At 40.3% G+C, this 72089-nt stretch overlaps 3 protein-coding genes across 3 annotated transcripts; 1 reads left to right on the top strand and 2 right to left on the bottom strand.

The window, feature by feature from the left end:
- Positions 1-27135: 27135 nt before the first annotated feature.
- LOC127079974 (uncharacterized) lies at positions 27136-27477 on the top strand. The gene has a single exon (XM_051020322.1). It carries the CDS (start codon positions 27136-27138, stop codon positions 27475-27477), a length of 342 nt encoding a protein of 113 aa, XP_050876279.1.
- A 12746-nt stretch (positions 27478-40223) lies between these two features.
- LOC127088035 (endoglucanase 1) lies at positions 40224-42296 on the bottom strand. The gene is made up of 7 exons (XM_051028946.1): positions 42078-42296; positions 41778-41987; positions 41509-41709; positions 41311-41403; positions 41048-41209; positions 40791-40902; positions 40224-40714 (listed from the first exon to the last, which is right to left on the bottom strand). The coding sequence occupies exons 1-7, from the start codon at positions 42294-42296 to the stop codon at positions 40230-40232; spliced, it is 1482 nt and encodes a 493-aa protein (XP_050884903.1). The 3' UTR covers positions 40224-40229.
- Positions 42297-47861: 5565 nt separating this feature from the next.
- LOC127079973 (uncharacterized) lies at positions 47862-49370 on the bottom strand. Its single transcript, XM_051020320.1, has 5 exons — positions 49367-49370; positions 48817-49236; positions 48669-48730; positions 48210-48614; positions 47862-47945 (listed from the first exon to the last, which is right to left on the bottom strand). The coding sequence occupies exons 1-5, from the start codon at positions 49368-49370 to the stop codon at positions 47862-47864; spliced, it is 975 nt and encodes a 324-aa protein (XP_050876277.1).
- Positions 49371-72089: the final 22719 nt, after the last annotated feature.

The raw sequence follows: 72089 nt of genomic DNA, 5'->3' as shown, positions 1-72089 counted from the left end.
ATGGTACAATTGAGGACTTTAGCTCCATTGAGATCAGATCAGAGGCCACCTAACTATGATGAGAACGCCAAGTGTGAATTCCATTCTGGTGCGTCTGGGCATAACATTGAGGGTTGTAGAGCCTTCAAGCATGCTGTCCAAGACCTGGTGGATTCTAAGGCCATCAATTTTGCACCATCACTGAATGTTGGTGCTAATCCCATGCCGGCGCATGGTCAGATGATGGTGGGTGCAATTGCCGAAGATTCCGATCATGTCTGTACGGTGGGGGAAGAGATTGACAGTGACTGTGAACTTGACTCGTAGATAAAACTGTGCGTACCAGGGATGGAAGTCCAGAACTGGACGGCCTAAAAAGATCATCACTGTCATTCATCCGGAAGAGTAATATTTTCTGTTTTCAATTCTGTTTGCATGAAAGCCATACGTTTTGCCCGAAACGTAATGGTCCATTGTAAGGGCCACCTCATGTTTCATTTTGCAACGTTTTGCATCATTAATAAATGGATGTTTTTCAATTAAAAGCGGTGTTCCCTGTTTTTCATTTATTTTTGCAGTTTTAAAACAAATAAAAATGGCAATGTTTATTTTCATTTTTCCCTTTTTGATTTGTCTCGTTCCGACATCGAGAAAAAATAATTCTCCGGATCTCATTGATAACAATTTGGTTACACCTCATATGACTTCGACAATCCGAGCTATCAGGCTGAAGAAGAAGGCGAAGAAGATTGTGATCTGCTGGAATTAGCCAGGTTGTCAAAACAAGAGGAGAAAGTGATTCAGCCGCACGTGAAGCGAGTTGAGATTGTTATTCCAGGCACCGCCTAGGTCAGAAAAGAGAAAGTTGGGGCCGCATTAGAGGCGAGTCGAGAGCAGAATGGTAGCCCTGTGGAAAGAGTACGGGGATATCTTCGCCTGGTCGTATCAGGATATGCCAGGGTCGGATACCGGTGTCGTTATGCACAAGCTACCATAGAAAGAAGACTGTCCTCTAAAGAAGCGAAACGCCGGTGCTACTTATCAGAGGGCCATGGTGACTTTGTTTCATGATATGATTCATCATGAAATTGAATGCTATGTTGATGACATGATAGCAAAGTCCCAAACAGAAGAGGGGCATTTGATAGATCTGGCCAAATTGTTCGACCGGCTGAGACAATTCAGACTGAGGTTGAATCCGAACAAGTGCACGTTCGGGGTACGGTCCGGTAAATTGCTGGGGTTTATTGTAAGCGAGAAAGGAATCGAGGTTGATCCTGCAAAAGTAAAAGCAATAAGGGAAATGCCTGAACCGAGAACGGAAAGAGAGGTTCGTGGTCTCCTGGGTAGATTGAACTACATGTCATGGTTCACATCTCACCTAACAGCCACGTGGGAACCCATTCAAGAAAAAAAGATCAAACGGTCAGGTGGAATAATGATTGCCAAGGGGCATTGAAAAAATAAAAGAATAAGTTGCAGGAGCCTCCGATTCTGTTGCCTCCCTATGGAGATAGACTGTTAATCTGTACTTGACAGCCTTCGAGGGGTCTACGAGGTGTATTGGGGCAGCATGACGAGTCTTGTCGAAAAGAGCATGCAATTTACCTTAGCAAAAAGTTTACCGACTGTGAAACAATACATTCACTGTTCGAGAGAACTTGCTGTACTTTGGCATAGGCTGCTCGCCAACTGAGACAGTGTATGCTGGTTCATACCACTTTGTGGATTTCGAGATGGATCTGATCAGGTAGATTTCTGAAAGAGCCAGCAATGACCGGACGGGTTGCAAAAGGGCCAATGATTTTGATTGAATACAATATTCAATATACCTCTCAGAAAGCAATCAAGGGGAGTGTATTGTCTGATTACATCGCCCAGCAACCCGTGGAGGATTATCAACCGATGAAGTTTGAGTTCCCTGATGAGGACATCTCGAGGTGCTCTAATCGAAAGATTGAGAGTAACCGATCCCGGAGGAGGGGCCTGACCCTGAATCCGAACGGATTCTGATGTCTGATGGGGGTTAATGAGAAGGAGTTAGTACTACTTTTGGTTACACTGAAAGGATCCCACATTCCTTGTGTTGCCTGACTAGCATTTGAATACACCGACGGTGTGATTGAGTAGGAAGTTGGTTGCATGAGTATCTAACGTCAGTGCGTACATCTACTGGGGCAACTCCTTTCTCGTTGGTATATGGAATGGAAGCGGTGCTACCGGTTGGAGGTCCAGATTCCCTCTTTGAGAGTACTGATGGACGTAAAGTTGCAAGAGGCGGAATGGGTAAGGACTCGGTATGAGGAGTTGAGCCTGATTGAGGAAAAGAGGATGACAGCCATCTGTCATGGGCAGTTGTACCAGCAGAGAATGAAGCGTGCTTTCGACAGAAAGGTACGACCTCGTGTGTATCACGTGGGAGATTTGGTGCTGAAAAGGATCCTTCCTCCTCAAAACGATCGAAGGGGCAAATGGACACCCAATTATGAAGGTCCATTCGTGGTCAAGAAGGTTTTCTCTGGCGGAGCCTTGTTGTTAACGACCATGGATGGCGAAGATTTTCCATCCCCTGTGAATGCGGACGCAGTTAAAAAATACTTCGTATAAGAGACCCGTTGGACGAAAAGAATAAAATAGTCCAGGCAAAAATGGGTATCCCGGCGAACCAAAAAAAAGATGAAAGAGGTTCGGGCAAAAATTAGGGATAAAATGAAAAAACTGTACACCCGGCAAGTCGAAAACCTGAAAAGGCGACTTGGGCAAAAAAGGGTATCCCGGTGGACTGAAAACCCGAAAGGATCGAGGATATTGGGCGGTCCAGGCAAAAGAGGGATTGAAACGAACAACTGCGTCTAGCATGATCGTTTGCGCTTTGGTTAAGGCATCATGGATAATACCCGGTAGGGGTCAGTTGGAATCGTCTTGTTCAGAAGGCAGAAAGCACGGAGAGTCTGAGGACATATGGGGTGTAACTGAGTTGGAACTCGATGAGATCACGGGTTTCACATTGCCATTAGGATAGATTTTTCCTTTTGTGCGCAATTACCTCTTTTCAGGAATTGCTTCCTTTGTATTGCTCGGTTTTGAGCCACACATTTTTCAATTAATAAAATGCATATTCAGTCAAATAATTTTGTTTTTGTTTTTCATTACCGCTTTGATTGCAAAAACATCAGATTATTTTGATAAAGAATCTTGCATTTTAAGACATACAGGTCCCTTCCAATGCATGCTTATAAAATTGAAGCTTGAAATCTTATTCGGAAGGTTGAATGACCCAAGTGTTGAAATCTTGACACGCCTGGGGCAGGGTTTTATCTAACGATCTGTTTTGCAGGTGCTGTTAGGTATTTTCACTCACTTGCAGGTTGTGATGTGGAAGCTGTTGACAAAACAAATCCCCATGGAGTCCTATCAGGGACGAATGAATGGAAACGATGAAAAGACGACGCGACGTACGACGACCCTTGAAATTAATCAAGAAGACTCTTCAAAGTCGGAAGATTGAAAAGTCTGTATCAATCCCAGGAGTTCGCTCTCCGTTGGGTGCGGAGCGATGGGGAATACAAGATGATGGAGCAGAAGAGGTCCAGACGAGTCTGGGAGTTCTCAAAATTGAAAAGCTGATCATGGATTTGGGCGGTGGATACCTTGGTTCGACAAGTCGACGGGTGTTCAATACCAGACTGTCCTCCTCCCCAAGCAGAGTCGGAATGACTAATTTCCCCAGTAGATTCAAGGTCTGTGGATTCCCTAGCAGGGTTAGGATGGTTATCCCCAGCAGGTTTTAGATCGATACTTCCCCAGTCGCCAGGTCTGAAGGTTGCCATTTCCCAGCGGAGGTATCTGTGAGTGGTGGTTCCCCAAACAGAGTCGGGATGTATATCCCCAGCTAGTCAAAACAGGTGTATCCCCACAGAGTGCGTTGGTGGTTCCTTCCCCAGCGATTCCCCAAGCGGATCGGGGGCAGAGGAGGCTATTCCCTAGCAAGGTTTGCTTATTCCTAGCAGCAGCGCTATTCCCCAGCAGGGTGGAGATCGGAGTATTGGCGAGATCCTCAGCAGAGTGTCTCGAGCTCCCCAGAAGAGTCCCTTGAGGGGGATACTTTTTATACATTCATCATGGAAAAAATAAGCATAGCATATTGCATAATAAATCGCGTAGCATTTCCATAATTATGGAGCATTATGCAGAAAAATCAATCATGCATCATTATTGCAAGCATAAAGCTAGTCTCAAGCCGTGGTTATCGTTTGAGAGGTGGTTGTGCCCGAAGAGGAAGGTGTTACTCTGAGGAGTCTAGCATCATGAATTTGAATCAAAGGTATTCCCCAGTAGTGCGATACTGGAGGAAGGGTTTCTGTCGAGCAGAGATGGGAATGTTGACTCGAGAAGTTTCGGGGTCCACAAAAGAAAAAACAAGAAAGAATAATCCCCAGCTAAACGCGAAGTGTTCGTGTGCTAGGGCGGAATAAAGAATAGCCGGTTCGTGGCGTGTTATCCCCAGCATGGGTCTTTGGCATGCGTGCCGATTCACTTATCACTGTTTTGTTATCTTCGCCGATGCTGATAGGCATGAAGAGTTTTCCGGTGTTCAGGCCGAGGCGGTATCCAGACCGAGGTGGCGTTCAGGCCAGTTTTCGATTTTCAGATCGAAGAAGTTTCCGACAATTAGGTTGAAGTACTTGTGGTATTCAGACTAGTTTTCCGGTGTTCAGACCGAGGCGGTATCCAGACCGAGGTGGCATTCAGGCCAGTTTCCGATTTTCAGATCGAAGAAGCTTCCGACAATTAGATCGATGCAGCTTGTGGCAGTCAGGCCAGTTTCCCGGTGTTCAGGCCGAGGCGGTATCCAGACCGAAGTGGTGTTCAGACCAAAGTGGCGTTCAGGCCAGTTTCCCGGTGTTCAGACCGAGGCGGTATCCAGACCGAAGTGGTGTTCAGACCAAAGTGGCGTTCAGGCCGATCTCTCGGTGTTCAGGCCGATCTCTCGGTATCCAGACCGACGTCAATACTCTCATATTCCGATGCTCAGTATACAGACTGACGAACGGCATTCAGGCCATGGCTATCTCTGTGTTACTGATGATCCAGACATTTTGTTTCGGTATTCAAACCGACTTTCTCCGTACCAGACGGATTCTTCTTTCAAGATTGTGTTCTTTGCCGATTCTGACAGGCATCGTTAATTATTTTCCCATCGGAGTGCAAATTGTTCGTCTGTTCTTGGTATTCAATCACTCTTCATCCTGGTCATCTGAAAGCCGAGGCTATTCATATCGACAGGTTCACAGTGGATTGAATAGGGGCAGCTGTAACACCTCAAAATTTGCCCTCCTCTCTTGGGACTAGCTTAACATATTGCATATCATTTTGTAGGACATTAGGCATTGCATATTGCATATCATGTGGTTACATTGTGCAAATCATCCTTCTAAGTCTTGATCAGAAGATAAGAGGTCATGATGCAAGCTAGGGTTTCCTTGAATGGGTTGATCATTAGCCATCTGGGTGTGTGATTCAAATTAGGGTTTCATGATTTCTCAAGGAGATTGGTCTTTATCTTGGTGGAAGTGATACATCATCATCATCATGGTCTTGTTATCATCCAAGAGGTTCAAGAGATTGATCAGATACCTTGAGATTAGGGTTTTGACCACTGGTCAACCCTAATCAGTTGTATTGGGCCAATCAGGGCTTGGCAAGGAGATTGGGTCTACAATGGATATGGGGATCATCATGTGATTACATTGAGCTTATGGAAGCTAGGGTTTCATCCTTGAGCCATTTCATCAGGAGTTTGAGGCTCAACTTGATCAGTGCATAGCCAAATTCATCTATCAATCAGAAAAGTCAATTGTGGTCAACTGTGCTTGATTTGATGGATTTGGAGGAGGGAGAGGGTTGGATACACTTCATTCATGTTGAAACAAGTTTCATTTGACATTTCAAACATCAAGAATGAAGAAAATAAAGTCAGGAGGAAACTTTCCAAAAATGGAAAGTGACTTGTAATGAAAGTTTCCAAAAATGGAAAGTTTTTCACCTCAAAATTACATGTCCAAAAAAGATTCAAATGAAATTTTGTTCAACATGAAAGTTGTAGATCTTGCTCTCACCTTTCCAAAAAGTCCAAGAACTTGAATTTCTCATGAATGGTTGGCAAGATATGGTCAAATCATTTTCCAAAAATGCCTAAATTCAAAGTGGCATAACTTTCACATGGAATGGCCAAATTGGATGATCTTTCTTTGAGCAAACCACATTTCACATGTACTTTCATGATGCATGGTCAAATTTCATCAAAAATAAGCATGGCAAAAAGTCATTTTTCAAGTGATCTATTTGGAAATTGGTGGGAAAATAGGTGAGGTCTCAAAATACAAGGTTTTTGCACATAAGGCTCATTCCAACACTTCACAAATGCCAAATAGAACTTGCTCCAACTGTCATTTTACTGTTACATTGGTTAATTGGCAAAAGGCTATTTTGGACTCTTCACTAAAAATCTCATTTTACTAATTCACTTTGGTTTTGCTAATTGTGATTAGTAAATGGATTAAGGCATGGTATATAACACTAATTGTAACAGAAAATGATAATCACTTCACATTCTTCAAGATTCTAACAACTTTTCCCTCCAATTCTCTCAAAATTCTCCAAAACTTTTTTGACATTTTTCATCAATTCTCATCAAGTTCTTCATCAATTTGGTTGATTCTCGTTGGATTCATACTCCATAAGCATTGGTGCACGACTGTTTCACAAGATCCATGCCAAAAGCTTGCTGAATTTGGACTGTTGCATTCAAGGTCATCAATGGCAATTTCATGATTCTTCAAACTGGTGCTGTTTCGAGCTGAGCTAATCACTTCAAACAACTTCTACATCAAGAAGCTTCATCTGTTTTGGCTGTTTGGACCTTGAAACTCGCAAATCAACATCTGCCATCATCAAGAGGTAAAAACTCGATCTCAACCATTGCTTGAATTGTGATATGGTTATGATAGATCTTGCAACGTAGAATGCAATGCTGCTTGTAGTTTTGAATTTGGTTGAGTATCGAGAGAGAAATCTTGATTGGAAGTTTGATGTGCAAACCTATTTTCGATCGATCTGTGAAACATGAGTAGAATTAGGAGAAATTAAGTTCATATCCATGATCTAGGTTGAAAGACGAATCCAATGATATATGGCATGATGATTTTGTGCAACTTTGTTCTTGATGCCTGTGTTGCTGCTGTGCGTTATCGTTTTTTTTCGGGGAAGATGAGTGTTCGTCTAGCGAAGGATATATTCGCTTAGCGAAAGACTGGAGAAGATGATTGCTCGCTTAGCGAAGGTTTCTGTTTCGCTTAGCGAAGGACTGCGCGCGTGTCACTGTTTGAATTTAGCCTCGCTTCGATTCCTGGCTGTGCCATTCCATCATTATTTCATTTCATTTCATTTTCTTTTTCATGTTTTATTTCATTTTGATCATGCAACTTCAAAAAATCATAAGTCATTCATTTCTTGTCCAAATTTGATGAGACTTTTTGCATTATTCTCCTTATGATGTGTAGTTTTTAATGGTGATTTTTATTATTTTTGTGCACGTGTGAAAAAATAATTTGCCTAGGGATTGTTTGGATGTATGCAATTCGTACATGCTTTTCCATATCACTCATGAAATGATGATGCTTCCAAAGAAATTGATGAAATTTTTTGTGCTTATTCTGGACTCTTTGATGGTGATTTTGATGTGTAGTTTGTAATTTTTGGATGCCTGGTTGATGAGATATGAATTTTTGAATAGAGGTGTGACAATTTGTGTCACACCATGCTTGATGAACTTCATGATTTTATTTTCCTTGCTTAGGTATGTTTAATTGAGCCAATTTTTTGCATGATTGAGCATATGTATGTTGAGATAACATGTGAATTTTTCTGGATTTATTGCTTGCATTTCCTAATTGATTGAGATTTTCTCTTCTGTTGGCTCATTTTGTGATTTTTTGTGACACATGTTTGTATTTGGCTTGTGAAATTCTGGTCATTAATTGGATGGATGTGAAATTTGACATGTGAATTGTAGACACATTATAGGTCATTGTGGTTTTAATCCCATTCATTTATCATGTATTTTCACTGTTTTATGATTTTTGGAAGTGGATGCTTGTGTTGATGCCTTGTGTTGGCTTGTTTGAGCTTGTATGAACTTTATGATTTTCATTGACCTACTTCCCTTAGTCCAAATGAGCTGAAATTTGATATGCTATTCATTCCATATGTTCTGTTTAGACTTGAATTTTTGTGGATTTTATTGAAATGTTTTGGTATGCTTTTGTTTGAGATCATTCAGTTTGGTCTTTTGAGGTTGCAAATTGCATGTTTGGTACCTTTTTGTGCATGAAATGATAATGGTGATGGATATGAGCATGGGACCAATTGGTTTTGCTTCTAAATTGTTTGATTGTGATTTTGGATAATTTTCACTTGCTGTTTTGATTATTTCATCTCCTTTGGACCCTAGGCTTGGCCTAGTGGTCTTGTTTCTCACTTTTGAATTGTGTTTCAGGAAGAGATGCAAAGGCCTTAAGGAGAAAAATGCAAGTTGATTAAATTGAGTTTGGTTGCTTGTTGTAAACTAACTTGTATGTTTTGTAGGATGCTTGACTCAATTGAGTTGGTTGTGCTTTGCACATTGCATTGGTTGATTGTACAGATTAACTGATTGACTTTTGCTGTTTAATGTTGGTTGGTCTGGTATACTGACTGTACTTGATTGATTTCAGGTACATTAGTAGCTATTAGTTCCTTGAGAACTTGCTTGCTGTTGCTTGGTTGTATAAACCAATTGAGGTAGACTCTCTTGTCTCCATGTAGTCTGGAAGACCTGGCCTGTTACTTGGCCAGGCAACTGTCTGAAGTCCTCCTTAAGAGGCGATGTTTGTGATTGTTTAGCTTTGTCCCTAAGCAGGAAAAGACCTTGATTAAGGCAATTGGCAGAACTCAAGGGATGTGCAATCCATCCCCTGCTATTCTTGTTGAGTTGTCCCTCTGCTCACACCACTGTGTTGATGCATTGGGACACAAACCCAAGATCTTGTACAGTTGTACAGTTGTGTCAGAGTCATGAGCGTAGAAGGGTTCCATCTTTCTGAACCCACGCTCGTTTGTCTGAAGCTCTCCCTGGCCAGGGGTAAGAGCTGTGAAGTCTAATCTTCACTCTCCTTTCATCAGCTTCACCCTGACTCTCGATGTCAGGGTTAAGAGCTAACACTACCCTTGTACAGAGGACTTGCCTTGGCAGTCTAACCCATTGTTTGAGCCCACTTTTGACTGGATATAGTGTGTGCTACTTGAAGTGTGAATGCTTTGTTTTGTTTATGCTTGCATGCCTATTTTTCCTGGATAGGATTAGCTTGCTGTGGTGCAAGTAGATAGTGAACCTTAACATAGGGCAATGATGCATGATAACACCTAGGCTCGAGTCCAGCTCCCTAGTAGTGTGTCTCCCTTTGTATCTGGTTAGATTTTCTTTCCCGTTAAGGGGAACTACGTCGCCCTGATCCTCATACCAGATGAGGTACGTAGGCAGGAGGCCGTGCGAGGTCTCTCCGGGCACTTTGTTTTCTTTTTTGTGTGTGTGCTTGACAGTTATAGGCTCGAGTTCCCGACTCCCTATTAACTTGTTTGGTTGTTGTGTGCTTGGAAGCTGATATAAGTCCAGTGATTGACATTCGGGTTCCAGTGTGGGTTTGTTTGGTTCGGAAGCCGATGTAAGCCCAGCGATTGGCGTTCAGGTTCCACGTTTGCCTTTTTGTGCGTGTGTTTGTTTCGGCGTGCATGAGCCGAACTACGGTAGCTCTGATTCTCATTCCAGATGAGATACGTAGGCATAGGATGCGATGTCCTAGCGAGCCCTCTTCCCTCTTCCTCCACCTGTGTTGGCTTTGGTGTGTGTGTGTGATGTTTGTTTTAGCAACCTTTTTCTATCTTTTGAGCGTGGATCCCGTCGAGTACGACGGACGTGAGGGGTGCTAATACCTTCCCCTTGCGTAACCGACTCCCGATCCCATCTCTTTGGTCACGAGACCATGCTTTTCCCAGGTTTACTTCGAGCGTTTCCTTTCCCTCTTTTGGGATAAATAACGCACGGTGGCGGCTCTGTGTTGTGTTTGTTTTAGCCCGCCGGTTGTTTTTCACGGATGCGACACTTCGTAAACTGCCTTCTTCCCGGGCTAATGTTACTCACAGATTTCTTGTCTTTTTTCTTCTCGAGCAAGAGAGCCTTCAGTTCCTCCTGCCCCTTGGATAAGTTCAAGATCATCTCCTGGAGTTGAGCATTCTGAGCATGTAGATCTTTGACAGTTTGTTCGAGATCCATTTTTCTGTTTGGAGGAAAACCGTGAGAATATTGATCCCTTTAGAGTACCTGTTATGCAATATTATGTTATGCTATGCAATGTATGAAATGTTTTCAATGTTTAAAGTCCTTGAAATGGTTAATACAATGCCATGATGTTATGATGTTATGATGTTATGATGTTATGATGTTATGTAAATAACAAGCACAAGCAAGTCACACAACCATCATTCCTAAGTTTTTAAGGCTTGCATGAGTTCCATAGGTAAGTACCCTCCCCACTGAAGTTTGGTTGGTTCAACCTGTCCTAGAGTAGTAACCGGGTTCTAGAAGGATCTCAAATCATTGACCTTCCTTTAAGTCCACTTCAGTGCAACACCAAGTGGTTGACCGAAGCTTCCCTAAAGTCCAATCTCAAAGAGTGTAGTATCGAGTCTCAACCAACCCCAGTCGGAACCGAAGTCAGTTATCTCACTACTTTCTAATGGCTAGGATGAGTCAATTAGGGTTCTAAAGGTCTGGTTAATGCTTTGATGACACCACGCAGACGCCAAATTTCTCCTCAAGTAAACATGAGGAACATCAGGACATCCAAAGTGTCACATTAACCGTAGCCATCATTTTAACCATTCCAGTATACGCCGGATAGTCGCGATGATCTATTGCTACTTACCTAAGGTACACTAGATCCGGGTGTAGGATCTTTCACTCAAGCAGAGAATACCCAAGCAATCCCTTAAAAGTAAATCAGACAATTTAAATAAGTGATCTTTTTTTTTTTTTTTTTTTTTTTAAGGTGACCTCTCTTTGTTGGTCCCCAGCAGAGTCGCCAGTTCTGTCATACGGTGAACTGACTTTTTGTGTTTTGCTTTGGAAAGCAAATGTCGCGGTTAGCAAGAGTCGCCACCGACTTTTCTTTTATCCAATAAGGAAAGGTGGAAAAGAACAGGAAAGACCTTAATTAGATTTTAGGTTCGGGAGGTACATTATACAAAGGGAAGGTGTTAGCGCCCTTTGTATCCATGGTTATCCATGGGCTCTTAATTGCTGGATCACTTATGTTATTTTCCTTGTCTGAAAAAGTGTTTGTGAACGGCTTAGAAAATGTTTTGAAAAGAGAGTTTAACTTTGTAATGATTCTTGTACGAATGTATACAAAGTATTTATCTCGTTTAATTTTGAAAGCTGTTTAGAAAAATATAACTTGGCAATGATTCTAGTACGAATGTATACCAAGTGGTGATTTTCTAATATATGTTTTGCAAAGTGTGAGGTGTGAAAAATGTTTTAGGTTGTGAGCCAGCAATTAAGAGTTATACCGACCCAAGGTCTTTATGGGTATTTCCTATCCTTATGAGGGTAAAACTGTCCTTACTATTGAGAAGTAAGTAGTTTTATCCTTTGGATGTAAAGGGACATCGTAGGGTCATCGATCGGTCATTGAAGGCAACATTTGTAAGGATACCTTAGCATTCGAAGGGACAATCACCATTAACCGTAGGCTACGACGACGGGACATCGAGGGACAAAATCATATATTCGTAGGCAACATCCGAGGGACTATGATTTATTTTATAGGGACATGATGATTTAACCAAAGGGCCTTTGCTAAGTGTATCCCCACATTCGCGGGACATGACCGTAATACCGTAATACCGTAGGGTAGCAAAGAGAGGTCCAAGATCACATATTTAAAGGCAAAGTCTTACAATTAATTAGATAGCCGTAATCAATTAGGTAATTAGGGTGAATTTCCACATTAAAATCGATTAAATAATTAGGATGAATCTCTACATTAAAATCAATTAAGTAATTAAGATGAATCTCCACAAGGGTATCCCACAAATAAAGTGGAATACCTAGCAAGCTACTTGTTCCTGGGAATATGTGAACCCTTACAACATTCAGCACACAGGTTAGAATATCGAAACAAAGTGCAGTTGAGAATTGCACTACAAAAGAAACACAGCAGTAGTAATGTCAGGCGAAATAATGCATGATTATAATGAATCAGATCAGGTAGGCACAGAACAGAAAAATTCAGCGACTGTCATGTTCGCTGCTGCCTCGCCTGGAGAAGGCTTAGCGAGTGCTCGCTACATGCTCGCTTAGCGATGTGCTAGCGAGCGGCTACGGGTTTTGAGTTTGACAGCAGTACGATTTCCGGAACTCCGAACCTTATGGCATTCAATTACAGAAATAACATGGTCAAACATTCAGGATATTTAGGCATACTTAAACTCACATGAAAACTCTAATTACATATCCAAACATTCAATCATGATGCACTATGTATTTAGAGATTACAGATTGGAAGCATAAAACAGTAGTGATGCGCAAACCTGTTTGCAATTGAATTACAACGTTGACTTGGCAGATCACCTTTGGTATCGGATGGAGTTGGGTGGAGGTAACCTTTGTGCAGATGAGTTGCCTTCAGGGTTTCCTTTAGGGTTGCTCTGAATTCTCTCGGTTAGCCTCCAAGGTTTGATATCTAGGGTTTCGGTTCGTCTCCTTCTCCTCCTCTCTTCTGACTGAAGTGGTGGTATTTATAATGCTCTTTTTGTGACCTAATGGGCTCAGAATGAAGCCCAGAATTTTCTGATATTCGCACGCTTCGCTAGGCGAGTGGCTTTAGCGAAGGGTTCGCTAGGCGAAGGATTTGCTCGCCTAGCGAGGATGACAGTTTGGGCCATTTCCTCGGTTTGGCCACCTGTGAACTGGGTCTTTGTTCCAATGCCTTGAACAATGAGTTGGAATGCCTTGAAAAATGCCTTGTAATATTAACGGGCAAATTTTGGGGTATGACATTTTGTATCGGTTGAAAAGTGTTATCCATATTTGAAATATCAATATCATTATGCTCACAAAATAATGAAACATCATTCAACAAAGAATCCCAATCATTATCTCTTATAGCTTATAGCCTTATTTTGGACAGTTTTACTAACTTCATAGCATTTATAATATCTTGATCACTTATTTGTAATGCTTGAGATAAATCATGTATAGTTCCTAAAACTTTTTTCATCAAGTGCAAGATGAAAATAAATTCAAAAGATTGCATATAATTCATCAGAATTAGTGCTTCACCTTTTTTTTATTATCTAAATCTACTCCATCTTCCTCAACCATTTATAGCACATAAATCATAGAAGAAAATAGAGAAATTATACTAAGTAATGTACCATAAAATGAGCTCCATCTTGTGTTCCCTACCTTCTTAATTTTCACTTCTTGACTCAAGTCATGCCCACTATAGATTTCTCCATGTTCTAATGCTTCTTTCACCTTTGTAGCTTGACTTTCACGAAGTATATCTCGGCGTTTGCATGATGCTCCAACAACATTATACAAATTAACAACAAAATTAAGAAATAAAGAAATTTTAGAATGCTTTTTTTCTAATGTCACAAGAGCTAATTGGAGTTAATGGGCAAAACAATGAATAAAAAATGCATAACAATTCTCTTTTAAAATCAATTTTTTAGACCATTGTATTCACCTTGCAGATTACTTGCTCCATCATAGCTTTCTCCATGTATCCTTGACAAATTTAATCCATATTTTTCAAAGAATGACTCTAAAGCCAATTTCAATGTTAGAGCACTAGTATTTGAAACATGAACAACACCAAGAAAACACTCAATAACTTTTCCTTTATTATTTACATAACGTATAACCACAATCATTTTCTCCTTCACTGATATATCACAAGATTCATCAACTAAAATAGCAAATAAATCATCTCTAAGATCATCAAGTATAATTGGAGTAGTGACAGTTGCAGCAACTTTAACAATATCCTTTTGAATATCAGGAGATGTTAACTTCAGATTTCCACGACAATTTTTCAAACTTTATAAATATCTTCATTATGGTTAACAAGAAAATTCATAAGTTCAAGAAAATTCTCCTTATTTCTTCATGAAATTGACTCATCATTACCACTAAAAGCTAAACCATGTACTAATAAATATCGAATGCAATTAATTATACTCGTCAAATGAATTCAATTGTCCTATTTAATTTGACTATATTGTTTACACAAGACACCTTCAACATGTTGCTTTTGTTTCATTAGAGCTTAACAATTTCTCCATGTTTGATTATGAAAGCTATTTATATCTCTAAGATAACTTCGAAACCTTTCACTTTTTTTCCAATTTGTAAAGCCTTGTGTCATAAAGGCATCACCGCAACTTTTATGTTCTTCAACATATGACCTCATAAGATAACAACATAAACTATATGCAACATCCTCACTTTTACTATATTCCAACCAAGTGTCATACTTTAAATACCAATCAAAGTTAAACTTACGAAAGGTATCTCCACATTTTTTTGGTGGAAAATTAATTTCTTTTGGTTGACAATGACCCTTTTGTAAATAATATCTTATAATTTCATCTCTATCACTTGAGTGATAATCTGACATTTTTGGCCTTAAACCGGGATCATTAGGAAGTTTTTCCAATTAAAACTCCAAAAATCTTTTTTTTCATGGGAGAATCCAATTTGAGGCTTCCATGTTTATTAAATGTTTGGGGATTAAGAGTTGATGATTGCTCCATTGTTTTATTTTGAAATATCTTTCTATTGCTTATTACTAAAAATAAAACAAAAAGTCACAATTAAAATCATATTTAGAAAGTTCATAATAATACTTTAAAATTGATACAAACACAACAATTTCAAACAAACACTACAAAATTCTAAAATAAATTTTCTACCATTAACACTACTAAAAAATTTACCTTTTAAAAGATCAACAATGAAGAAGAATTTAGTAACCGAAAAAGGACTACGAAAAGTGATATGTTTCTGATTGGAAAGAGTCAAAGAGAATTAATAGGAATAAGAAATGAAAAATTGGTTTTTTAAAATTTTATTTAAAGCATTTATTATATTTATTATATAGAATTACATTTTTTTTAAAAAGGCATGCAAAATTGGATATTTTAAATGGAGTAAGATAATAGGTGTGTGTGAGAAACTAAACTATTCAATATTATTTATTAAGTGGGGACCATTATAGAATTTTCTTCCTAATTTTTAATACATTTAATATATTACATATAATACTAAATATTGAATAAGTGATAATTATGGTAGGGGCATGGACCCACCATTTCATTGCAGTAGCTCCATCTCTGGCGCTAATACCTCTTTAGCCATAAGTTTGTCATCTTTATAGACCACGAGGTTTAAAGCAGCTTATCACTCAAGTAATCCAAATGTTGAAAATTATGGACAATCAATTCCGATGAGAGTGTTCCAATATGACAAGAAGTGTGCAATTGGGTTAATGACAATAAATGAATTGTCAATAGTTTCACATAGAAAGTGACATTCACTTTAAAAGCATTTATAAGGATTTAAAATATTAAACTCAACAAAGGAGCTAAAGAGGATAAAGTGTCACATGGACAAATGTGGTGGTCCCAAGCATAATGCCACATGTCTCATACAAATAACTCGATGGTGACACTGACTCCGGCTTCGGGACCGGGTCCGAGAGAGTGGGTGTAGAGGCGCTAGTGGCGGCTTGTAGGGGCATGATCGGTCACCATTTCCATTGAATTCCCGCCGTTAATCCGACGTATTTTCATCACTCTGGTAAGATTTATGTTTGTTTTTAGTTGCATTTGAGTCAAGTATCAAGTTTTGTTGGTTTGGTATTACATTACATTCGATTACGAGTTTAAGTCAAAAAGACCTTGTTTATGCTTCGTTTGGGTAGTGTCATTGTTCCAGGTTTAAAAAGCAAGAATGGTGAAGTTCGGGACACTCTGAAGAACGAAAATATGACAGAACAGCAGGTCAACACGGCCACCCGTGTGCCACCACACGGCCGTGTTGTTGGTCAAGCAGAGAAAAAGATGAAGCAGAAAACAGGGATCAACACGGGCACCCGTGTGTACACACACGGCCGTGTTGATTAAAACAGTGCATCTACACGGGCACCCGTGTGTAGGGACACGGCCCGTGTTGTTGCTACTGTAACAAATGCTGAAATTAATTAATGCAGGAGAAAAAACACGGGCGCCCGTGTGTACACACACGGCCGTGTTGATTGCACGCAGCTTGGAAAACCTAATTTTTCCTTGTGAACCGATTCTGATCATTAAGGGCAGTATGGACCTTTTGCTTAGAGAGGAGGCATATGAAACTATAAGAAGGCTTGGAAGAGAAGAAAAAAGGGACCTTTTGACAGACGAACGAAAGCATTACAGTGGAGAAGATAGCGAATACAACGGATTCGAAGACGGCGAGATTCAACGGTAGCCACCATTGAAGATCAAATTCTCCTAATTCTTTGTAATGTCTAATCTTTACTTTATGAATTCTTTAAGTACTATGAGAGGCTAAACCCCCTGATGCTAGGGGGTGGTCCTGATGTTATCGTATGTTATGAATGTGAACCAATGATTCCTTGATTACTATGTTATGTCTTTCAATTTAATTGTGTGATGTTATTATGCTTTTGTATCGGACAAATACAAATTAATCTATGACTTCCAATAACAGGATTGTGATTGGTAGGGTTTTCACACAATTGGGTTTATGAATGCATCATCTAGGACTAGTAACTTTCATAAATTACCGTAAACCTTGATATATTGTATGATTAAAACCAATGATTAATTGAATGGACATTTGAGTAAGAATTGGTAGTTTAATAGTTTCTCACTTAAGGACTTAAGTAAGAACATTCTGAGGTTAGGTGATTGAATGTATCATAGGCATTAAGGAAATCGGGATAAATTCATAACGGGCTAACTCAACCACTTACCCTAGCATCTTTTATCTTAATCAGTTATTTTTACTATCTTCGTGTCACTATTCGCAATTCCAAAACAAACCAACCATTACCTTTTTGTTTGAATAGAATCGAATTGAAATAAGTAATTCCTACGCAATCCTCGAGATCGATACTGGGAAATAAACTCCCTATTACTACATCGGTGAAAATAGTACACTTGCTATTTTTCCGATCAAGTTTTTGGCGCCGTTGCCGGGGATTGCCAAACTACATATTTTAATTTTTATTCTATCGAAATTTTGTTGCTCGCCAACCAAAATTTTATCTGTGACAATTTTGTTATTCAATTTTAATCTTTGTCTAACTTGTTTATGCGAGGTAAGTCCTCAGCTGATTTTCATTTTGACGCAGAACCAGAGAGAACATTGCGGGCAAAGCTCAGAGAAGCTAGAAGAAAGAAACTGGCAAACTCTGACAGCGAAGAACCGGCCACACCGAGAACACCAGCTTCCGTTCACTCCGAAAAATCTGAGTCAAACACAGATTCCCATCCAGACACTGTAAACATGGCTGCAGACCCACCTCCACCGGAGAGACTTTTAGGTGACTATGGCAGACAGAATAATCCAGCAGTGCGGTTGACCATTGTGAATCAACCTGTTAATGTTGCTCACTTCCAGTTACACCCGTCTACTATCCGCCAGTTAGAAAGCAAACCTTTTGCAGGAAAGATCAATGAGGATGCAAACAAGCATCTGCAGAGGTTTCTGACTATGACTACATCACTGAAAATTGATGGGCATTCTGAAGAGGCAAAGAGATTGGTCATGTTTCCCTTCACGTTATCTGAGGACGCCGAGGAATGGTTCTATGCCCTACCTGCAGGAAGCATTACTACATGGCAACAAATGGAAACAGCATTCTTGAATGAGTATTTTCCTGCTTCTGTGTATATCCGTAAGAGGTATGACATTGTGAATTTTAAACAGAAAGAAGGAGAGACACTTGGAGATGCCTACAAAAGATTCAAAAGATGTTTAGTTGCATGTCCTACACATAATCTGGATGAAACTGAACAAATGCAGAATTTTGTAAATGGGCTGAAGATGAAAACTAAACAACTCATTGATACAGCTGCTGGTGGCTCGTCTAATTTTTCTACAGCAACCGGTATCAAAAAAATCATCGAAGCTATTGCAGCAAATGAGCATTTGGAATTGTATGACCGTACTGTAAATCAGCCGGAGGGAAAAATTGACTTGAAATTAGCAAATCAGGTAGTGAAAATGGAAGACCAGATTGCTGCTGAGGTTGAAAGGAGATTGAAAGCTATGAATTTAGGTACCCAGACTGTTGCTCAAGTTCAGCCGGTTCCGACCATGATTTGTGAAATTTGTAGTGGACCACACAATACTGTTCATTGTTTTGCAACACCGCAACAGATTGAAGAAATAAAATTTTTAAAGCAGAACAATCCCTACTCCAACACATACAATCCGGGGTGGAAAAATCATCCCAACTTTGCATGGAAAGATCAAAGAGGGAACGTGCAACAGCAGGCACAAGGTCAATATCAAAATCAATATCAGCAGCAGCAACAACAGGTACCTCAGAAGGCAGATTGGGAGATTGCAATTGAAAAGATGGCAGCTCAAAATATGCAATTTGAAGAAGAGACTAGAAACAATCAGAAAAACACCACCGCCTCCCTAAGGAATCTCGAAGTTCAGCTGGGGCAGATAGCACAACAACTGTCAAGTTCTAGAACACCAGGTTCCCTACCTAGTGAAACAGTTCAAAATCCAAGAGGTCAGGAGAATGTTAACATTGTCACGACGACAGAGAAAGAGGTTGCTAAGAAGAAAAAAATTATATCACCGAGCGAGCCGACTAAAGAAGAAACTACAAAAGGAACTAAACCGGTGATTAAGTTGCCCTACCCTCAGAGAGTGACAAAGAAGGAACCTAGTGAGTCAGACTTCGAGAAATTCATAAAAATGTTTAAAAGGATTGAGGGTCATATGACTTTGTTTGAAGCACTTGAAAGGATGCCCATGTACAAGAAATTCGTGGAAGAGGTAATGGCTGAAAAGAAACCAACCACTGAAGAACAGGTATCTGGTAAGGAACAATATAATGCAAACTCCCTGGAGCAGAACATTCCTAACAAACAAAAGGATCCAGGAACCGTCACAGTACCGTGCACAATCAAAGAAAGAACCTTCAAAAAGGTACTAATAGATTCGGGAGCCAGTGTGAATCTGATGCCATTATCGGTCTATCACAGGTTGGGTATTAAAAATATTAGTGATATAAAGACCAATCTGAAGTTTGCGGATCACTCAAGGAAAGATGCATATGGTATAGCTGCAGATGTGCTGGTAACAATAGCGGACTTGACTTTCCCAGTTGATTTTGTAATCCTAGACATACCTGAAGACAATGAGGCAACCATTATTCTGGGTCGACCTTTCATGAAGACGAGTCGATGCAAGCTCGACATGGATGAGTGCACGCTAACCTTGAAAGTTCACAACAAGGAAATAACATTGAATGCTATTGAAAATCAGGAGATGGAAGAAAATACAAAATCTCAGTATCAAGTAGGCTTAATCAAGACATTGAATACTATCAAAGGCTCACCACTGCCAGTAGCCACCCGAAATGGAAAGATTCCTAACACTGGAAGGATAGTTAAAAAGGAATCGTGGTACAAAGGAGTCCACACTGATAAAAGAGACAATTTCCGTGTTGTGGACAAGAGGTGCAACAAGGTTTTGAACCTGAAATACCCCCCATGATAAGGGAAATGAACCGTCGAGCCATGCGACGTTAAACGAAGCGCTTCGTGGGAGGCAACCCACGCGTTTGATTTCTAATTTATTTCGTTTTTATTTTTGGTGTGCTAAAATTTTGTGTAGGGGAGGAGGAGAATTAAAAGGGCAAAGTCACAAACACCTCCAAGTGGAAGGAACTTACACAAGTGCATTAAACCAACAGTAGTCGCTGTGAGTCCCCTTAGTATCTGGATTTAAACATTGAGGTCAATGTTTAGTTCAGGTGTGGGAGGGTTTTCCTTTCATGTTTTATTTCCATCGCTTTTGTTTTTGTTTGTTTTCGTTGTTTACTTGTGTGTACAGAGTGATGAGAAATGGTTGGACGAATCCGGGATCAATGGTAGTGGATGAATGACACCCCTCATACTTATTCTGATATGGCACCCCGGAAGTTGATGCAACCATGAGAAGGTAAAGTCGGACACAATTTGGTGACACTAGACCAAGAGAGCGGTATGGAAAGACCAAGTCAGGAAAGAACCACATAATACGAAGAGACTTCAGAGCTTGCAAGCTAACCAACATGGTGAGATCACAAAAAGCCAAACACGAAATATCAACATGAGAGTTCAGCCAGGTATGACTTTATCACTCTGATTTTGCGTATGTTCTGTTGACACGTCACAGCATGACAACACACACTGAGGCAAGTTGTTGTTTAGCCAGGGCCTTTCTAGCCATCCCTATATGTATGTTTCCCTTCGTAAACCCCGTTGAGCCTTAGCCATTTTATTCATTGTAAACCCCATGTTAACGTTTAACCATTATTCATCGTAAACCCCCTGTTAACTTTTAATTATCCATTCCCTTTTGTGTCATAACTCGGTATGATTGTGTGAATTGCAAGATGTGCAATGAAAATAAGTTTGGGGTGAAAATTTTGAAAGGGAAGGCAAGTGCATAAGATGAGATCATACAAAACAAAAAAAAAAAAAAAAAAAAAAAACAGTATGTATGTCCTTTATAAGAAAAAAAAAGAAAATAAGAAAAGAAAAAAATGCACTTGCCGAGACCTTAGAGATATGAAAGGCACGGAAAGAAAAAAAAGAAAATAAGAAAAGAAAAAATGCACTTACCGAGACCTTAGAGTCCAACAGATATGAAATGCTCGGAAAGTTGAGTAGAAAAAGAGTCAAAAGAGTTTTTACCCCAAAAATATATGTGATGCACAGGAAAAGAAGAAAAAGTACACAATATGATTACCGAGTTCAAAACCCTTTGTTACCCATTTTTTTGTTTATCCCACCGTACCCAAGCCCCGTTACAACCTAAAAAGACCTCAAAAAGTGTGTGAAATCTGTTGTGGTAATGACATTAGAATGTGTTCAAAGTTAAGAGTCTGATACTGTATACTGCGCTGTGAGTGTACACACCTAACCCCGAGAGATATTGTGAGTGAGTGAAAAGCTTGCAGGTGAAGAGGTTTCTGATGTGGAAATATGGTAAACTGCCTGAATTGGAGAGACCTGAAACTCGATTGGAAAGGAAGAACACAAATGGTGAAAGACTAGGTTGCATTGTGGAAAACGAATTCGGAGGTGACCTTTGTTTGGACTCAATACATCACTTGAGGACAAGCAATGAGACAAGTTTGGGGTTGTGATCGGTCACCATTTCCATTGAATTCCCGCCGTTAATCCGACGTATTTTCATCACTCTGGTAAGATTTATGTTTGTTTTTAGTTGCATTTGAGTCAAGTATCAAGTTTTGTTGGTTTGGTATTACATTACATTCGATTACGAGTTTAAGTCAAAAAGACCTTGTTTATGCTTCGTTTGGGTAGTGTCATTGTTCCAGGTTTAAAAAGCAAGAATGGTGAAGTTCGGGACACTCTGAAGGACGAAAATATGACAAAACAGCAGGTCAACACGGCCACCCGTGTGCCACCACACGGCCGTGTTGTTGGTCAAGCAGAGAAAAAGATGAAGCAGAAAACAGGGATCAACACGGGCACCCGTGTGTACACACACGGCCGTGTTGATTAAAACAGTGCATCTACACGGGCACCCGTGTGTAGGGACACGGCCCGTGTTGTTGCTACTGTAACAAATGCTGAAATTAATTAATGCAGGAGAAAAAACACGGGCGCCCGTGTGTACACACACGGCCGTGTTGATTGCACGCAGCTTGGAAAACCTAATTTTTCCTTGTGAACCGATTCTGATCATTAAGGGCAGTATGGACCTTTTGCTTAGAGAGGAGGCATATGAAACTATAAGAAGGCTTGGAAGAGAAGAAAAAAGGGACCTTTTGACAGACGAACGAAAGCATTACAGTGGAGAAGATAGCGAATACAACGGATTCGAAGACGGCGAGATTCAACGGTAGCCACCATTGAAGATCAAATTCTCCTAATTCTTTGTAATGTCTAATCTTTACTTTATGAATTCTTTAAGTACTATGAGAGGCTAAACCCCCTGATGCTAGGGGGTGGTCCTGATGTTATCGTATGTTATGAATGTGAACCAATGATTCCTTGATTACTATGTTATGTCTTTCAATTTAATTGTGTGATGTTATTATGCTTTTGTATCGGACAAATACAAATTAATCTATGACTTCCAATAACAGGACTGTGATTGGTAGGGTTTTCACACAATTGGGTTTATGAATGCATCATCTAGGACTAGTAACTTTCATAAATTACCGTAAACCTTGATATATTGTATGATTAAAACCAATGATTAATTGAATGGACATTTGAGTAAGAATTGGTAGTTTAATAGTTTCTCACTTAAGGACTTAAGTAAGAACATTATGAGGTTAGGTGATTGAATGTATCATAGGCATTAAGGAAATCGGGATAAATTCATAACGGGCTAACTCAACCACTTACCCTAGCATCTTTTATCTTAATCAGTTATTTTTACTATCTTCGTGTCACTATTCGCAATTCCAAAACAAACCAACCATTACCTTTTTGTTTGAATAGAATCGAATTGAAATAAGTAATTCCTACGCAATCCTCGAGATCGATACTGGGAAATAAACTCCCTATTACTACATCGGTGAAAATAGTACACTTGCTATTTTTCCGATCAGGGCACTTGAGCACTTAGACACGATGCATCAGAGCAACCGGGCTACTCGCGGCGCCGGTGGCGTTTCGGCGACCAACATGCATCAACTTAATTTTAATTATTACTCTTGGTTTTGGTATTTGCTTAAAGTTTTTTGAATTTGAAATATGCAACACTTCATGAAGTGGTGCATAATGTAACCATAGGAGAACCATTGCAAATTTATGCTGAAAATGTATCGTTTCATCAAGAGTTACAACCTTATGAAACAACACATGCATGACCTATAAATACATTATTCAATATTCAAAAATCACAATAAAAAAATCGTGCATCCTCTTTACATAATTCCAGACACTCTTCCCTGCATTCAAATCTTTATAAGTCTTGTGCATATTCGATTAGAAGGCTGAATTATTTTGGGCATTCTTGCATTCCAACTCTAAAACTATAAAGAGAGTGCTTGAAACACTTTTAAGAAATGTGACATTATTTACAATCCAGACTTGGATCCCTTCAATCTTAACGATTTATCTAACAGTCTTAAAAGTATTCAAATAATGGCTTTAGACGCTGTAGTTTCAAGCATCAAAGTTATGAACCAGGACCTTATCAAGTTGGATCAATTTTATGGAACCAACTTCACCAAATGGTAAGATAATATGATATTCCTACTGGCCGTCTTGAAGATTCACTATGTCTTAGATCTTGAATTAACACCAATTCCTGAACCAATCGAGGGTGACTCTGATAAACTCAAGAAGGAGAGCAAGAAACGTAAATAAGACACATTACTATTTCATGGATATATCCTGAATACGTTATCTGATCGTCTCTACGATCTTTATATGGATACTCGGTCTGCAACAGAAATCTGGAAAGCACTCGAATTTAAATTCAAGATCGAAGAGGAAGGTATGAAGAAGTTTTTAATTTCTAAATATTTTAACTTTAAAATGATAGACTCCAAGCCCATCCTTCCCCAAGTGCACAAGTTACATGTTTCTCGTGAATAAAATAAAATTTGTGGAAATAGACATTCCTAGAACTTTTCAGTCGGTGCAATCATTGCAGAGTTGCCACCTTCATGGAAAGGCTATAGAAAGAAACTGCTGCATAGTTCCGAGGACTTCTCTCTGGAGAAAATCCAAAAGCACCTTCGAATTTAGGAGGAACCGAAGGACGGGGAGAAATCAGAGTCAGCTGGATTTCCAAAGCCAATGATGTTATCGCTAAAGTAAAAAAGAAACACAATGACATGAAGAACCATCTTGGCCCAAGGAAGGAACATAACATGTTCAAGAAAGCGGGCTGTCAGAAATGTCCAAAAAACTGATGTTTTATGTGTGGTAAACCTGACCACTATGCTCGAGATTGCAGGTATAACAAGTCCAAAAATGAGATCAATGCAATTCATGCAAATGACGATATAATCTCTACAGTGAGGGAAATAATGGCAATCAAAGGAAAAGTGAATTCATGGTGGTATGATACATGTGCTACCGTACATGTCTCTTATGAAAAGGTTGTTTTCAAAACTTATTCTAAGGCAAATGATGGACAGGAAGTACAAAATAAGAAATGAAGTATGATCTAGAGTTGTTGGAACCAGATCAGTCAAACTCAATTTCACTTATGTAAAGAAAGTCACCCTTGTCAACGTGCTTCATATCCCCGACATGAATACGAATCTTGTCAGTATGGATTTGTTGGTAAAATCGGGTATTAAATTTGTATAAGAATTGATAAAACTTATATTGATCTGTAATGATGTATTTGTTGAAAAATGATATTTCACTGAGGGAATGATCAAACTTTGTACTACTGAAAATATTATTAATAAAATATCTAATTCTTCTTACATGCTCGAGTATGTTTCTTTATGTCATAATAGATTAGCATATACTGGTATTAGATCTATGAAAATACTAATTAAATCTAGTTTGATCTCATGTAATATAAACGATTTTGAAAAATGTGAATTATGTGTTAAATCAAATACGATTAAAAAACCTTTCAAAAGTGTTGAAAGAAAGACAAATCTACTTGATCTTGTACATTTGAATTTGTGTGAATTTAACGACATGTTAACCCCTGGGGGAAATAAATATTTTATTACATTCATCGATGATTCTTCTAGATACACATATGTATATATTTTAAAGCATAAAGATGATGCTTTTAATGCATTTAAAATTTACAAAGTAGAAGTGGAAAATCAATTAAGTAAAAGTATCGAAGTCCTTAGGAGTGATAGGGGCGGTGAATACTTTTCTACTAAATTTGATGAATTTTGTGAAGAACATGGCATTATACATGAATATTCTGCATCTCTCACACCATAACAAAATGGTATAGCCGAGAGAAAGAATTGAGCATATCAAGAGATGAAGGATGTCATCTTAATGCATTCTGGATTACCATTCAATTTGTGGGGTGAAGCCTTATTGTTCGCTTGCCACATAATTAACATAATTCCTTTGAAGAAAACCAGTATTTATCCATATTAGGTATGGAAAGGAAAATCACCAAATATTGGTTACTTTAGACTATGAGGTGTGTGGCCTACTATAAAAACATGGATCCTAAAAGAACCAAATTGGGTCCTCGAGGAATAAAATGTGCATTTGTAGGGTATGCACTAAACAGTAAAGCATATAGAATTTTAAACTTAGAGTCTAATGTAATTGTAGAATCCCGAGATATAGAATTTTTGAAAATCTTATTACTAAGGATAAGGAATTCGAGTTTCCCACAAATAAAGAAACTTGTGAAGAAGATTCTTCTCGTATTATAGAGATACAACCTGAAAGTACTTCTCAGATTATTGAAACACAATCCAATCCTAGGATAAGCAAGAGACTCCAAAAAATAAAGGCCCTAGGGTCGACCAAATCGATCCTCAACTTATTTCCTTTTATCTAGTTGAAGGAAATTGTGAGAATTATGTTAGGAGAATTCCTATTATTCTTCAAGTAGAGGATGATCCTAAAACCTACAAGGAAGTAGTGGCTTCAAGGGACTCTTCTTTTTGGAAGGATGCCATCCAAGATGAAATGGATTCAATTATGTCAAATCACACTTGGGAACTTGTTGATTTATGAAAGGGATCAAGGACTATTAGATGCAAGTGAATGTTTAAAAATAAGTATCATAGTTATGGTACTCTAAACACTTATAAGAACAAGTTAGTAGCAAAGAGATTTAGACAAAAGGAGGATGTTGATTACTTTGACACATATGCACCAGTGGCAAGGACAACAATAATTAGAGTATTATTTTCCTTAGCCTCTTTGAATGACCTTATAGTTCATCAAATGGATGTTATAACAATATACCTAAATGGAGATCTCAATGAGAAAATCTACATGGAATAACCAGAAGGCTATGTGCTCCCTGGAAATGAACAAAAGGTAAGTAAGCTTGTCAAATTCTTATATGGACTAAAACAAGCACGGAAACAATGACATAGATTTTTTGACTTTGCCATACTTTCAAATGGCTTTATTCTCAATTCTTGTGACAAGTGTTTATACATAAAGGTGAGTAAGGAGATTGTAATGTTCCTTTGCCTCTACGTTGATAACATGTTGATAGTTAGAAATGATATGAATGGAATTTTAGAGACAAATAGGTTTCTAACTTTCACATTCTAGATGAAAGATCTTGGACTAGCTGACATGATTTTAAGGATCAAAGTAAAGTAGAATAGTGGGGGTTATGAACTTAGTCAAACACACTATATTGAAAAAATTCTTGATAAGTTCAAACACCTATACTTTAAATAAGTAACTACTCCATTTGATCATGGCGTCAAACTTCGAAAGAACAATGGAAGAGCAATGACTCAATTAGAATATGCAAGTGCAGTAGGGTGTTTGATGTATTTAATGCAATATACCAGACCTAATATATCATTTGCAGTTAATAAAATGAATAGATTTACTAGTAATCCAAATAATGAATATTAGAAGGCAATCATAAGGACTTTTGGCTATCTACTAAAAACAAAAAATCTTGGACTTCACTATGGTAGATTCCCCGCCGTGCTAGAAGGATATACTAATGCAAGTTGGATACCTAATGTGGGAGATCACAAATCTACAATTGGGTGGATATTTACACTAGCTAGATGAGCAATTTATTGGAAGAGAAAGAAACAAACATGCATTACTCTTTCAACCATGGAATCAGAGTTCATGGCTCTTGCTTCTACTAGCCAAGAAGTGGAATGGTTGAGATACCTTTTATTGGAAGTTACATTGGTGAAAGACAATGTTTCAAAGGTTTTGATACATTACGATCGCCAATCCACTTTAGCTAGAGGATTCAACGAAGTGTATAATGGAAAGTCTAGACACATAGGACTTAGACACTCCTTCGTGAGAAAATTGATTAAGGCTGGAATCATTTCACTCACCTATATCCGAACGAGCTATAATTTGACTGATCCATTTACTAAGCCATTAGCCAGAGGATTAGTAAAGACAACCTCGAGAGGTATGGGGTTAAAACTCCTTGAATAAGAGTTCCAACAGCGACGACAATCCAATCTTACGTTAACAAAATATTAACCTCAAGATTTAATGAGTAACAACAAGTCGTTGATTTGGATGTTTGTCAGACATTTGATAATAATGTTGACTATTTTAAATTGAGGATTGAGTTTTTGCAAACTCTTAATGAAGTTCAATACCGAGAATAAGTATCTCATGGAAAATGATACAATATGAACTTCACATAGTGAATTTTGAGATGGTATCGTCTCAAAGTGAGAGTTGGAGTTTCTTTCACAAAAAACTCATGAAACAGGAAAGCACATGGCCATAAATAAGTACTAGGCGAGATATGTAAAGGAAGAACCCTTAAAGAATGTGTAAGATAATGCCGGTCTAATCATATGGATTAATGGTTTAAAAACATTGCTACCTAACATTCCGATTAGACTTTGCATTGTCCCCACTAAGATTAAGTTTTAAGTCGAAAGATACATAACTGTATTAACATTCTTTATACCTCCTTTTCTGGAATTAGACTTGTCATTATTAGAACAAGTGAGGGATTGTTGTAAATTATGGATAATCAATATCCACGGAAGTGTTCCAATATGACAAGAAGTGTACAATTGAGTTAATGACAATAAATGCATTGTCAATAGTCCCACAAAGAAAGTTGTACTCACTCTAAAAACATTTATAAAGACTTAAAACATTAAACTCAACAAAGGAGTTAAAGAGGATAAAGTGGCACATGGGCAAATGTGGTTATCCCAAACATTATGCCTCATGTCACATCCAAACAACTCCTTACCGATGTCGCCACCGACGACACTGACTCCAAGGGCGTGTGCGTAGAGGCGCTAGTGACGGTTTATAAGTGGTGCATAATATAAACATAGGTGAACCATTGCAAATTTATACTGAAAATGTGTTGTTTTATCGAGAGTTGTCGAAATGCATCGACAATAAAAAATATCCAATCTACTCATTTGCGGCAAATTTACCGAGATAACCCACTTTTTCGAAGAAATTCCCAAAATAACCCAGTTTTCAAAAAAATTCTCAATCTACCCCACTTTTAGGAGGAGGCGCCAATTGGATTAGCGACCCCTCTTAAAAATTGCAAGGAGGCGCCAATTGGATTGGCTAGGGCACCTGCCCTAGCCAATCCAATTGGCGCCTATGTGTAATTTTTAAGAGGGGGCGCCAATCCAATTGGCGCCTCCCTTAAAAAAGCCTCAAATGAAAAAACTTCCAACACGAAAGTTGTAGATCGTTTCAATACAGTGAATTTGGATATAAAGTTTGCATCATTTGGATTTTTTATGAGAAAGTTATGGATAGTTGAAGTTGGACTTCTGAGTTTTTGAACTATTATCTGACCGATAATGTTTTGTATTATTGCATGTGTTTCTTTTAGGAATATGAATTTTTGTCCAACATAACATTTGAAGTAGACATCTTAAATTTTCCAATGCACTTGGTCCCACCTCAAAATAATTAAAAATGAGTGAGTTAGGTCTTTGCGAACTTGACCCAAAATTAGGGTTTATGTCAAAACAAGTGTATGTGAATTTTGCCAAAAGGGACCAACTTCAAGCCCTTTAGTTTGAATGATAAAAGCCTCAAATGACCAAACCTTCAACATAAAAGTTGTAGATCTTTTCAAGATAATGAATTTGGACTAAAGTTTTGCATCATTTGCAATTTTTATGAGAAAGGTATGGGCACCTGAACTTGGACTCTTTGACATTTTATCTGTTATCTGACCTATAATGTTTTGTATTATTGCATGTGTTTGTGTTAGAGTTATGAATTTTTGTCCAACATAACAAGTGAAGTAGACATCTTAAATTTTCCAATGCACTTGGTCCCACCTCAAAATAATTAAAAATGAGTGAGGTGGTCCTTGCGAACTTGACCCAAAATTAGGGTTTCTGTCAAAACATGTGTATGTGAATTTTGCCAAAAGGGACCAAATTCAAGCCCTTCAGCATAACAATAACAAGTCCTTGAATTAGGGTTTCTGACCTATAAATTTTTGTATTATGATATGTGTTTATTTTAGAATTATGAAAGAAACCTAATGTTTGGAGTTTACACAAAGATAAATTTGACATAATACGAATTGATATTAATAAAATTTGGATTTTACACAAAGAATCCTAATGGTGATGACCGGGATCACCTAACCGACCTCCGGTCCCACATCCCTTAGCTACCCTAACCCTTGGCCCTAACCCACGTTGACGATTCTGCACCGGTGTTTGTTCATCTGATGGTCCAGGAGCGTCATTACCTCCTACAGGAGAAGATCCGTTGAGGTATTCAGCCAACTCAGCATAGTCTTCAGCATTCAATGATGGTGTACCGGCGTAGCTGAGCTCATGACCCATGCCAGAGAAGTTGGGGTGTGGTTGACTCATGGATGGGCGACCGGGACGGTTGAAGGGAGACATGGGTGACAATGATGGGTCTAGGAAAGGTTGGAAAGGTTGTTGGGGTGTTTGGAAGAGATATGGTTGTGGGATGTTTTGGTATTGTGATGTTTGGGGTTCTTGGCTACGGTAGGTGATGGGGCGGTTAGTGTTTTGGCTAAGGCGACTTTGGTAGGGTGATGGTGTGGGTGCAAAGCGATGTTCGGTCGAAGGTTGATGGTTCATTTGTTGGTGGTGGTATGGGGGATGTTCTTGGTTTTAGGGTTGGGTGAATGGCATGTTTTGGTTGTATGTTTGTGTGTTTGTGGAACGGAAAGTTTGTCGGATAGGTGGTTGTGAGTAACCGGGCTGAGAATGTTGTTGGGGGTTAGATGTTGATCCTTCTTGTGTGTAACTTGTCTGGCGTGGGTCGTAGAGGTACATATCATCGGCGATGAATTGAAATCCAACTGATCTATACCAAGCCATATAAGTACGACTTGGTTTTACCTCATTTGGCATGACTGCGTCAGTTAAGACATGGTCATGACGGTGCTTCCACTTGCGACACTCTGATCTTGCGAAGGTTTGCCAAGGGTTGTAGTTCCATTGGTCGTTCACTTTACGCATATGCCATTCTCCTAGGCTAGCTGGGGGATCTGGGATATTCTGGACCATACCAAACTGCAGCTTCACACGACCGGTGTTGTGCAGCTCCACTGTTGTGAACCGTATTATCGGTGTGCATGTTGTCCATACGGCTGCGTCTTCAGGGTTGATCTGATGCTCATGATCCATATTAAGGTATGGACGCCAAATGAACTGAAATGTTAAAGACGATAGGATTTAAATGAATGTAGAAAAAGTCAACATAATATGAAGAAATAATGAAATTATTTTGCTTACGTCTTCCGGTCGAAGGTGATCCAACAGGTTGCGATATTGAGTAATACAGTGTCTCGGACATCTGCTGTAATTCATACCGCGTGCCGACCATCTACACCAAAAAGTTAAAATAAATTAGTTATGGGTAATAAACTGTAAGGAAGGAAGTAAAGATATAGCAATTTAAACAACTTACTTTTTTGCATATGGAAAAGTGAAGGGGTTGTTATTGACCGGTGCTAGAGACGGTAGTCTTGACCATCCCCATGCTTGTAGCAAAACAGCACATCCAGAAAATGTAGAAGTATCTTTGTGGGAGTTTTTTCACAACAAACTATAGAGATAGGCTAGACATGCGGATCCCCAACTATAACTACCTATTCTATATATATGTCTAAGTAAAGGTAAGTACATAATATGCATGCTAGAACCACTACCTTCGGGAAATAAAAAGGATCCTAGTAACAACATAATGTAACACCTAGTTTTGATGATTCGAGCATCTTCGGTAGAATGCTCATCTAAATAAAAACTATTATAATATGACTTTAGGCGTGAAAGTAGTATACCTTGTCCCCTAGCATTATCATCTAACAAATCAGTGTTTAAAAGCTCCATGCAAATTGAATTTGCATAGTTGGTCTTACCATTAACAGCTTTGCCTTCAATTCGTAGTCCTAAAAGCATGTAGACGTCTTCTAACGTCACGGTACACTCACCGGTTGGAAACCAAAATGTGTGTGTCTCTGGCCTCCATCTTTCGCATAAGGCTAGAATGAACTTGTTATCTATAGACCAAGACATAATTTTGCTAATGTGACCAAAACCGGCGAGTTCAACATAAGGTTGAATCATCGGGTCCATTGGGACAAATTCGTGGACTCGAGTTCGAAACCTTGAGACATCCTATAATAGAAATAATGTAACACTTGACTAAGTCGGTATTTCAAAATAAAATGGGGTTGGTGGAGATGAAACATAAAAAATAAGTATAAGAAAAAACTTACGTATGTCGCGATGTTTGCAATTGCTCCTCTGTGTGCTTCGCCCATTGTAAGTAAAGACATATTGTTGGGGAGTTGGTGTAGATGAAAATGGAAGATTTTGTTGAAGATGAAATTGTAAAAGAAGTAATGTAGATGAAGTAGTGAGAAATGTAGATGAAGTAGTGAGAATGTTGGTGTGGAAGAATTGTTGAAGGAGTGGATGAATTTATAGGCAAATGGAGGAGTGCATGAAAAATTGTGTTTGCATGGTGTCTCCACCTCATTTGGCGACCATGTACAATATTAAAGAGGGGGCGCCATTCAAATTGGCGACACCATAGGGTACATGCATGCAAGGCTAGTTCTGAATGCTTGGTTTCGAGGACTGACTCCATGGGGGCGCCATTCAAATTGGCGACCATGTACAAGCCTTAAAGGTAGGCGCCAAACCAATTGGCGCCACCTTCTGCATGTCTGATACGTGGCATTGTTGTCTCCTGCATGCTGAACAACTCACTTATGGATGGCTTGCATGATTGACACATCATCTCTGACCATCTTAGGTGTCCGACACGTGTCTGTCTTGTCTCCTGCATGCTGATGACTACCTTCTTGATAGCTTGCCTGGTTGACACATCAAGTCACACTGTCTTGTAGGATTGACACATCATCTCAGACACGTGGCTCTCTAGTATCCTGCATGCTGAATACTCACTTCTGTCTTGACTAGCTAGCATGCTTGACACATCATCTCTGACCATCTTAGGTGTCCGACACGTGTCTGTCTTGTCTCCTGCATGCTGATGACTACCTTCTTGATAGCTTGCCTGGTGGACACATCAAGTCACACTGTCTTGCAGGATTGACACATCATCTCAGACACGTGGCTCTCTAGTATCCTGCATGCTGAATACTCACTTCTGTCTTGACTAGCTAGCATGCTTGACAGACACATCAACTCATGACTAGCTAGCATGCTTGACACATCAACTCACACTGTATTGCATGACAGACACCTCATCTCTGAAATTACTTGCATGCTTGACACAGTATCTCAGAGTAGCTTCAATGTGATACACTGATACCATCTATTTAAGTGTCTTACTATCACATTCATCTGCACTTGCAAAATACTTTTCATCTCCAAAATACTTTTCATCTTCACTCACATTCATCTGCACTTGCAAAATACTTTTTATCTCGAAAATGTCATCTTCATCATTATACAGTATCAACGTTCACTGCAACGGTGAAACTTTTGAGTCTGAGCTTCATGGTTTTTGTTTTAGAAACACTGATACCATTAGAGTGACAATGAAGAGAAATGCAACCTTTTTGCATTTCAAAAAAAGAATACAATCCTTTATAGCATCAGGTATTGTGTCAAAGATGACATATCAGAATCCTATATTTTTTGAGAATGGTCAATGCAAGTTTCCCCCTCTAAAGATACGAGACGATGAAGATGTTGAAAGCATGTTTCTTAGTCATGAACATTCAGGCATGGATTGTATCGAGTTGTACATTACTATACAACCATGTATACCGTCTCAACAGTCTCAACTAACCGATCAGGATCCAGCTGGTGAAGATGCTGCAGATGATGCACAATGGTCAGATGAACTCAACCCAGAAGCCGAAGTAGAGGTCGACGTTGTTGATGAAGAAGAAGAGGAGACTGAGGTACAGGTTGATCACATCCTGAACAACGACGATGAAGATGAGGCTCAACCACCACCAATACCTCCTACTCATGCCTACAATCCTCCTCAACATATGACAAATATGGATCTTCACGACGATGAAACGTCCGACAGTGTCTTCTATAATCCGTATCCGAGACCAGTAGGCGAATTAAAGGTGGGAGACATGTTTCGTACCAAAGAGGAATGTGTCTTGGCAATAAAAAAATACCATATGAACAACTTTGCTGACTTTACAGTGAAACGCACTGACTCTAGAAGGTATGTTATCGAATGTCGTAACATGCTTTGTAAGTTTCGTTTGGTTGCATCTTACAAGAAGAAAAATGACTCTTGGGAGATCGCCTCAATAGACCCACCACAAAGTTGCGTTGCAACTAACGTTGAACAAGATCACCGTAAACTGAGCACAACTTTGATATGTCAAGACATTCTGCCATTGGTAAATAAAGACCCATCAGTGAAGGTGAGTATAATTGTATCCCATATCCGAACAACATATAATTATACTCTATCTTACAAGAAAGCATGGATTGCGAGGATAAAGGCTGTTGAGCAGGTTTTCGGCAACTGGGAGGACTCATTCAAGGAATTACCACGGTTTTTATGGGCACTAAAAACTTATGTCCCAGGAACTGTGGCAATTCTGGAGACAGTGCCAGCAATGATGCCAGACGGAACCTGTGCTACAGGTAATAGAATATTTCACCGTCTTTTTTGGGCATTTGACCCGTGCATCAAAGGTTTCGCTTTCTGCAAACCTCTCCTGCAAATTGATGGCACTTGGTTATCCGGAAAATACAAGGGTACTTTGCTCATCGCAGTTGCACAAGACGGTAACAACAATGTATTTCCCATTGCCTTTGCTCTTGTTGAAGGTGAAACGGATGGTGGATGGGGTTTCTTTCTTCGACATCTCAGAACGCATGTCGCTCCACAAGCCAATCTATGTTTGATTTCTGATAGACATGCTGCCATCGAAAGTGCCTACAACAACCATGACAACGGATGGCATGACCCTCCTTCTACACATGTCTACTGTATCAGACACATTGCACAAAACTTCATGCGTGCTATAAAAGATAAGAATCTTCGCAAGAAGGTGGTGAATGCTGGGTATGCTTTAACTCAACCGTCTTTTCAATATTATCGTGATGAGATTCGTCTGTCTAATGAAGACGCGGGGAGATGGATAAATAACATCCCAGTAGAGCAGTGGACAAGAGCATTTGACGGTGGTTGTCGATGGGGCCACATGACAACAAACATTGTGGAATGCATGAACGGGGTTTTCAAAGGAATTCGAAACCTGCCGATAACCGCCTTGGTAAGATCAACCTATTATAGGTTGGCTTCTATGTTCGCAACCAGAGGTGAAAGATGGAGTGCAGTGTTAATGTCTGGACAAGTATTCAGTGAGTGTTGCATGAAGGTCATGAAAGAGGAGAGCATCAAAGCTACGACACACGCTGTAACAGTGTCAGCGTCCAGGAAACAATGGGCAACAGCGAGGGGAGACCAAATTTAGCCTACGCGGTTAAACTACACAGAAGTTGGTGCGATTGTGGAAAATTTCAGGCCTTCCGCATACCTTGCTCCCATGTCATTGCAGCATGCGCTTATACTCGTCAAGACGCTTACACCCATTTATCTGATGTGTACAAGGCCAACACCATCATGAATGTATATGGTCAAAGCTTTTCAGTACTACCAATGGAGGATTACTGGCCTCCATATGAAGAAGATATTGTTTGGCACAATGAAGAGATGCGTAGAAAGAAGAAAGGAAGCACTACGCCAAAAAGGTTTTTTAACAGCGCATCTTAGACAGCGCTTTTAAAAGAAAGCGCTGTCTAAGGTTAAAATAAAAATAAAACACGGAAAATGTTCTAAAAAAATAATGAAAGTGCTGTCTAAGGGGGGGTCTTAGACAACGCTTTTAGAAAGCGCTGTCTAAGACCCCCCCTTAGACAGCGCTTTTAAATATAGACCTTAGTCAGCGCTTTTAAGAAAGCGCTGTTTAAAGTCTTTCAATTAAAAAAAAAATTAAAACCAAAAGCGCTGTCTAAGGTGGGGGTTTAGAAAGCGCTTTTGGAAAGCGCTGTCTAAGGCATATCTTGAAAATGGATTCAGAAAATAAATAAATAAATAAATTTAAAAAAATGTTGAAAATGCATACATATTACAATGGAATGATATGTATTCATCCAGTGAAGAACACTAGAGAAAAGGCGGTTATTGCTCAGCTCAATACAAACATTTGCTAAGCCAATGCCAACAACAAACACATTTTCTTGCAGTGTTTGTTTATCACAATCATATTCGAGTTAGTGTAGTCTAGGGTTTATCTTTATCCGAGGCAAAACCAAAACCCTAAATTCCCAATCCTTGATTTCCCTGCACAAACCCTACTCACTACACCCATGACGAAGGTTTACGGCACCGGAACATACGATTTCCGCCGTCACAGAGTAGCGGAGTACCCATTGGCAGAACCAAAAGCAGGAGAGCGGAGTCAAAAAGGAGGTGGCGGTGGCAGTTTACAGAGCACAGTAACTGTTTCTGAGATTCAACGAGACTGTCTCACTAAGATTGCTGAATCGAACTGGTTGAAAACTGATGAGAAGAAGAAAGATTTCGATCCAGAGCTTGTTGTGAAGATTTATGAAACGGAGTTGTTGGTGAAAGAAGGTCAAGGTAATAAACCTGTTCCTCTTCAGAGAGTTATGATTTTGGAAGTTAGTCAGTATTTGGAGAATTACCTCTGGCCGCATTTCGATCCTCTTAGTGCTACTTTTGAGCATGTTATGTCAATCATCATCATGGTCAATGAAAAGGTTAATCTCATTATCATTATTTGATTTATACTTCTTCAGTTCTTTATTTTATTTTTGTAAATGTAATTCGTGGGTGGGGAATTTTATTGAAAAAATTGTGTGTTTGTGAGCATTGCAGTTCCGAGAGAATGTTGTTGCTTGGGTTTGCTTCCATGATAGGAAAGATGTTTTCAAAGAATTTATTGAGAGGGTTGTTCGATTAAAGGAGGTATTTATCTATCTCTTTCTTTATGCTTTGTTATTTTCTAACTAGCACTTTAGTCAAGGCACGTACAAGTGATCGATACAACACTTAAACTTGTAATTCATACAGTTATTACCCCCGTGTCGTATCTATGTTAGGGTGCCGTAGATAATTTTCACTTCGTTGCTATCAGATGCTTGTTTCTCTGTTTGAGTTTTTGAGAGAAGGGATTTCACTCATTTTGACAAGATTATAATTTTTGTGATTAACTGCCATCTCACGGGATGCCATGATTTCATTTATTTTCGATTGCTAGATTTCAGTTTTTCATTATTTTGTTAAGTGTACATCTGTCATTTGATTATTTTGGACTTTCAACTTTATTTTTTCTTGTCTCTTTTCCTTTATCTAATGAAGTGAGAGGCTCGTATTTGATGGCGGAATCATAAATGTATTTTGACATTTTGCTGAATCTCATGTTCTAATCTTACTGTAGGGAAGAGAACTGAATATTGCAGAGAAGACAAATTACCTTGTTTTCAATCTGAAAGTTTAAAATGTATAGGTTGTAATCCCTTGCTTTAAGTTTGTTTTGAAGTTTTTGAATTGCCATATTGGAAGTCTTTGTACGTGAGACATTTTCTCGATGTTATGCATATTGAAAAAAACGTATTTGAAAGAGCATCAAGTCCCGCATATCCGTACCGAAAAGGACGTGTCGGATATGGACGCTTAGAACAATCCATGGTAAGTATTTATAAATTGCGATAACAAATTTGTTCATCATATATTAGTTTTATCTGATCAAATTGTATGACTTAATGTGTAGCTGCAGAAGGAGGAAAGTTCAGAAACATCTCTTCCTGCACATGTTTTGTGGAAGGAAGCCCGTGTGGGCAAATCTGGAGTTCCTCAAGAAGAAGTTTTACACGTATACCAGAAATGTGTAAGTATAACATTTTTTCATTAATTGAATAACATTTTTATACACAAATATTTGACAAGTATACGGTATTCATCTGATTTTTCATGTTGAGGGTATTCATCTGATTTTTCTAGTGTCCTCAACAACGTAATCAAATAGATTGCGGGTATTTCATGTTGAGGTTTATGCGAGATACTCTTGCTTTGGGCCGATTAAAGATTCCCACCGATGTATGTATTTCTAACTTATGAGTTATTTTTATATTTACACATATCTCATATAATTAAATAGTTGGAATTAATTCAAAATATGTTATATTATTATGTAGTACTTTGATGAATTCAAGTGTGCATTTTATACAAAGGATCAAGTGGACGAAATCAAAGAGGAGTGGTGTCAATTCATGATAAAGCTCAATGTTTGTTCATAAATTTGTGTAATTAATGTGTACATTTGTAGTATATGTTATGACTTGTAAATGTGTACATAAATTTGTATATATTTTGATACATTTAAGGCAAAATTGGTTTGAATTGGTATATATATATATTTGTTAGCCAAAAATTGGTAGAAAAAAGGCCAAAATGGCATATATAAAATGTGATAATTGTCTGTCAAAATCTGGTTGAAAACAGGTAGAAATTCTGGTTTATAAACCTGGAAAAAATGTGGTTAAAAACAAAAACTTCAAAAATTTTCGTATACCTTAGACAGCGCTTTTGTAAAAAGCGCTGTCTAAGGGGGGGATTAGAAAGCGCTTTAGGCAAAAGCGCTGTCTAAGGGGGGGGGGGGGGGGGGGGGCTTAGACAGCGCTTTTTGAAAAGCGCTGTCTAAGGTATACCTAAAAAAATTAAAATAGGAGGGTCTTAGAAAGCGCTTTTGGCCAAAGCGCTGTCTAAGGGGGTTGGGCTTAGACAACGCTTTTCAAAAGCGCTGTCTAAGGTATACCTAAAAAATTTAAAATAAGAGGGTCTTATAAAGCGCTTTTGGCCAAAGCGCTGTCTAAGGGGGGGGGGGGGGGGGGGGGGGCTTAGACAGCGCTTTTAAGATTTAAAAAAGCGCTGTCTAAACCTTTAGCAGCGGAGGTTTAGACAGCGCTTTAAAGCGCTGTCTAAGGCTAAAAAAAGCGCTGTCTAAGGTCTTGTTTGTTGTAGTGAAGGCCAAACAGCACACGTATCAGAACAGAGATGGATTCCACAGATAAAATGATAAGATTATGTAGTATCTGTCGTCAACCAGGACACAACAAAAACAACTGTCCCAATCAAGGAGCATCATCTAGATCTTAAGATTTTTGTAACATTTTATCTAGACCTTAAGCTTTTTGTAACATTTTATCTTGATCTTATGCTTTTTGTAACATTGTATTTCTGTAACAATCAATCAATATATATCATTAAATTCTTGTTACAACGAGTTTCATAACCAACATCAGTACAAAACATCTGAAAACATAAATAATTCTAACTGATTACAACAATCAAATTAATGTCGTCTCGACCAAACATAATTTCCCTAGCATCCTTATCAGTCTTCATTCGCACCCAACCAAAGATACTGTCAAGTCTCTCAATACTTCTGATTTTTTCCCCTTCTGGTATTTTCCCGTCTAACCATCGAACCAGCTCCCTCTTCAGTTGATCTAACGTGGTGATGTTCCAAAACAGCATCAGCAATTGAGGTTTGTCTCTCGCATAAATCACCTTACCGTATCGGCGACGAACACCAAACATGATAGCCAAATGATTATATGAGTTGTGGAACAATAGGTCACACAACGCATCTATTTATAAGACAAAAAAGGCATTTTATGAGGGACTCGCCAATTGAGTTGGCGCCTCCTTTTAAAACATACACATAGGCGCCAATTGGATTGGCTAGGGCACCTACCCTAGCCTAGGGCACCTGACCTAGCCTAGGGCACCTGCCCTAGCCAATCCAATTGGCGCCTCCATTCAAGTTTTAACAACAGTTGCCATATGAACAACTTTCATGTTCATCAAAAATCCATTTGAAACTTGGAAGCTCATCATTCATTTCAAAACATTATAGATCATTTTGACAGAAACCCTAATTTTAGGTCAACTTCGCAGGGACCTAACTCACTCATTTTTAATTATTTTGAGGTGGGACCAAGTGCATTGGAAAATTTAAGATGTCTACTTTAAATGTTATGTTGGACAAAATTTCATAACTCTAAAAGAAACACATGAAATAATGCAAGACATTATAGGTCAGATTACAGTTGAAAAACTCAGAAGTCCAACTTCAACTGCCCATAACTTTCTCATAAAAAATCCAAATGATGCAAAATTTATATCCAAATTTATTGTCTTGAAAAGATCTACAACTTTCATGTTTAAGGTGTTTTCATTTGAGGCTTTTTTAAGGGAGTCGCCAATTGGATTGGCGCCTCATCTTAAAAAATACACATAGGCGCCAATTGGATTGGCTAGGGCAGGTGCCCTAGCCAATCCAATTGGCGCCTCCTTGTAATTTTCAAGAGGGGTCGCCAATCCAATTGGCGCCTCCTCCTAAAAGTGGGGTAGATTGGGAATTTTCCTGAAAAGTGGGTTATTTTGGGAATTTCTTCGAAAAAGTGGGTTATCTCGGTAAACTTGCCCTCATTTGCACTCCTTAGAAGCAAAACATTATTCAAAATGTTTTTTTACTAAACTTTGGATTAAAAACATTTAATTTTTTCTTTGATACTTTTGATAAATATTTTCTAACCAGCCACACATCACTAGTAAGGGATCAATTAACTTGGAACTAAACAAATTAACAAAATAGATCTATCTATGACCAAGATCTTTTATGTGCTTCTTGGCAGCTAACTTGATTATTGAGCAGAGAAAAAAGCAAGAGCACCAACAAAAGGTGCATTAATATAAGTTGCTGGTTCCGACTGTTGATAATTATTTCTATCATCAAAGAAATTGTCATGGATATCAGGACCACCAACAATGGCTCCAACAAGAACATTTGGGTTAGGTGAGTCTGAATTGAAGTATTGAAATCCACTGTTACAAGAAATCTGTTGAGGCTGCTGGTGAATGGAAGGTAAAGAGGAACCTCTATGATGAATATTCTTTGGATACCTCTCTCCAAAACCAACCATATAAGACATCTTTGTTGGATTATCCCCCAAAATGTAATCAACTTGCTTTTTGGCCAAGTTTATGAGATTTTTTTCTGTGACTTTTGATGTTCCACACGAGATAACACCTCCATTTGAGCTGATATACTTTGCGTGTATTAAGATAAGAAAGGTTGTAGATGTCACATACTGTAAATTGCTCGCACTTCCTTTATACAAAACACCCCCTGCAAAAAATATATTTTAGATTAATCACTTTAAAACTTGATTCATGTTGTAAGGTTTCATTTTCAAATTGGTGACCTGGGGTGTATTGAGCCTGAAAACTAGAAGTTCCTGGTACTAGAGAACAAATGAAACTGTCTGCATGTGCATTATACAACTGGAACTCTTCAGAATTTTTCTCTAAGAATTCCTGTCACAATTCCCATAGGTTAATATGATTTATGCGAGTGGTAGATACATAACATTAAGTCAAAGTATATTTACTCGGTACTGGTACGTCACCATTTTAGAAGTACGCTTCATAGAGTAAAAGGGATGAGAAAAAGGGTGCGTACATTTGAAAGTAATATTTTACTTCCAGGTCGCTTGTCATCCCAACTGAAAGTGTAACCATCATCATCGGCGCCTAATATGTGACCGTTTGATTGTATGAACTCCATGTAGGAATTTATTCCAGAAGCTTTGTAAATCCATGATGCACCCCAAAGTAACTCATCCTATTTTTGTTTTATTTGAACGATAATAATAACAACATGTTGAGATTAATTTCATAACAGATCCATGGTGGAATTAAGACTTTAGGTATTAATAGTCTTACATTGTATCCAGAGTAAGAACAGTAAAATGGACAAACTACAGAGTTAAGAGAGTCATTGTAAGAGCCTCTGTAACTGTCTGCAAAATGGAATACCTGCAGAAATAACATTAATTGATTAACAAGAGCATGAAAATTGAAAAAACAAACAACTTAAAAGACGAAAATAGGGCTAAATTGTGTTTAACATGAGGAACAGACATTGATGGCTGCTATAAGCAATTTGGAGGAATAGGCTGGATCTGAATCTTTGAATACTAATGAAGAAGCTGCCAGTGCAGCTGCAGTCTCGGCCGCGACATCAGAACCCGGGTTTTGAGGTGATACCTTATACACATTCCGTGGAGTGTCCATATCCTCTGGCCTTTCCCAACACCCATGTTCCATGCTAGGCTCCCCAACCTGCAAACATGAGAGCATGTGTAATCAATCGTGCACTCTAAACATGCTCAGGGTCGCCAGTAACTCACTTGGACATATAATGTGTCTGGCGTTGTGGTGGCGGCCTTAAGAAGATAATCCGTGCTCCACCGGATAGCTTCTCTAGCATTGTCAATCTGGTCATGCATTGAGCTTCCAAATTCAATGACACTCCATGCTAGTAATGTTGTTGTAAAAGCCATTGGAAACCCAAACTTCACATTGTCGCCAGCATCATAATAACCGCCAACTAAGTCCACCTAAACAATATTTAATACAATTAACATGCATGGTTTAAACTAATTACAAGTTAACTAATGACTTAAATTTGAGCCTGCAATGTATAATACATGATAAGAAGAGCCATCTGATAAACCAGAATGTCCCCTCCATGTTACTCTCTGGTTGGATGGTAATCTTCCAGAACGTTGTCCTTCAAAGAATAGAATAGATTTTTCAAGAGCTTCATGATACTCTTGTGAACTGAAAGAAAAGCTTAGTTGATGAATGAATGAACAAAATGTTAAAATGAACAACAGGAAGTGTAAATATATTGCAGTGGAAGCCATATAGGAAGTGTGATGGTTTAATATATTGTGTTTATAAAGCAAATTGTTCATCACGGGACAATGATCACAATGCCTTCGCGTGGTTTATAAATTGTTTGACGCATATTCATATATAAAATATTTTAAAGTTTCCATACATAAAATAAAATAATACTATTAAATATGGTAAATATGCAAGATGTCCTTATAACAAATAAAAGAGGCAGTATAAGAAAAGAAATATACAACAGCCAATTAACCTTATTTGCACTGCGTAATGACTGCACCGTAAACTTCAATCTAAGGAGACGTTATTCATTGGTTAGAAGAAGGAAATAGATCCCCTTCACTATTTTTGTTTCTGCCATCTCTCCGGTCTAATATTGGCAATTGGATTTGAATTTAATTGTTTAATTTTCTTTTACTTTTTTTTCTCTTCCATGCTATTAGATTAAATTAATGGCTCAGATGGAAGTATAATGGAAAGCAGCATGTACTCCACACGAGAGGATCCAGATCCTTGGAAGAAGTATTGTAATAAACGGACAAAGTTTAACATTGACGGTGTTTAAAATGGAAATGAAGAGGTCCCGGGTTTTGGTGTTACCATGAGATTTTTGTTCAGTATTTCTACGTAAATATGTGATATATATATATATTAAACCAATGCTCCAAGAACAATGCCAAAACAATGCTCCAAGATTTTTGTTCAGTATTTCTCTCCTCCCAGAACAATGCTCCAAATACAGAAGAACAACCAATCGGAATGACGGTTGGTGGTGCAAGCACTTCAACAACCGTTGGAATAACTCCTTCAGTTGCGAGTCAGACGTTAGTTTCGACTACAACACCATAAATGGTGGTACCACCACAACCAACTAATTTTCTTGTTAATCACGCGGTTACACAAACCACTATAGGAGGAAAAAGACCTCCATTCCTTCCAAGTTTTACACTTCCTCCCGGTGGTAGGGAGTATCCATATGACATGCCAATGGTAGATGTAACACTCTGATCTCCGACTCGATATTTAATAAGATAATTCAAATGAAATTCCACAAATTAGAATGTCACGCATGCTTCACCATAGCATAAAAACACCAACCCAAAATAGTCATATGAAAATAAGCCGTAGAAATCATCAAGTTCGAAAAATATGTCTCAACAACGAAAAAACTCAAACATAAGAAATGAATAACTCAAATAAAAAATGAACATTCATTCCCCATCACTACATATTACAGCGACTCCTCTAAGACCCAATGATAAAAGTTAAAGAGGCATCAACACCAATCTTTAACTCAAACGGTTACTCCTATGCCTGCCTGATTGTATGTATCCCCGAGGAGCATAGACGCCACAACAACAAAAAGGGAGTAAAAATACATCTTACAGATGTTAACGGTGAAATTCAGCATCAGGATAATAATAACGAGTTATAAAATACATCATTCACATCGAAAAACACAATCAAATAAATAATAATGCAAATACAAATGTTAATGCTACCAACTCCTTCTCAAAATGCATGTGGTACCAAAACCTTTGGGATCAGAGATATGTTATTGATTTTCTCATGTCTCTGATTCCTCTCTGAACCGTGTTCCTCTCTGGACGTGAGATCGTCATAGTTCCTCTCTAAACCAGATCATCATTGGACCAAAGTCCTATCTAACTCCGAAATAAATGAATGCATGATCATAAACAAGATAAACATGCAACATCATAGTATTATAAAATCACAAACAACAAAACATCCTCAAAAAGGTTCCACTATTGAACTTATAAGTCGCAAATCACATACCATCATTATAATCCCATTAGATTACTATACTCAATTGCTAACGGAAAATCCGTCGAACGTTGGCCACTACGGCACCGCCGCCGCACAAATCACCCTCTGCCTCCACAACTGTAGCGCGACGCGACACCCCTGACCGTTGAGTCACTTGCCGTGCGGCCCCTCCTGGCGCAGCTCTGCCGCCCGCGCGTTCGATATTGTCTCCGCCAAATCGATTTTTCAAATTTATTTCAAAATTATCAATTTAAAAAAAAATAGATTTTCCAAATTTTTTAAGTTTCTGCCAAAAATCTGATTTTTTATAAAGAAAAATTAAAGTTAAGGCTTTTCTGTATTTGGGGAAAGTTTCATAAAATTAATCGGTTCAGGAAAAGAAAAATAAAGAAACAGAACAAAGTTTTCAACATCACGCATTTGAGAAATAAAATGACCCAAACAAAGTCGTTCGACTTTCCGGGGAAAAATCTCGACTCTACAGCAACAATCAACCAACAATCAACCAGACAAGCAAAAAATCCATACAATATCATTTTCATCAACACCAAGGTTATAAACCTACAAACAATATCACTTATAGAGACCGTGGAAGATTTATCTTAAATCTCCTTTTAGGATTTCAGAGCAATCATATACAAATCAATCGTACCAATAAGGTTTTGTCCAAACCTTATTTGATCAATTCACATAGATCGTAAGAAAAGAGACCATCACTATCCTGCATGCCTAAATCACCTATAAGAAGATAATCCCCCCTTAGCTTAGATTTCCAACAAAGCAACTCCTATGGATTCCTCTTCTCCAACCTAATTCTCCTTTCCAAAAATCTTGTTCTTCTGTCTCTTCTTTTCACGTACTGTAAAGTTTTTTCAAAACCTAGGTTCCCTACTTTTAAATTTTATATGGTTATACTATTTCTCAAAATTACAATTTTTGCCCAACTCATTCTCAACTTCACTCTTGTCACCTCATACTTTACTCCACTCACACAAATGACCCAATTCTCTTATTTATTCATTTAAATTATCATTTTAATTAAATAAATATTTAAATTAAATAAATATTTATTTCAAATAATGATTTAATCAGAATTTCTATATTTTCTACCATTTCAACTTATTACAAAATAATTAAATATGTCTAATTATCTGCGATAATTTCAATAATAATATTTTATTTATCTGCTCTCAAAACTCATAACCCCGATAATTAGTAAATTACCAAAATACTCCTACATTCCAGAAAAATATCAAAATTTAAATATAATGAATAAATTATACTAACAATTAAATAAAATACTCAATTTAAAATTTGGGGTGTTACAATTCTCCTCCACTTAAAATGATTTTCGCCTTTGAAAATTACCTGGCAAAAACAAATCCGGATAAGATTCTTTCATCTGGCTTTCCAGCTCTCAAGTCAGACTCCCTCTAGCATGTCATTCATAGACCACCTTCACTAAAGCAATCTCCTTCCCACTGAGTTGCTTCACTTATTGATCCTTGATCCTTATGGGCAATGCTTCAACAACCAGATTCTCTCTCACTTGCATATTGTCCATCTGGATTATATACGAAGGTTCAGGAATATACTTCCAGAGCTGAGATACATAGAAGACATGCAGGTTCGAAAGAGACGGTGGCAAAGCCACCCTGCAGGCAACATCTCCAATTCATTGGGAAATCTAATAGGGACCAATAAAATAAAGAGTAAGTTTCTTAGACTTCAAAGCCCTCCCAACACCAGTCACATGTTTGACTCTTAGAAACACACGGTCGCTCTCTCGGAATTCAAGAGCCTTTGTTTATCGTGATAGCTCTTCTTCCTACTCTGAGATGCATTCATCTTCTCTTGAATCATCTTCACTTTCTCTGTAGTTAGTTGCACAATCTCTGGTCCAAGTACAACACTCTCTCCAGACTCATACCAACATAGAGGAGTCCTACACTTCCTCGTATACAACGCTTCAAACAGTTCCATTCTAATGCTCGAATGATAGTTTTTATTATATGTAAACTCAATCCATATTAATAAACCATCCCAAGCACTTCCTTGATCTAAGACGCAAGCTCTCAAAAGATCCTCAAAAGACTGGATAGTCCTCTCAGTTTGACCATCGGTCTGTGGATGATAAGTAGAACTCAACTTCAGCTTAGTACATAGAGCTTCCTGTAAGCTCTCCCAAAACCTGGATGTGAATCTCGAATATCTATCTTACACAATACTTGATGGATTACCATGAAGCTTCAAAATCACATCAATATAAATCTCAACCACATCTGCAATGGAAAACTGATCTTAATTAGAATGAAGTATGTCGATTTAGTCAGCTTATCAGTGATCACCCAAATCGCATCAAACTCCCTAGGAGTATTCGACAAACTAGACACAAAAGCCATTGATATACTATCCCACTTTCATTCGAGAATATCCAGTGGCTGCATTAGTCTATACGGCTTATGGTGCTCAAGCTTTAACTTCTGGAAAGTCAGACATGAATATACAAATTATGCAACATCTTTTTTCATTCTTGGGAACCAAAACATTTTCTTGACATCTTGTTACATTTTGGTAGCCCTATTATGAATACTCAAACCGCTTTGGTGGCTCTCCTCCAAAATAGTCTTCTTAAGTTCCAGCACATCAAGTACACAAACTCTAGTCTGAAAAACTTTAGAATCCCATTCTCATCGACTCTAAAATCTTTGTATTCATTAACTAATGACAGACAATTAACTAAGGCTACATCCATCATTTGACTCTCTCTCATCTCATTAAGAAAACCATTTGTCAGCTTCAACATGCCTAATTTCACACTATCCACAGTCACCTTGCAAACCAAACTCAAATCTTTGAATTGTTCAATTAAGTCCAACTCTCTAACCATCAATGTTGCCATGTGCAAGGACTTCTGACTCAAGGCATCTGCTATAACATTGGCTTTACCAGGATGGTAGTTCAAACAAAAGTCTTAGTCCTTCAAAAATTCCAACCATATTCTCTGCTTCATATTCAGCTCCTTCTGATCAAACAAATACTTCAAACTCTTGCGATCGTTGAATACCTCAAATCTATAACCATACAAATAATGTCTCCATAACTTCAGCACAAATACCATAATTACCAACTCTAAATCATGAGTACGGTAGTTCCTCTCATGAATCTTCAGTTGTCTCGAAGCATAAGCTACAAACTTCCCATTTTACATAAGCACACCACCCAATCTCATCTTTGATGCATCACAATATACTACAAAAGGTTCCTTCAGATCTGGTAGAATATCATCAATAAACACCACTACAAACTGATCCAAATAGGGATAGAAGATCATATTCATATACTCCATAATTACACTAGGAAAATTAGACACACCAAACGACATCACTGAGTACTCATAGTGACCATATCGTGTCCTGAATGCAGTATTCGAGATATCTTCATCCTTTACTCGAATTTGATGATAACCCGATCTTAAGTCGATCTTACTGAAAACACAGGCAAACATTAACTGATCCATAAGGTCGTTGATCATAGGAAGATGATACTTATTCTTGATGGTGACCTTATTCAACTGACGGTAATCAACACACAGTCTCATATTACCATCTTTATTTTTCACTAATAACACTAGGGCTCCCCAAGGTGAAACACTAGGTCTGGCGAATTTCTTATCAAGCAGATCTTCCAGTTGACTCTTCAGCTTATTCAATTCTGCTAGAGACATTCTATAAGATGCTATCGACACAGGTCTAGTACTGGGTACTAAACCTATGGCGAACTCAACCTCTCTATGGCGGTAAATCAGTAATATCATCGGGGAATGCATATGGAAATTTACACACTATAAGCATATCATCCAACGTCTCTTTACCCTAAATTTTCAAGGAAAACATTTAAGATTATCTTTCATGAACTCTTCAACCTGCCTAGCAGAAATAAACTTCAGACATTTCTATTCTATAAACTCAGGAAACAATAATGTCTTGTTATAGCAGTTGATATAGATAGATTGAACTCTAACAATTAATACCCAAGATAACATCAAGTTGACTCAACGATAAGAAAGCTAAGTCGATGCCAAAGTACCTACCATATATTGTCAACATAAAATTTAAACAAACTAAGGAAGTAGTTACCGACCCATTCGTTGGAGTATCGATAACCATGTTTCCATTCATAGTAGACACCACAAGACCCAGTCTCTTAACACAATCAATAGATATAAAGGAATGTGTCACACCAATATCAATGATAGTAATTAAAGGAATATCATAAATGAAATAAGTACCTCGAACCAAATTATCAAATTTGGAGGCCTCTGCACCACTGAGAGTAAATACTTTTGCACCAACTTTCACATCTTGAGTCTTTTTATGCTTCTGACATTGTGCGGTAATATGACCATTATCTCCACAGTTGAAACAAGTTACCACAACACTATTACATTCAACGCAGGTATGCCTTTCCTTTCCACAATTTAAGCATATCAAGGTAGTACACTCTAAAGTACGATGCCCAAAGCTAAGTCGATGCCAAAGTACCTACCATATATTGTCAACATAAAATTTAAACAAACTAAGGAAGTAGTTACCGACCCATTCGTTGGAGTATCGATAACCATGTTTCCATTCATAGTAGACACCACAAGGCCCAGTCTCTTAACACAATCAATAGATATAAATGAATGTGTCACACCAATATCAATGATAGTAATTCAAGGAATATCATAAATGAAATAAGTACCTCGAACCAAATTATCAAATTTAGAGGCCTCTGCACCACTGAGAGCAAATACTTTTGCACCAACTTTCACATCTTGAGTCTTTTTATGCTTCTGACATTGTGCGGTAATATGACCATTATCTCCACAGTTGAAACAAGTTACCACAACACTATTGCATTCAACGCAGGTATGCCTTTCCTTTCCACAATTTAAGCATATCAAGGTAGTACACTCTAAAGCACGATGACCATTAACCTCACATTTGAAACATTTGAGAGCAGCATGAGCACCTCCCCCACTATGACTCTTCCCACCATTATTCTTCTGCTGAAACCTCTGTTTACCTTTACCATAGGGAACAATATATGGATTTCTGCGATTTTGATTACCACTTCTCTTATCACTGACACTCTTGTAATGAGAGGATATAACACAGTTATCTTCATCATAGATACGACATTTGTTAACCAGCACGGAGAACTGGAGGATTTCCTAATATCCAATAAACTGCTTAATCTCTGGGCAAAGGCCATTATCAAACTTAATTCATTTGGACACCTTAACTTTTACCCATTATAATGAGGATATAACCTAGACAATTACTCAAACTTGACAGCATAATCTGCAATGGTCATATTCCTTTGCTTAAGTTCAAGAAATTCCACTTCTTTCTTGCTACGCACATCAGCTGGGATATATTTTTCCAAGAATGCTCCCCTGAAAATGGCCCAAGTGATCACTGTACCATTAGCCTCAAATACTTGTCTAGCATTATCCCACCAGTACTCAGCTTATTCCGATAGCATGTAAGCACTATAAAGAATCTTTTGAGCGTCTTCACAAGACATCACTCAAAAGATTTTCTCGATATCCTATAACCAAACCTGTGCACCCTATGGATCATACCTTCCTTTGAAGGTTGCTAGCTTGTTTCTCAGAAACCTGTCCAATCCACGAGATTCAACATTTTGAACTTGTGGATCCTGCCGAGCTTGCAAAACTTGAGCCAAAGTTGCCAAGGCATCAACAATAGTGTGATCATTTCTTTGTTACAACAACAAACGACTATTAGAAGAAACATTGTATCGATAACATTCACATACCTGTCATACACTAGGAAACATTTAAAATTACAAAAACCTGGTCGGGCAGACGCACCTTCTCGGATACCACTATATAACACCCTAATCCCCGACTCGACATTTTATTAAGATAATTCAAATGAAATTCCACAAATTAAAGAGTCATGCACCACAGCATAAAAACATCAACACAAAATAGTCATATGAAATTAAGCATCGGAAATCATCAAGTTCGACATATAAGTCTCAACAACAAAAAACTCCAACATAAGAAAAGCATAACGCAAATAAAGAATGAAAACCCCCTCCCCAGTGCTACATATCATAGCGACTTCTCTAATACCCATTGATAAAGTCTAAAGAGGCATTGACGCTGTCGCATCCGCGAAAAACAACCGGCGGGCTAAAACAAAAACACAAACAGAGCCGCCACTGCGCGTTATTTATCCCAAGATAGGGAAAGGAAACGCTCAGAGAAACCTGGAAAAAGCATGGTCTCGCGACCAAAGAGAAAGGGTAAGGGAGTCGGTTACGCAAGGGGAAGGTATTAGCACCCCTCACGTCCGTCGTACTCGACGGGATCCATGTTCTAAAAGAAAGAAAAGGTTGCTAAAACATCACACCCACACACACACCGAAGACAACACAGGTGGGGTTAAGAAGAAGAGAGCTCGATAGGACGCCGGACATCACCTCCTGGAAATGGTAGAAGTGTAAGCTCTATCCTCTTCCGCAACCAATCCTCGAATAATGGAAAATACCGACAGTTAACTTTGCCAAATGGAACCTTTCCTTTCCTCTGAATGTTACGCCATGACCCAGACACCTGCATCAACTTGGCCTGATTGCCCTCAATCGGGAAGTAAAAGGACTCCTGAGTCTCACACTCAAGGGGAGGAACCTCTGTAGCAAATCCCATCTGTCTCCTAAGAAGCGTTGGGTTGTACTTAATGCAACCCTGAACTCCTATGAGAGGCACATTGGGAAAATCCCCGCAGCTATATATAAAATTTCGTCCAGCCAAACCATTATGAGTCCATGCTATGTCATCAGCCCGCAACCCCATCAACCTGAAGGACCACTTGACCGAAGGATCAAGATGAGCAAAAGCACCTCTGGAAGGCAAATACCCCATAAACCACTTGAACAGCAACTGAGCACAGCACCGGATCAAACCACCACGCCGCTTCTCGTTCCTGTTATGAACCGAGTAATAGACATCTCCGATCAGAGTAGGAATAGGGTTTCTCTGCATGAACAATCTGATAGCATTATGGTCCACAAAGCTCTTCTGATTAGGAAACAGAATAATCCCATAAATGCTTACAGCCACCAAAGCACAAACCGTCTTCCAGTTACCCACTGCAGCATGTTCCTTGGCATTAGCCTCCAAGAAACTCAAATGAAAACCAGGAAATTTTCCTTTCTCCTTCAACCCCTCCTTAGTCACTTCCGGACTCAAATAAAGAGCACGGGAAATCCCAAGGACGTCAGGCTCTCTCCTAATAGCACAGAAAGGAATCTGATCGCGGATCTGAACACCCAGGATGCTAGCATAATCCTCCATCAGAGGTCCCAACAAATAGTCCGGAAATACAAAGCATCTCAACCCCGGGTCATAGAACTGGAGAAGAGTATGAATGACGCTCCTGTCACTGTCAGTGAGTCTGAAAACCATCTTCAGGATACTACCGTATGACTCTCTGAACATCCCCACATGGTCGGGCGTAATCAATGCAATCATATCTCTCAACTCATCAATCTCTGGGTTGAAGAAACTGTAGGCAACATCATGCTTCAAACCGGTCCTCATATCTGAACAGGAAGTCTCTCAACCAGGATCTCGATCAAAATGCCCCTGCATATGGATAAACATGTGTTAAATGCAAATAAATGCATTATATAATGATGCTGATGAATGAATGCAATGCATTGCCATCCTCCAAGCCATCTGATCATCTGTTGCTCTGAACCACATCCCCGATCTCTGAACTGATCACAACCATCTGAAGGCGAAAATGTAACCACAAATCCGACTCAAGGGTTCCGAAATAAACGGAAGACAGGTACATCATCACCATCAAACCAACTCTGAACAGATACCCATAATCATCTGAATCGGCCCGGGGAATCCTGAAATAAACGGATCCCCACTGATAACATCGGCCCGGGGAATCCTGAAATAAACGGATCCCCACTGATAAATAACTCGGACAGCACTCCGGCGTCTCGGCAATAAATGGCCATAAATCCGACTTATAAATACGACTCTGATCAACGGAACCAATAGTCACCATCTGATCATGCATCTGAAAGAACCACCCTCCCCTCACAGGTAAATTCTAATCAGGTTATCCTAAGGCGGATAATAGTCTCGACAATCGGACAGAGATACTCAATGGGTTTGCCCTTTCGGGTGTGCCATTGTAGCTCTCCTGAGATCGTCTAAACCAAAGATCCGGGAAATGATCGGTCACCAGAGTCAACAGTTCAGATGAAGTAACTCAACCAAAGTGGAGTACCCCACAGAGGAAAGCACTATCAAATGAACCTCGTCTGGCTTGCGGTATGTCACGTTGCAACAATATGCTGATTTAGCAAATGAGGAACGTGAGACCATACTAATCCTAGGTGTATACTCGGGCCTGGGTTTTAGCCCCACTCAGAACACCCACCCCAAACAGAGGAACCACCTGCACAGAGGACGGCAACAACATGATAGTATGATGCATGCAAATATTTATGCAAATATATACACTGGTTAGAATAATAAATGCAATAAATAAAGCAAAACAAGCAACCTAAACTATCCTAGAACGCTAGGAGAGACTCGCTTAGGGAAGATGGACCAGCACAGGTCAACATCTCAGTTAATCCCCAGCAGAGTCGCCAGCTGTCGCATCCGCGAAAAACAACCGGCGGGCTAAAACAAAAACACAAACAGAGCCGCCACTGCGCGTTATTTATCCCAAGATAGGGAAAGGAAACGCTCAGAGAAACCTGGAAAAAGCATGGTCTCGCGACCAAAGAGAAAGGGTAAGGGAGTCGGTTACGCAAGGGGAAGGTATTAGCACCCCTCACGTCCGTCGTACTCGACGGGATCCACGTTCTAAAAGAAAGAAAAGGTTGCTAAAACATCACACCCACACACACACCGAAGACAACACAGGTGGGGTTAAGAAGAAGAGAGCTCGATAGGACGTCGCATCCTATGCCTACGTATCTCGTCTGGAACGAGAATCAGAGCTGCCGTAGTTCGGCTCGCGCACGCCAAACAAGCAAACAAACACACCGGCAAACATGGAGCCTGAAGGCCAGTCACTGGACTTACATCAGCATCCGAACCTAAACGCACACAAAAGGGCAAACGTGGAGCCCGACCGCCAATCACTGGGCTTACGTCGGCATCCGAACCAAACATACACAAGAAGATAACAAGCAAACACACGCAAAAAGAAAAAAAAGTGCCCGGAGAGACCTCGCACGGTCTCCTGCCTACATACCTCGTCTGGAACGAGGATCAGGGCGATGTAGTTCCCCTGAAAGGGAAAGAAATTCTAGCCAGAAACCAAGGGAAGACACACTACCAGGGAGCTGTACTCGAGCCTAGTGTTGTCATGCATCATTGCCCTACGTTGAGGTTTCTACCTACTTGCACAACGGCAAGCTAATCCTATCCAGGAAGAAAGCAAGCATACAAGCATACAAGCAAACAGAGCAAACAAATATTCACAAAGCACACACTATAACCAGTCAAGTGAGGCTCAAACAATGGGTTTGACTGCCGAAGCAAGTCATCTGTACATGGGTAGTATTCGCTCTTAACCTTGCCATTGCGGGGCTAAGGTGAAGCAGATGAGAGGTGAGTGAAGATTAGACTTCACAGCTCTTATCCCTGACCAGGGAGAGCTTCAGACAAAGGAGCGTGGGTCCAGAATGGAGGGACCCTTCTACGCTCAAAGACTCTGACTCGATTGTGCAACAGCACAGGATCTTGGGTTTGTGTCCCAATGCATCAACACACAGCCGTGTGAGCAGAGGGACGACTCACAGAATAGTGGGGGATAGATTGCATATCCCTTTGATCCACCAATTGCCTCATAGAGGTCTTTACCTGCTTGGCACAAATGTAAACAACCACAAACATCGCCTCTTAAGGAGGACTTCAGACAGTTGCCTGGCCAAGTAACAGGCCAGGTCTTCCAGACTACATGAAGAATAGAAGTCCTACCTCAAGTGGTTTAAAAACCAAGCAGCAGCAAGCAAGTTCTTAAAGAACTGTAAGCGACTAAATGTACCTGAAATCAATCAAGTATCATCAGTACTCAGACAGACAAACAATAAACAGCAAAAGTCAATCTATACAGACAACACAAGTTAATGCACATAAGTGCAAGCTATAAGCCCAAGCTCAAGCATCAATCCCTACAAAACAAAGTCATGTTAGTAGACAACATCAAACACATTCAATTTTTTGCAACTTGCATTTATTTCTTTAAGCCTTTTGCCTTTCAACCTGAAAATCCATACCAAATGTGAGAAACTAGACCACTAGGCCAAGCCTAGGGTCCAAAAGGGAGAAAAAATTCTAAACAGCAAGCAATTCTCAACCAAAATCAAATTAACACAAATCAAAAGCAAATGCAATTGGACCCATGCTTATATCATTCACCATTATCATTTCATGCACAATTTAACATCAATCATGCAATTTGCAACACCAAAAGACCAAACAGAACTATTTCACTCAAAAGCATACCAAAACCATTCAATTAATTCCACAAAAATTCACACCAAAACAGGACATATTCAAGGTATAGCATGTCAATTTTCAGCTCAATTGGACAAAAGGAACTAGGTCAATAAAAATCAAGAAATCCAGACACAATTATTCAAGCCAATTCATAGCACCAACACATGCATTCACTTCAAAAATTCACAAAACAGTGAGAACAATTAAGAAATGAATGGGACCAAAAGCATGATGTCCTACAATGTGTCTATAATCAGCATACCAAATTTCATCTTCATCCAAAACCATATGAGAATTTCACAAAAGATATACCAACATGTGTCACACAAGCTTGCAAAATGAGCATACAGTGTAGAAAATTATCAATCAAATGGAAAATGCCATAGAAAAATCCAGAACAATTCACATGTTATCTTGACATACCAATGATCATTCATGCAAAAAATTAGCTCAATCAAACAATCCTAGGTCATGCAAATAAAATCAGAAAGTTGACCTAACTTGGTGTGACACAAATTGTCACACCTTACTTCAAAAAATCATATCTAATTAACCAGGTATCCAAAATTCACAAACTTTACATGGAAATCACCATCAACATGTCCAGAATGAGCACAAAAAATTTCATGAATTTCTTTACAAGTATGAGCATTTCATGTTAAAAATGGCAAAACATGCAAAAATGGTACACAAGTCAAAGATCAATAGGCCAGGTCAACATTCCTCCAAGCACAACTTATGGTATCATGCCTATAAAAAACTAGAGAGAATTTGGGATCTATCAAAAAAAGTCTCACTATTTTTGGATTAATAATTAATTTTTTATGATTTTTTAAAGTTTTGTTAGTTTTTTGAAATAATTATTTAAGATGTTTTAATTAATTAAATGGAAGCTGTGGCAATTTCGTAAATAATCCTGGCCGGTCCAAGTTCATTAATGTGTTGTCACACGCTGATTGGCTCAGCTTGGAGGGAAACAACAATTCAAAAACAAAAGCGCATGGCACGGATCAAACAAGGTATTTTCCAGAATTTCAAACTGTTCTTCCTCGCGCGCACGTGTTCATCCATCTCCAGCAAGGTTATGAACAAATCTCCATGAAAATTTACAAATGAATATCCATTGGAAAGGTCTAAATGCCAGGATTCCAAATATGTAACTCAATTATCCTAACTCTAACTGTATCTCACGGATCGAGCAAAAACCTAAACACACATCCAACTTCAAAACACGATTTCTTTCTTTACAGTTAATCATTTCACAAACTACAAGTTGCATGTTAACCTATGATGAACGATCTACAAAACGCATACAATAGTTTAAGCAATGGTGAGATTCGATTTTATGCACCTTGAATGAAAACAGTGATGATTTGTGCGTTCCAAGCTTCGATCGTCCAAAACAGAAGTGTATGAAGGATAGGTGAGTTGGATAGAACTCGTGCTTCAGCTCTAGGATGCCTCAATTGGAAGAAATTTCAATTTGCCATTGTTGAACCTCCTTTGAACAGTCACGAATCCAATGTCCTTTTGATGCAAATTACCAAAACAGTTTGAGAGGAAGATGATTGGAGGATAAAGCAAAAAGAATCAATCGAATTGATGATGAATTGAAGGAGTTTGGATGAATTTTGTTGATGAATGTTCTTGATGAATTTGGAGAATTGGAGGGAAAAGTTGTTAGAGATTCTTGTGATTTGTGATTGTGATTACAATTCAGTTATGATTAATGTTATATACCTCCACTTAATCCACCTCTTAATCACAAATTAACCAAAAATGATGTAATTAGCAAAAATGCAATTTTACAAAGCAAGGGCAAAATGGCCATTTCACCCTGGGGCTTGTGACAGCTGTATGACAACTCACACACTCTCCAAATACCAGCTGTGATGTGTTGGCACTTGTCTCATGGCAATTGGCTTTGTAATTTTCATTTTCAACATGCTATGCCAAAATATACAATTTCAAGTGCAATTCCAAAATGACTTAGTCAAATATTGGACTTTGAAAGTTTATGACAGTTGAGACAATTTCTAATTGGCAAATGTGAGGTGTTGCAAAAATCCCCATGCCAAAATTCCCATTATTTCTCAACTTGGACCATTTTGCCCTTGGATTTTTAACTGTACACTTGAAAATTGACTTTTTGCATTGACCATTTTTGATGAATTCCAATTATGCACCATGAAAGTACATGTCAAATGGAGTTTGCACATAAAAAGATCACTCAATTTGGACACTCCATGTGGAAGTTATGCCACTTTGATTATGGGTCATTTTTGAAATTGAATGGACCATAACTTGTCAACCATACATGGGAATTTCAAGTTCTTGGACTTTTTGGAAAGGTGAGAACAAGATCTACAACTTTCATGTTGAAAAAATTTTCATTTGAAGCTTCCTTGGACATGTAAATTTGAGGTCAAAAACTTTCCATTTTTGGAAACTTCCATTACAAGTCACTTTCTATTTTTGGCAATTCTTGTCCTGACTTGATTTTCTTCATTCTTAAGCTTTGACATGTCAAATAACACTTGTTTCAACATGAATGAAGTGTATCCAACTCATTTCCACCTCCAAAACCATCAAATCATGCACAGTTGACCACAATTGACTTTTTCAACTAATATATGAATTTAGCCATGCACTGATCAATCTGAGCCCCAATTCTCTTATGAAATGGCTCAATGATGAAACCATAGCCTCAGTTAGCTCAATAAAACCATGGGATGATCCCCATATACATCATAGACCCCATCTCCTGATCATGCCCTGATTGACCCAATGCAACTGATTAGGGTTGACCAGTGGTCAAAACCCTAATCTCAAGAAATATGCTTCAACACTTGATGATATCAAGACCATGATGATGATGATGTATCACTTCAATCAAGATGAAGACCAATATCCTTGAGAATCACAAAACCCTAATCTGGACCTCCACATCCTCAAATGATCAATGATTAGTCCAATGAAACCCTAGCTTGCACATGACCTCCTATCTTCTGACCAAGACTTGGGAGAATGGCTTGCACAATGTAACCACATGCTATGCAATATGCAATGCCTAATGACCTAAGATGATATGTAATATGTTATGCTAGTCCCAAGAGAGGAGGGCAAATTTTGAGGTGTTACAGCTGCCCCTATTCAATCCACTGTGAACCTGTCGATATGAATAGCCTCGGCTTTCAGATGATCAGGATGAAGAGTGATTGAATACCAAGAACAGACGAACAATTTGCACTCTGATGGGAAAATAATTAACAACACCTGTCAGGATCGGCGAAGAAACAACCTCTGAAAGAATATTCGCCTGGTACGGAAAAAGTCGGCCTGGTCACCGAAACAAAAACGTCGAACTGGATACCAAAATAAATGGTAACGCGGGGATAACCATGGTCTGAACACCACACCCGCTGGGGATTATCATTTCTTTTTCTTTTCTTGAACCCCAGAATTTTCCTTTTCTTGGTCTGAAAACCACTTCGGTCTGGGTACCGCCTCGGTCTGAACACCGGCAAACTGGCCTGAACACCACTTCGGTCTGAATACCGGAAAGTTGGCCTGAATGCCACAAGTACATCGACCTGATCATCGGAAACTTCTTCGATCTGAAGATCGGAAATTGGCCTGAATGCCACTTCGGTCTGGATACCGGAAAACTGGCCTGAACACCATAAGTACATCGACCTGATCGTCGGAAACTTCTTCGATCTGAAAATCGGAAATTGGCCTGAATGCCACTTCGGTCTGGATACCGCCTCGGTCTGAATACCGGAAAACTTTTGGATTATCGTTCCCATCTTCGCTCGACAGAAACTTTGATGCAACATCACCTCTCAAACGGTAACCACAGCTTGAGACTAGCTTGTGCTTGCAATGATGCATGATTGATTTTTCTGCGTAATGCTCCATAAGTATGGAAATGCTACGCGGTTATTTATTTTTCTATGCAATATGCCACGCTTATTTACATGATGCATGTATAAAAAAGCATCCCCCTCAGGGGACTCTTCAAGGGAGCACGAGACACTCTGCTGAGGAACTCGTCATTGCTTCCGATTCCACCCTACTGGGGAATAGCACTGCTGCTGGGAAAATGCAACCCTTGCTGGGAAAAAACCTCCTTTGCACCCAATCCGCTTGAGGATATTGCCGGGGATGAGAACCACCAACACTCTGTGGGGATACATCGGTCTTTGACTTGCTGGGGATATCAATCTCGACTCTGCTTCGAGAAACCCTCACAGATACCTGACGACTTTTACTGGGGAAATGCTCACAGATACTCTGCTGGGATATAACAACCTCCAGGACTAACGACTGGAGAAGCACCGATCTGACACCTGCTGGGGATAACCATCCTGACCCTGCTAGGGAAACGAATGCCACTCCGCTGGGGACAACCCCTGCAATCCATAGGTAGGATCAACTCAGCTGGGGATGCAGATATCAGTCCGTTACGGAAACTCATCCAATCCACCGGTAGGATGAACACTGCTGGAGATATATTTCATTGCAACCCGCTCCACTCGGGGAATAGCAACCTTCAAACCTGGCTGCTGAGGAAACACCGTTTTAAACCTGCCGGGGATAACCATCTCGACTCGGCTAAGGGATCCATAGACCTTTGGATCTGCTGGGGAGTTAGTCCTCTAATTCCGCTTGGGAATATAGCTGGGGAAATGAGAAAAGTTGGTACAGAACCCCCGTCGACTTGTCGAACCATGATATCCGCCTCCCAATCTCGTATCGGCTTTCCACTTTTGAGAATTCCCAGACTCGTCTGGACCTTTTCTGCTCCATCATCTTGTATTCCCAATCGCTCCACGCTCGACGAGACGTACTCCTGGGAGTTATATAGAAATCTCAATTTTCCGATTTTGAAGAGTCTTCTTGATTAATTTCAAGGGTCGTCGGACGTCTCGTCGTCTCTCCGTCCTTTCTTCATGCACTCGTCCCTGATCGGACTCTGCGGAGAATTACATACTTTCAAGTCTTCCGACTTTGAAGAGTCTTCTTGATTAATTTCAAGGATCGTCGTACGTCTCAACGTCTTCGTCATTCTTTCATACATTCGTTCCTGAGCGAACTCCCATGGGGATTTGTTTTGTCAAAGCTTCCACATCACAACCTGCAAGTGAGTGAAGAATATCTAACAGTACCTGCAAAATAGATCGTCAGATAAAACCGTGCCCCAGGCGTGTCAAGATTTCAACACTTGGGTCACCCAACCTTCCGAATAAGATTTCAAGCTTTCAATCTTATAAACATGCATTGGAAGGGATCTCCATGTCTTAAAATGCAAGATTCTTTTATCAAAAATAATTGGATGTTTTTGCAATCAAAGCGGTAATGAAAAACAAAAACAAAATTATTTGACTGAATGTGCATTTTATTGATTGGAAAAAGTGTGGCTCAAATTGAGCAATACAAAGGAAGCAATTCCTGAAAAGAGGTAATTGCACAAAAGGAAAAAATCTATCCTAATGGCAATGTGAAACCCGTGATCTCATCGAGTTCCAACTCGGTTACACCCCATATGTCCTCGGACTCTCCGTGCTTTCTGCTTTCTGAACAAGACGATTCCAACTGATCCCTACCGGGTATTATCCACGATGCTTTAACCAAAACGCAAACGATCATGCTGGACGCAATTGTTCGTTTCAATCCCTCTTTTGCCTGGACCGCCCTTTCGGGTTTTCAGTCCACCGGGATACCCTTTTTTGCCCAAGTCGCCTTTTCAGGTTTTCGACTTGCCGGGTGTACAGTTTTTTCTTTTATCCCTAATTTTTGCCCGAACCTTTCTTTCTGTTTTTGGTTCGCCGGGATGCCCATTTTTGCCTGGACTATTTTATTCTTTTCGTCCAGCGGGTCAATTCATACGAAGTATTTTTTTACTGCGTCCGCATTCACAGGGGATGGAAAATCCTCGCCATCCATGGTCGTTAGCAACAAGGCTCCGCCAGAGAAAACCTTCTTGACCACGAATGGACCTTCATAATTGGGTGTCCATTTGCCCCTTCGATCATTTTGAGGAGGAAGGATCCTTTTCAGCACCATATCACCTACGTGATATACCCGAGGTCGTACCTTCTTGTCAAAAGCACGCTTCATCCTTTGCTGGTACAACTGCCCATGACAGATGGCTGCTAGCCTCTTTTCCTCAATCAAGCTCAACTCTTCGTACCGGGTCCTTACCCATTCAGCCTTTTGCAATTTAACGTCCATCAGGACTCTCAAAGAGGGAATCTGAACCTCAACAGGTAATACAGCCTCCATTCCATACACCAATGAGAAAGGAGTTGCCCCAGTAGATGTGCGTACCGATGTTCGATACCCATGCAATGCAAACGGCAACATCTCATGCCAGTCTTTGTAGGTTACCACCATTTTCTGCACAATCTTCTTTATGTTCTTATTGGCTGCCTCAACCGCCCCATTCATCTTCGGACGATAGGGAGAAGAATTGTGATGCTCAATCTTGAATTCCCGGCACAGCTCTGCCATCATCTTATTGTTCAAATTAGAACCATTATCAGTAATGATTCTCTCAGGAACCCCATATCGGCAAATGATGTCTCTCTTGAGAAATCTGGCTACGACCTGCTTCGTCACATTCGTATAAGAGGTTGCTTCAACCCACTTGGTGAAGTAATCAATAGCCACTAATATGAACCTGTGCCTATTCGAAGCTGTAGGCTCAATTTTTCCGATCATATCAATGCCCCACATAGCAAACGGCCATGGAGACGACATTAAGCTCAACGGATTTGGAGGCACGTGCACCTTATCAGCATAAATCTGGCATTTATGACACTTCCGCACGAAATTGAAGCATTGGGCCTCCATTGTCATCCAATAATAACCCGCTCTCAGCAACTTCTTTACCATTGCATTCCCACTGGCATGGGTACCGAACGATCCCTCATGAACCTCTTTCATCAACTGGCTTGCTTATCTATCATCAACACATCGGAGCAAGACCCAATCAAAATTCCTTTTGTACAGAACCCCATCCTTATTCAAGTAAAATACCATGGCTAACCTCCGCAGAGTCTTTCGATCCTTCTTTGATGCTCCCTCAGGATACTCTTGAGTCTCTAGATAGCACTTGATATCATAATACCACGGCTTCTCATCATCAGGCGCTGTATCAACAGCAAACACATAAGCCGGTCTATCCAGACGCCCAACTTCCACACTGGGGAACTGATTCCACCGCTGCACCTTAATCAAGGCGGCCAGAGTAGCCAAAGCATCTGCCAAAGGATTCTCCTCTTTGGGCACATGATGCAACTTCACCTTGGTGAAAAACGTCAACAATCTCCTCGTATAATCTCGATACGGAACCAAATGAGATTGATGCGTATACCATTTTCCGTTAACCTGATTTATCACTAGAGCTGAATCTCCATATATGACAGGTTCTTGATCCTCAAATCAATCGCCTCTTCAATCCCCAATATACAAGCTTCGTATTCAGCCACGTTGTTGGTGCATTCAAACGTTAGCCGGGCAGCAAAAGGAATGTGGGATCCTTTCGGCGTAACCAAAACAGCACCAACACCGCTTCCGTTCACGTTAACGGCCCCATCAAACATCAGAATCCATTCGGATTCAGGGTCAGGCCCCTCCTCTGGGATTGGTTCCTCGCAATCTTTCGATTTGAGAAACATGATGTCCTCATCAGGGAATTCAAACTTCATCGGTTGATAATCATCAATAGGTTGCTGGGCGAGGTAATCAGACAATACACTCCCCTTGATTGCCTTCTGAGAGGTGTACTGAATATCATATTCTGTCAAAATCATTTGCCACCTCGCAACCCGTCCGGTTAATGCTGGCTTCTCAAAAATGTACTTGATTGGATCCATCTTGGAAATCAATAAAGTGGTATGAACCAGCATATACTGCCTTAGTCGGCGAGCAGCCCAGACCAAAGCACAGCAAGTTTTCTCGAGCAGTGAATATCTTGTTTCACAGTCGGTAAACTTTTTGCTAAGGTAGTATATGGCATGCTCTTTTCGACCAGACTCGTCATGCTGCCCCAATACACACCCCATAGACCCCTCGAGGACTGTCAGGTACAGAATTAACGGTCTTCCCTCCACAGGAGGCATCAGAATCGGAGGCTCCTGCAAATATTCTTTTATTTTTTCAAATGCCGCTTGGCAATCATCATTCCACCTGACCGTTTGATCTTTTCTTAACAACTTGAATATCGGTTCACACGTAGCCGTTAGATGAGATATGAACCGTGAAATGTAGTTCAATCTACCTAAGAAACCACGAACTTCCTTCTCTGTTCTCGGTTCAGGCATTTCTTTTATTGCTTTTACTTTTGCAGGATCAACCTCGATTCCTTTCTCGCTTACAATGAACCCCAGCAATTTACCGGACCGCACTCTGAACGTGCACTTGTTCGGATTCAACCTCAGTCTGAACTGTCTCAGCCGGTCGAACAACTTGGCCAAATCTACCAAATGCCCCTCTTCTGTCTGGGACTTTGCTATCATGTCATCAACATAGCATTCGATTTCATGATGAATCATATCATGAAACAAAGTCACCATGGCTCTCTGATAAGTAGCACCGGCGTTCTTGAGACCAAATGGCATCACCTTGTAACAAAAAGTGCCCCATGGTGTGATGAATGTTGTTTTCTCCATATCATCTGGCGACATTTTGATTTGATTATAGCCAGAAAAGCCATCCATGAAGGAAAACACCGAGAATTGAGCTGTATTATCTACCAACACATCAATGTGAGGTAATGGAAAATCATCTTTTGGACTAGCTCTATTCAGATCTCGGTAGTCCACACACATTCTCACCTTCCCATCCTTCTTCGGGACTGGCACGATATTTGCAACCCATGGCGGATAATTAGTGACAGCAAGGAAACCAGCATCCCACTGCTTCTGCACTTCCTCTTTAATTTTCATTGCCATGTCAGGTCGAGTTCTGCGCAACTTCTGCTTCACTGGAGGACACTCAGATCTCAACGGTAGCTTGTGCACAACAATATCGGTATCCAATCCTGGCATATCTTGATAAGACCAGGCAAAGATGTCGACATACTCTTTCAACAATGCCACCATTCTGCTCTTGACACTTTCCTCCAAAGCAGCCCCGATTTTCACCTCTTTCTTAACCTCGCCGGTACCCAGATTCACCACCTCAATCTGTTCTTCATGCGGCTGAATCACCTTCTCCTCTTGTTTCAACAATCTGGCTAATTCCCCTGGCAGTTCACAATCTTCTTCGTCTTCTTCTTCAGCAAGATAGATCGGATTGTCGAAGTCATATGAGGGTGTAACAGGATTGTTATCAATGAGATCCGGAGAATGATCGCATCTGCATGAATGTTGATTCATGCATTGCTTTAGAACCGGTGTGAAAAATTGAAAAAGAAAAATGAAAACATTGCCGTTTTTATTTTGTTTTTATTTTTAAACTGCAAAAATAAATGAAAAACAGGGAACACCGCTTTTATTGAAAAACATCCTTTATTAACGATGCAAAAATCTTGCAAATTTAAACATGAGGTGGCCCTTACAATGAACCATTACGTGTCGGGCAACACATAAGGCTTTCATGCATATAAACTGAAAACAAGAAAAATATTACTCTTCAAGGAGAGTGACCCGGATGATCTCTTCAGCCTTCCAGTTCTGGATTCCCATCCCTGGTGCACACGACTTTATCCATTGGTCCATGTCGCAGTCACTATCAGTATCTTCATCCATCATGCAGATGTGATCCGGATCCAGCATTCCGGCGCTTGTGAAGGTTACCGACGTACGACGTCCTCTGCCTTGCCCAGACGAGCCTCCGCCAGGCTGATACCCAACTCCGAATCGGTCCTTCTTTGCAGGGACCTCCATCATTCTGCCCCAACCAGGAGCCTCTCCACTCTTTACCACCTCGGCAGCCTGCTTGTATGAAGCAATGGACGGTTTCTCCTCTTCTTTGGCAAACAGAGCATTCTCCACCCTAATGGTTTCGAAAGCCTGACTGGGTGTCTCCCAAATCTCACCATCCATCTCCACATATTTGAACGAGGACAGATGGCTGACAAAAATGTCCTCTTCCCCACAAACAGTGACGACTTGACCCTCCCAGATGTACTTTAGTTTCTGGTGCAAAGTCGAGGTAACTGCCCCAGCAGCATGAATCCATGGCCTACCCAACAAGCAACTGTATGCTGGCTGAATATCCATGACATAGAATGTCGATTTGAACACCTCAGGTCCAATCTTCACTGGCAGCTCAACCTCCCCGAATACGGCCCGCTTTGACCCATCAAAAGCCCGTACTATCAAATCAGTAGGGGTCAGAATCAGCCCATCACAGTTAAGCTTCGCCAGAGCTTTCTTCGGCAACACATTTAAGGAGGAGCCGGTATCAACCAGCACATGCGAAAGCACGGCCCCTTTGCATTCCATAGCAATGTGTAGCGCCCTGTTATGATTCCTTCCATCCACTGTCAGGTCCATGTCCGTGAAACCCAGCCCATGGCTGGCATGCACATTGGACACGACCGTCTCCAACTGATTTATAGTGATTTCCTGAGGAACATAGGCCTTCTTCAGAATTTTCAATAAAGCCTCTCTATGCCCCTCAGAGCTCAACAGCAACGAAAGAATGGATATTTTAGAAGGAGTCTGCTGCAGATGGTCAACCAGCTTGTACTCGGACTTCTTGATGATTCTCAGAAATTCTTCAGCATCATCATCAAGTTGGTTTTCCGACCCCGCAGGCACCGGTGTCACCACAGGAGTATCATTACCAACCACAGCCTTTCCTTTTGCCCTGGCTAAAGCCTCGGCCTTTTCTTTTTTATCTTTTTCTTCTTCTCCTCTCCTCAGCGCATCAGGAGCAAATAACCTTCCACTGCGAGTAAAACCGCTGGGACCGGCATTATCCACCTTTAGCACAGTGGTTTCACTTGCAGATTGCTCTTCTATCTTCTCCCCATTACAGTATACCTCCCCACCATAATGCCATGGCACGGCATCATCTTTTTCGTAGGGAATTGGTCCAGGTACCGTGATGGTAACTAGAGCCGCTTCGACAAGGTTTGACAAATCCACCGGGTCGAAGTAAATCGTTATGGTGGAGACCTCCTCTTTTTCTTTATCAGCTCTCTCAATCAAGATACTCCCCTCGTCCATCAGGCCCTGGACATTCTTCCTTAGAAGCTCACACCCATTGACAGAGACAGTGCACTCAGCACACTCATATCCACAGCCCGGATAGACCCCATTCAACAATAACTGCCATTTAACCTCAGCCAACGGAGTCTTCAACTGATTCACAGTAGACAGCCCAAACCTACTCTCTGCAGAAGTGGCATTCACTCCCCATTGACCATGCGCGGGCATGGGATTGGCATTAATATTGGGAGATGGTGCAAAGTTGATCGCTTTCGAATCCACCGGGTCTTGGACTACGTGCTTAAAAGCTTTGCAGTCCTCTACGTTGTGTCCGGGAGCACCCGAATGGAATTCGCATTTCGCGTTCTCATTATAACTAGCTGGCCTTTGATCAGGTCTTAAAGGTGCCAGCGTTCTCAACTGTACCAGCCCAAGGTCTTGCAATTTCTTCAGCAGAAAAGAATAAGTCACCGGAGGCCTGTCAAACTGCCTATCATTCATCCGGCCCCTGACCTGGTACCCGGCCCTCTGTGGCCTCTGTTGAAAAGGTTGTCTTTGTTGTGGTTGTTGCGGTTGTGCAGGCTGAGACTCAGCAGGAATGGTTACCGCAGCATTGTGCTGGAAGTAACGGTCCCTACTGGGTCCTCGTTGTGAGTACACAGCACTGGTATCCCCTTCCTTCTTCCTCTGCCCACCATTACCGAATGACTTCTTTGACCCCGAAGAAGAAGAAGACGCAGCACCCTGGATTTTACCGAGCTTCAGCCAACTCTCAATTCGCTCTCCAGCCACTACGATATCAGAAAAGTTGGTCACCGGACAACCAACCATTCTCTCAGCAAAAGCCCCCTGCAGGGTTCCCATAAAGAGATCTGACATTTCACGATCAACCAGAGGAGGTTGCACTCTTGCAGCCAATTCTCTCCACCGCTGAGCATACTCCTTAAATCCTTCATTATTTTTCTGAGACATACCCTGCAGCTGGGTACGACTCGGAGCCATGTCAGCGTTGAACTGATACTGCTTGAAGAAAGCATCCCCAAGATCCTGCCAGTTTTTAATGTCAGAAGATTTCAACTTGGTGTACCATTCCAGAGAACCCCCGGACAGACTGTCCTGGAAAAAGTACATCCACAGTTTCTGATCCATTGTATATGCAGAAATTTTGCGGACGAAGGCTTGTAGATGAGTCTCTGGGCAAGAACTTCCATTATACCTGTCAAATGTGGGCGCTTTAAACTTCTGTGGGATCACAATCCCCTCCACAAGCCCCATATTAGACATATCCACCACCCCAGGAGTGGCATAACTCTCAAGCACTTTGATCTTTTCAGCCAACAGCTGAATCTCCTTGTTCTGAGGCGGAGCATTGTAAGGAACGAACGGTTCATTATGCATGGAGAACTGATCAGCCTCCCTGTCTTCCTCTCCGTTCTCATCAAACCCGTAGAATGGAGGCAACAGACCATCCTTCATATTCTGACCCGGCCCAGGTTGACCACCAGCACCGAAACCCGCATCATTGTTCACAATACCCACAATTGTCCTCTTTCCACCCTCACGAGACCCCAGCCCCTGGTTGGAGACACCATCCAGGTTTACGCCGCTGTTTGCTGCAGAAGCCCGCTCGAGCTTTTCAACTTTGTCTGCTAGAGCTTTCTGACCAACTGCAAAGCCTTGCATGATGTTGATCAGCTCGTTCATTTTATCTTTCAGCTCGAGGAGATCTGTACTTGGAAGATCCATGAGTCTAGGAGTATTGCGCCTGGTGTAGTATCTGTGAGGGCGTGTTGAGTGCAAAGGTACAGTTCTACGAGCACGAGCAATGATTCCTGTAACAATCAAACACGTTAGTAACAGATACCTGCAAAATAAAACACAGGTTATTATGATCAATGCATGAATGCAGTGTCTATCCATATGAAGGACACTTTGTCTCTCGATCCTGGCATCATCGAGACAAATAATAATCCGGCATCAATATTCAGTCATTCAGCATTTGATTTCATCGTACAGATCGGAGATATGTGATTTAGCATGATACCCCCAACCATGTGTGTGCTTGTGTGAGTGCATACGGTAAAGCAAATAAAGCTTGAAGATCAATCACTGAATGAAAAATCACCATTACATAACCAAAAGTGCACAAACAAGTGCCATAGTCATACATCAAAACAGATAAAATTCAAATACAATCCTCCAGAATCAGGAAAGAAATACAAACAAAGGAATTCCGTCAACAAGCCTGACGGTAATCCACAACAAATGAAAGATCTAGCTGGATGAGGGTCCCACAGATGGCCCTATCTCATCTTCCATCTTCGCGAATTCTACGGCGAACCTGAGCTCAGTGTTCTCCTGCTGCAGTCTCCCCACTTCCTTCTGATGAATCTTCATCTGCCTGAAGTAGTGGTCTCTCTCAGCCATGTAGTGATCCTTCTCGGCAATGATCTTCAGACTCTCTGACTCCTTAACCTTCAGCTTTGCCTCGCACTCAGTGATAATCCTCAGATTCTCTGACTCCTTAACTTTCAGTTTTGCCTCCCACTCAGCAATGAGGACTCGGACTCGGTCATCCCTTTGATCCCTCACGAGGATTTGCCTCCGCTTCTCATCTTCAATGACCTTTGAAGCTCTAGCTAATCTCTCTTTGGTGATGTCATGCTCTCTGGTAGTTAATGCAACCCTGAACTCCTATGAGAGGCACATTGGGAAAATCCCCGCAGCTATATATAAAATTCCGTCCAGCCAAACCATTATGAGTCCATGCTATGTCATCAGCCCGCAACCCCATCAACCTGAAGGACCACTTGACCGAAGGATCAAGATGAGCAAAAGCACCTCTGGAAGGCAAATACCCCATAAACCACTTGAACAGCAACTGAGCACAGCACCGGATCAAACCACCACGCCGCTTCTCGTTCCTGTTATGAACCGAGTAATAGACATCTCCGATCAAAGTAGGAATAGGGTTTCTCTGCATGAACAATCTGATAGCATTATGGTCCACAAAGCTCTTCTGATTAGGAAACAGAATAATCCCATAAATGCTTACAGCCACCAAAGCACAAACCGTCTTCCAGTTACCCACTGCAGCATGTTCCTTGGCATTAGCCTCCAAGAAACTCAAATGAAAACCAGGCAATTTTCCTTTCTCCTTCAACCCCTCCTTAGTCACTTCCGAACTCAAATAAAGAGCACGGGAAATCCCAAGGACGTCAGGCTCTCTCCTAATAGCATAGAAAGGAATCTGATCGCGGATCTGAACACCCAGGATGCTAGCATAATCCTCCATCAGAGGTCCCAACAAATAGTCCGGAAATACAAAGCATCTCAACCCCGGGTCATAGAACTGGAGAAGAGTATGAATGACGCTCCTGTCACTGTCAGTGAGTCTGAAAACCATCTTCAGGATACTACCGTATGACTCTCTGAACATCCCCACATGGTCGGGCGTAATCAATGCAATCATATCTCTCAACTCATCAATCTCTGGGTTGAAGAAACTGTAGGCAACATCATGCTTCAAACCGGTCCTCATATCTGAACAGGAAGTCTCTCAACCAGGATCTCGATCAAAATGCCCCTGCATATGGATAAACATGTGTTAGATGCAAATAAATGCATTATGTAATGATGCTGATGAATGAATGCAATGCATTGCCATCCTCCAAGCCATCTGATCATCTGTTGCTCTGAACCACAGCCCCGATCTCTGAACTGATCACAACCATCTGAAGGCGAAAATGTAACCACAAATCCGACTCAAGGGTTCCGAAATAAACGGAATACAGGTACATCATCACCATCAAACCAACTCTGAACAGATACCCATAATCATCTGAATCGGCCCGGGGAATCCTGAAATAAACGGATCCCCACTGATAACATTGGCCCGGGGAATCCTGAAATAAACGGATCCCCACTGATAAATAACTCGGACAGCACTCCGGCGTCTCGGCAATAAATGGCCATAAATCCGACTTATAAATACGACTCTGATCAACGGAACCAATAGTCACCATCTGATCATGCATCTGAAAGAACCACCCTCCCCTCACAGGTAAATTCTAATCAGGTTATCCTAAGGCGGATAATAGTCTCGACAATCGGACAAAGATACTCAATGGGTTTGCCCTTTCGGGTGTGCCATTGTAGCTCTCCTGAGATCGTCTAAACCAAAGATCCGGGAAATGATCGGTCACCAGAGTCAACAGTTCAGATGAAGTAACTCAACCAAAGTGGAGTACCCCACAGAGGAAAGCACTATCAAATGAACCTCGTCTGGCTTGCGGTATGTCACGTTGCAACAATATGCTGATTTAGCAAATGAGGAACGTGAGACCACACTAATCCTAGGTGTATACTCGGGCCTGGGTTTTAGCCCCACTCAGAACACCCACCCCAAACAGAGGAACCACCTGCACAGAGGACGGCAACAACATGATAGTATGATGCATGCAAATATTTATGCAAATATATACACTGGTTAGAATAATAAATGCAATAAATAAAGCAAAACAAGCAACCTAAACTATCCTAGAACGCTAGGAGAGACTCGCTTAGGGAAGATGGACCAGCACAGGTCAACATCTCAGTTAATCCCCAGCAGAGTCGCCAGCTGTCGCATCCGCGAAAAACAACCGGCGGGCTAAAACAAAAACACAAACAGAGCCGCCACTACGCGTTATTTATCCCAAGATAGGGAAAGGAAACGCTCAGAGAAACCTGGAAAAAGCATGGTCTCGCGACCAAAGAGAAAGGGTAAGGGAGTCGGTTACGCAAGGGGAAGGTATTAGCACCCCTCACGTCCGTCGTACTCGACGGGATCCACGTTCTAAAAGAAAGAAAAGGTTGCTAAAACATCACACCCACACACACACCGAAGACAACACAGGTGGGGTTAAGAAGAAGAGAGCTCGATAGGACGTCGCATCCTATGCCTACGTATCTCGTCTGGAACGAGAATCAGAGCTGCCGTAGTTCGGCTCGCGCACGCCAAACAAGCAAACAAACACACCGGCAAACATGGAGCCTGAAGGCCAATCACTGGACTTACATCAGCATCCGAACCTAAACGCACACAAAAGGGCAAACGTGGAGCCCGACCGCCAATCACTGGGCTTACGTCGGCATCCGAACCAAACATACACAAGAAGATAACAAGCAAACACACGCAAAAAGAAAAAAAAAGTGCCCGGAGAGACCTCGCACGGTCTCCTGCCTACATACCTCGTCTGGAACGAGGATCAGGGCGATGTAGTTCCCCTGAAAGGGAAAGAAATTCTAGCCAGAAACCAAGGGAAGACACACTACCAGGGAGCTGTACTCGAGCCTAGTGTTGTCATGCATCATTGCCCTACGTTGAGGTTTCTACCTACTTGCACAACGGCAAGCTAATCCTATCCAGGAAGAAAGCAAGCATACAAGCATACAAGCAAACAGAGCAAACAAATATTCACAAAGCACACACTATAACCAGTCAAGTGAGGCTCAAACAATGGGTTTGACTGCCGAAGCAAGTCATCTGTACATGGGTAGTATTCGCTCTTAACCTTGCCATTGCGGGGCTAAGGTGAAGCAGATGAGAGGTGAGTGAAGATTAGACTTCACAGCTCTTATCCCTGACCAGGGAGAGCTTCAGACAAAGGAGCGTGGGTCCAGAATGGAGGGACCCTTCTACGCTCAAAGACTCTGACTCGATTGTGCAACAGCACAGGATCTTGGGTTTGTGTCCCAATGCATCAACACACAACCATGTGAGCAGAGGGACGACTCATAGAATAGTGGGGGATAGATTGCATATCCCTTTGATCCACCAATTGCCTCATAGAGGTCTTTACCTGCTTGGCACAAATGTAAACAACCACAAACATCGCCTCTTAAGGAGGACTTCAGACAGTTGCCTGGCCAAGTAACAGGCCAGGTCTTCCAGACTACATGAAGAATAGAAGTCCTACCTCAAGTGGTTTAAAAACCAAGCAGCAGCAAGCAAGTTCTTAAAGAACTGTAAGCGACTAAATGTACCTGAAATCAATCAAGTATCATCAGTACTCAGACAGACAAACAATAAACAACAAAAGTCAATCTATACAGACAACACAAGTTAATGCACATAAGTGCAAGCTATAAGCCCAAGCTCAAGCATCAATCCCTACAAAACAAAGTCATGTTAGTAGACAACATCAAACACATTCAATTTTTTGCAACTTGCATTTATTTCTTTAAGCCTTTTGCCTTTCAACCTGAAAATCCATACCAAATGTGAGAAACTAGACCACTAGGCCAAG

This window comes from Lathyrus oleraceus, chromosome 5, assembly GCF_024323335.1.
Source record: "Lathyrus oleraceus cultivar Zhongwan6 chromosome 5, CAAS_Psat_ZW6_1.0, whole genome shotgun sequence".
NCBI classification, from domain to species: Eukaryota; Viridiplantae; Streptophyta; class Magnoliopsida; order Fabales; family Fabaceae; genus Lathyrus; species Lathyrus oleraceus.
Note: the sequence above shows the minus strand (reverse complement) of the source record. Positions and strands in the feature narration are given on the sequence as shown.

Excerpts from the sequence above, each read along its gene's own strand:
- LOC127079973 (XM_051020320.1), bottom strand. Across the intron at positions 48,615-48,668 it reads ATCGATACTCCAACGAATGG|GTACTTTGGCATCGACTTAG; the intron begins GTCGGTAACTAC and ends AATATATGGTAG. Across the intron at positions 47,946-48,209 it reads ATACTCCAACGAATGGGTCG|GGTAAAGAGACGTTGGATGA; the intron begins GTAACTACTTCC and ends TTGAAAATTTAG.
- LOC127079974 (XM_051020322.1), top strand. The coding sequence starts at position 27,136 with ATGGAATCAGAGTTCATGGCTCTTGCTTCTACTAGCCAAGAAGTGGAA.
- LOC127088035 (XM_051028946.1), bottom strand. The coding sequence starts at position 42,296 with ATGGCTTCCACTGCAATATATTTACACTTCCTGTTGTTCATTTTAACA. Across the intron at positions 41,210-41,310 it reads GTTCTTACTCTGGATACAAT|GATGAGTTACTTTGGGGTGC; the intron begins GTAAGACTATTA and ends AAACAAAAATAG. Across the intron at positions 40,715-40,790 it reads TCAGGCTCAATACACCCCAG|GGGGTGTTTTGTATAAAGGA; the intron begins GTCACCAATTTG and ends TATTTTTTGCAG.